The 72,089-nt window shown below is 37.4% G+C and overlaps 4 protein-coding genes across 4 annotated transcripts; all 4 read right to left on the bottom strand.

Moving 5' to 3' along the window:
* Positions 1–34,479: 34,479 nt before the first annotated feature.
* On the bottom strand, positions 34,480–42,798 carry fbxl22 (F-box and leucine-rich repeat protein 22). Its single transcript, XM_084396744.1, has 2 exons — positions 42,372–42,798; positions 34,480–35,063 (listed from the first exon to the last, which is right to left on the bottom strand). The coding sequence occupies exons 1-2, from the start codon at positions 42,704–42,706 to the stop codon at positions 34,715–34,717; spliced, it is 684 nt and encodes a 227-aa protein (XP_084252870.1). The 5' UTR covers positions 42,707–42,798; the 3' UTR covers positions 34,480–34,714.
* Positions 42,799–47,702: 4,904 nt separating this feature from the next.
* On the bottom strand, positions 47,703–62,346 carry usp3 (ubiquitin specific peptidase 3). The gene is made up of 15 exons (XM_084397154.1): positions 61,992–62,346; positions 57,881–57,941; positions 57,474–57,617; positions 57,271–57,354; positions 56,550–56,631; positions 55,678–55,760; positions 54,872–54,985; positions 54,164–54,277; positions 53,141–53,287; positions 49,967–50,073; positions 49,811–49,891; positions 49,601–49,719; positions 49,396–49,509; positions 48,763–48,830; positions 47,703–48,575 (listed from the first exon to the last, which is right to left on the bottom strand). The coding sequence occupies exons 1-15, from the start codon at positions 62,080–62,082 to the stop codon at positions 48,410–48,412; spliced, it is 1,575 nt and encodes a 524-aa protein (XP_084253280.1). The 5' UTR covers positions 62,083–62,346; the 3' UTR covers positions 47,703–48,409.
* Positions 62,347–63,929: 1,583 nt separating this feature from the next.
* On the bottom strand, positions 63,930–66,943 carry LOC311282572 (boophilin-H2). The gene is made up of 6 exons (XM_084396393.1): positions 66,831–66,943; positions 65,032–65,226; positions 64,659–64,835; positions 64,532–64,576; positions 64,376–64,451; positions 63,930–64,268 (listed from the first exon to the last, which is right to left on the bottom strand). Exons 1-6 carry the CDS (start codon positions 66,901–66,903, stop codon positions 64,139–64,141), a joined length of 696 nt encoding a protein of 231 aa, XP_084252519.1. The 5' UTR covers positions 66,904–66,943; the 3' UTR covers positions 63,930–64,138.
* A 494-nt stretch (positions 66,944–67,437) lies between these two features.
* On the bottom strand, positions 67,438–71,718 carry LOC311283302 (boophilin-H2-like; the record flags this gene model as incomplete). Its single annotated transcript, XM_084397654.1, has 4 exons — positions 71,634–71,718; positions 67,912–68,106; positions 67,591–67,767; positions 67,438–67,487 (listed from the first exon to the last, which is right to left on the bottom strand). The coding sequence occupies exons 1-4, from the start codon at positions 71,704–71,706 to the stop codon at positions 67,438–67,440; spliced, it is 495 nt and encodes a 164-aa protein (XP_084253780.1). The 5' UTR covers positions 71,707–71,718.
* Between the last annotated feature and the right edge of the window lie 371 nt (positions 71,719–72,089).

The following is a 72,089-nucleotide window of genomic DNA, read 5'->3' as shown; positions in this document are numbered from 1 at the left end:
TTTTATATAGAGATGTTATTGTACCCATGTCCTAGACCGAGACAATCTTTACATAATAAACAAACTATTTCATTATTTATTAAAATATTTACAATTATTTCAACATTATGACTATCGTAGTACATCAATATTTTACACAAATATCATTATCATACGTCTGGCACGTTATAGTTGTGGTGTGGATTTTGTTATTATTTTACATATAGAATGATTTTTAATGTGTGCTGTGGAATTAACTTTAGCAAAACAAAAGCCTTTCCACCACAGAATGCTATTAAACGCATTACATTGCGGATATGATCGTGACTTTAAAAACTAAGAGACAGTTTTGCATTCACCAGCTCCTTTCACACAGCAATCGCGGTAAATTACCGTAAAATTACCAGAACTACTTTTCCGGTAAATACACAAATGCGCTCTTCTCACAAGCAGCGTTCCGTCTTTTTTACCGGTAAGATCCCATTCACATATCAATACCAAAATACCGGTAAATCATTGGAAATGACCTTTAAACAATGAGCCGGTTTCTTCATCCAACTGGATGAGAAGTGCTTTAGTTTTAGTTTAGTTTAAAAAATATATATTCTGAGTGACAGGGGTAAGGAGATTTTGCTCTTAATAACACAAGACACATAATAGTTCATATACTAGCCTACTGCAGTTCCTATAGAAATCATTAGTACATACAGAGCCGCAGTGCTGATAAATAATAAAGAAGGCAAGGGTCTCGAGCAAGGATCCACCGCACCCATAAACAACCCTTATTTATTCAACAGTTATTAATATTAAAGGCACTTGCATAACTAATAGATGTGACCATAGAATGACCAGGTGGTATAACGCTGGTGAACTGGTGATCAGGCTCATGTTTGTGTGCCACCCCAGATGGTGAGACTGCGTGTTTTCAGACAGGGCTGGCCAGATGTACCCGGGTGATTATGTGGTTTTTCACGTCAGCTCAGCTCCTTAAAGAGATCAGTCATGGTCGTCTCTGTTGAAGTCATGTCGAAATTGTGCATGACGTGCCTGTCACCCATTAGCCAAACGGACACTGGAGGCCCGCACTGTGACTTTAAAGGGCTGGACGTCCTGTTTTTTTTTGTCTTTACGCATGTGTGTGGGTGTGTGTGTGTGTGGGGGGGTGTGTGTGTGTGTGTGTGTGTGTGTGTGTGTATGTGTGTGTGTGTGTGTGAGTGTTTTCTCGTAAGGCTCCACACAGTCACATGTGCTCGGAGAGAGAGCTCTTGGCTCGATTTTCCACAGACAGTTCACATGCAGGCAGGGCACTGAAACTCTGGCAACGAATTACAGTTGAATCTTTAATGGCTTTGTGCGTGTGTGTGTGTGTGTGTGTGTGAATGTCTGAACAGCTGCCAGCACAGCCCTAGCGGCAGTAGGTTCTCTCTCTCTCTCTCTCTCTCTCTCTCTCTCTCTCTCTCTCTCTCTCTCTCTCTCTCTCTCTCTCTCTCTCTCTCTCTCTCTCTCTCTCTCTCTCTCTCTCTCTCTCTCTCTCTCCCCACAGGGCTGAATGCTACATGTGACTGGGGGTGTATTTTAACTGGATTATGTAAGCGCTCTGGCCGAGTCTATGCACAGTGCACGGATAAAGATGGCTGTACATGATTCAGAGGCGTGCTTGCTCTCTTACCGGTGTTCATTTCCAAACAGATTAAGTGAATCTCGCAAAGAGCTGTCCATTACGACAGACTTGGGCCCTTGTGTTTGTACACCTGTGCATGTGCAACGGTATATTTTTGGCACTGTATTTTGACACTTTTTCAGGTAATCAACCTAGATTATAAGTAAATTAATTACTTAGTTATTAAGTTGACTTACTTATGGTAAGATATTAAACAGGAATAGAGGGAAAAAATAATATAAAAAATGTCAGGTTTTTGTTATTTCTATACTGATAGATTTAAAATTTGTAAATGTAAATGTTTGGGTTAATATTTGATCAGGGGTCTAGAATAATGAAATCCTTCAGCTAAATAAATTGATAAAGCTGAGGCCTTACCCGATTGATAATATGGTAGATTGACCTCAAAGACAAAAAAAAAAAACATTTCATACATAAACATTCATTTCAATTTTTTTATGTATAATGTTCTACTAATAATTGCAATCTAAAAATGCTTACATATTAAACATGTATATGCATAATTATTTAAAGAGTATAAACAAGAGGGAAAATATATATTTTGTATTAATTCATATTTTAAATTTTGTATATTTTTAAATTTTATATTCACATTTTTACATTTTAATTTTAGTTTTGTTATGTACTGTTGTCCTTTAGAATGATTTGTGTGTGTGTGTTTTATTACTATTGAGCTTTAATTTATTATTATTTCAGGTTTAGTTTTAGTGATTTTATTTTTCCTTTAAACTTATTGGTTTCAGTTAGATGCCAAGACAACATTTCTTATATAAAATATTAATCACGCGTCAAATTTAGCTGACAAATTACCCCCAAATGATCATTTAAAGTCATTGTTGTTTTAAATGAGAAAAGCATCAAATAGACATTAGAAAAAGTAGCTTTAGAAAAAAAAAAAAATCTGATTTTTTTACACATAAACTTTTAGGCTTCAACGGCCATGAGAGTGAGTAAATGATGACAGAATTATTGTTTTTTATTATTACTATGGAAACATGAATTAAAAAAAATAATGAACTGACACTCAAGAATCTTAAACTGCCGGTAGTTGACGATAAATGTCTAAATGAGTAAGTCACTGAGTCATTCATTCATTCGATTCATTCAAATGGCTGATTCATTCAGGAATGAAGTAAATGGTTCTCTTTATGAATAACTTGTTTGCAGTCACGTGATTCTGATGATGTTAAAAATGTTAAATCAACAGCCCATGCAGGAAAAAATCAATATTACAAAAATATAACAACACAAACATTGTTTAAATTGTTACTGCCTTTAGTTATTATTTTGGAATAAATGTAAAAATGCTTCATTACATTTATACTTTGTATTTAGTATGTATTTTTTTATTTAATGTGTGTATGTAATTTAACCAGGAACAGTAAGTGTAACAGGGACATAAATTTACATTTGATATATATATATATAAATCTAAGAGAACTTTGCCTCATTTTAAAACACCACCGCACACCACTTATATATATGTCAGGTATTACAAAAATGATATATATATATAGTTATACAATTAATATATATAAATGTAAAATTTCATATATTAATGAAAATGTAGTTTCATTAATAGGTATTACAATTATCTTTTGATTTTTAAACATTTTACCCACATGATTAATGCAATGCAGGGCCAGTCCTGTGGTGAAATGGTGGTGAACTCTTGTGTGAAAACTGCAGACTCAAGTGAAATGAGCCCAGATCAATTAGACCTGTTTATGGTCGACTGAACCCTGATTCGCTCTCTCTCACCATGCAGAATGGATGACTTAATGCTATCAGTGCACAGCACCGAGCTGATCACCCACAATCCTTCTGCACCCTGTAATTCAATCACAATGACACCAGCCTGGACTGAAAGCTTCGTTCAAAGGTCTGGTTTACTGATATTAGGGGCTGTTCTAGAGACCAACATGAGGGACCAGTCAAGCATTAAGAACTGTAATGATACCAGCATAATTTACTCCACAAAAAGGACAGAATCTTTTTATTCCAGTTAATTTTTGACCTTTAATGACAGATTATGATTGGCAGGTGGAAATTATTCATTATGGTTTATAGAATGGAATATGTCAATGTCAAACATCCAGTGGTTCTGTATAACTCATATTGACAACAAGTCTCCTGGTTCCATCTAAGGATGAAAAAACGAATGTTTGTGTTCAGAATGGGATACTAAATAATAAACAGTTTACACTACTAGAAATACTACATTACATTACATTATTGCCACACCACATGTTGCATGACAATTCAGCCTCAAGTTAAAATGGCTTTCAGGTAAAAACATTATTTTGTATTTTATTTGCATAATGTCTTGGCAGTCAAAGAAGTATGTTCAAAATTGTGACTGAAATCTCACTGAATATATATATATATATATATACTGTATATCAGCAGAAATACAGTAAATTGTATGCTATTCTGAACATTATCTTCATTGTCAACACAGACTGCCAGTGCTGTATCAATATGCTCACACGATATCCATTCATGAAAACATGTTTCATATTATATAACAGTTACATTCCATCCATATCTTTCTCAGTTCCCATAGTTATTCTGTTCTCAAGCAGGTCATCTGATCTGAACACCACAGACCTGTTTATAATGCCATTATGAAACTAGATCTGCAAGCAGCAGATGAGGAAGTACACAGATCGACAATATCGCACTGGTTCTTCCTCTACTCAGATCAGAGCCAAGCTGCATGGGTTCATCTGACATGACCAGCAGGCAGACGTGACCGCGTATGGGTTGGCATAAGGTGGCACCCTGCGTTCCCACAACCCTGAGCTTCCAGACTCCACAGGACACAGAGTAATCATTAAAGGCTCATGCTCTTGATGCTTACTTGGGTTTACAGGCGGGCGGAGAGAAAGAGAGAGCGCCTGCAGACTTTGCAAAACTTTCCATATTGCTCGTTAAAAGCATGTTCTGAAAAGAAATATGGCTTCAGCTATAATTTGCCATCCTGTTTTAACTTGAGAGGGTCATTGTGCATAAGAAAGTAATCTGTAGCTCCCTTTTCCATTTTTGAAAGATCATTTTTAAAGAAAGTTTCTGTAAGAATTTAATCATTCTATAGAAATTCATTTAATATCAAGCAATTTCAACATTTCAAGTCAAGATGGCTCTTATGAAGCTTATGGCCTTCGATCATTACCAATAGCATACCAAATGCTTAAGAGTCTATGGATCATTATTGCAGTGATTATTATGTTTCTAGCATGTTATATTGGCAACAGTTCTTCTAACCCTAATTGATGGAGTGTGTAACTTTTTATTTCCAACTGTGTGTTCACACCGCCGCCGACTTGAGCTTCAAAAGTTACCGGAAGTCATTCATTTTCAATGGAAGCTGGCTTCTCTCAGCTGCAAGGAGCGTCAAATCCATCGGCGTCGCGTTTTGGGCGTTTTGAGCGTCAATCTGAAAGTTGAGAGAAGCTCAACTTTATGGTAATGAGCTATGACGCGGTTCAGCGGCAAGCAGCGGCAAAACGCCAGCAACCAATCAGAATATAGACGTCCTTCGCGCTGGCTGATTCCGGAGAAACATACGATGTAAACTTTCGTTCCTACCAAAACATTAGTTCCGAGAAAATGGAGGAGAAACTGATAATCGCTGTTGCTGGGTTTCCTATCATTTATGACGAAATTTATGACGTTATTATATAAAATTTATGACGTTATTTTCATATAGGGACCAGTTACAAAAGAGAGAGAGCCCCGGCCGCGCACGCGCACTCACTCACCTTCACCGTCTTCAAACAACACGTCTTGCTCGCTCTCCCTCGCGCATATTAATCAAAATAATTTTTTCCCGACCAAATGTGACCAAAACGGTTATAAAAATGCTGTCATTATAAAATGTTTCTGGTGTCAATGTATTGCTTGTTTTTTTTTCCTGTTTACATTTCATGGTGTGACACAGACTTCAGAGCGGCCAAAGCGTCAACAAGCGTCAACAAGCTTCTCCGTACTTTTTGACAAGCGTCCTTGACAGGGCGGCCAGAGCTTCTTTGCAGCTCAAGTCGGCGGCGGTGTGAACGTACAGTTAAACAACCATTTAAGAAGACACATCATGGCCATATTCCAGGATCACAATGCCATCCTTTACAGAGTGCTTGACTCTCGCATTGTCAATACAAGATCTTGACCAAAAATTGATGCACCTCTTGATGGAAATAACATCACAACATTTATGTCCATCAAGAGGTGCATACATTTTTGGTCAAGATCTTGGACTGACAATGCAAGAGTCCAGCACTCTGTAAAGTCTCCTCCAGCACATCCCAAATACTTTCAAGGAATTTAAGGTTTGGACTCAGAGGTGCCAATTCATGTGTGAAAATTATTCTTCATGCTCCCTCCCAACCATTCTTTCACAATTTGAGCCTGATGAATCTTGACATTTTCATCCTGGAATATGGCCATGATGGTTGTTTAAGAAATGAAAAGCTAGCTACACACTCCATCAAGGGTTAGAAGAACTGTTGCCAAACACATAACACATAACATTCTGGAAACATAATAATCACTGCAATAATGATCCAATCATAGACTCTTCAGCATTTGCCTATTTAAATCCAAACAGTGATTTATTTATTTTATTTATTTTTTTGTCTGGGCAGTATATTTAACAATACAGAAGATCAGTCACTTCTATCTTCACTTCATTGTGACTTTAATCTGGCAAAATACGTTCATATTTTTGTGTTTTGTGCCTTGCATTAAACGTTGTGGACACAAATGGCACTCATTTCATGGAATGACTCACAACCCTATAGTTGAAGAGCTCCACATCCCCTCCTCACGGGGCACGGCCACAGTAATGAGAGCTTTACATAAGTTTCTTCTGTTTTTTTTTTTATTGGACTGTTACTCTCATAGACTTGCATAACTTTAAGAGGCCTATACCAGGGCTGTAGTTCTTTTGTTTGGATTACATCCCAAATTTCAAACAATAAAAAATCGCCTGGCTCATTTCCAGTCCTGAGTTCTGTGGGTGAGCCAGCCTTGAGACTTGGTGGCGGAGATACCAAACCGGAGTTTTCTTTCAAACATACGTCCTGCTGAGTGAGAAAAAAACGCGTTTCTTCAAGGGATGAGAATCGGCTTTGTTTACAAAACCCTCAAGACTGTCTCAACCTTTGCTTCACACAAAGTGCTTTAGATCTTCAGATCCTGTTTTACACGTTTATTAATAGCTAGTTGTATTAAAATAGTTGTGAAGTTTCCTGCAGGAAAAAGGAGATCTCTTTGATTTCACATAGACAGCAATGAGAACACATGGAGAGCGAATGCAGAATCAAGCTTACTGTAAGTCTCCTGCTTCTGAGATGTTTCACACCCCAGCAGTCTTTTCATCCCTATCCCTACACCTCGTAACTCCACTGAATCCTCAAACTGTCGGTCAAACCTTGTAACTCCACCCGCCTCTATTGTAAGTAAAGTGCCACAAACGCAGTTTTGACCATCTTTGCACTGTAAAGGTAAATAAAGAACTGGTTATTTGAATAAATACGGCATTTTTCTTGTATAAATACAATGTTTTATGTATTTGAAGAGCGTAGAAGAGTATGGTCATTTGTCGTTGAGTCATAGCCAGTACTGTCTTAAATAGCTTGTGCGAAGCATTTCATTTTTAATAATATGAGCCAAATGACAGAAAAAACTGAGCACCCACAACTACAGTAAACTTAATAACCTGTATGTTGATAAAAACGTTACATGATGCACTTACTGCCTCAGAAGCAGCCTTTCTAATGAAGGACAAAACACGTATGTACGCTGGTCAAAAACCTCGTAACTCCAGCTTGATTTTGGTAAAATGTTAATACTCTAATGACAGGCAATTGTCTGACTATATATAAAGCTATAATATCAACTATGTAACAATGTAACGTTTGAGGTTTCCGCCCGACAGCGACAATATGCTTGGGTATGCGTACAATATACATGATGTAAATTTAGCCATTAGGAAAGTATGCACATATTTTTCTATCTACATGCTGATTGCACATGTGCATCGACTTTATTTCAATAATTAGTTTGTCCACAACACTGTAAACAAAAGTTTGTTGGTTTAACTTAAAAAAGTAAGTTACCCGGTTGCCTTAAAATGTTGAGTTCATTGAAATAAACATTTGAGTTAATACAATGAAGGAGATTGGTTTAATCAACAGAAACTCAAACCATTATGTCATCTTCACCACATTAATTATCTAAGTTGATTTGACAAAAGAAAAAGTTGTGAAAACAAATCATGAAAATAATTTTTTACAGTGAAGATGGCAACATTGTCCCAGGCCAAAGAAATGACGGAATAACAACAAACTTCTTGAGACGCAACAACAATAGATGCCTGCATTGACAAGCGCTTGTGTGTTTAACCGATACACAACTAGTTTAAATATGTACAAAGACAGTTTTATCGGTCAAATCTGCTGGAGAGAAACAGATGAAATCTGGACATGGATGAAACTTTCTAGCGCCCATGTGTCAAGCGCCTGTGTGAAAACTTTGAAAAGCTGCGTTTTCGACTACGCTAACATAAGTGAAAAAAACAGAGTATACTTTAGGCTTTATGTATTTGAATATACGCAAATGTGAATGAGTAAAGTCAGAGGAGATGTTTATTAGTGAATAATGATGAAAATTTTGGTCTGTTCCTCAATTTAACCTGTTGTACAGCTTTAGCAGACTTGAGATCATGCGCAAGTCATTAACTACCTTTATGGAGCTTTTTGTCCTTTCTGGAGCTCCAGGTCACCATTCACTTTCACATGGAAAAGAGAATAATTTTAGGAGAAACATTTGAGACAAAGTCTGATCCCACGGTGATTTGCTTCAAGGAAGTGAGCTGAATAAGACAAAACGAGACAGAGGGAGGTGTTAGGGCAGCATGAGACTGAAACGCACGCAGAGAGACGTGACAGACGTGTCTGAGAGGTTCTGGCTCCGCTCATGCGATTGCTGTGTCTAGGGACTGGCCTGTGAGGGGTTATGTGCTTTCTCCAGCATACACGTGACATGTTGTCCCTGTCTCAGTCATTCCTCCTCTATTCCTCCCCTTGCTCTCTCCTTCTTCTTACCCAGGCTATATCTCACAGTTTCTTATGCACACATACGAACAGATATATACTACGCTAGCACCAACATACTAGCGTCACTGGTGTAACTACATGAATACCTTGAGTTAACCCAGGGAATGTTAAACTTTTACAGCTTGGAAGAAATTAGTTCACTTAATGTATACCACATGTGCTTTACCTACCTGAGACGCTAGGCTTTATTTTGCCAGTCTAATACATAGTGTAGATTTTATATATATATATATATATATATATATATGGCGCAGGGTGATGTTGAGTCCTTAACGCTTAATGTTTTCAACATTGATTAATAATAATGAATGTTTTTGAGCATCAAATCAGCATATTAGAATGATTTCTGAAAGATCATGTGACTATGTAGACTGGAGTAATGATGCTGAAAATTCAGCTTTGCATCACAGAAATAAATTATATTTCAGAATATATTCAAATAGAAAACAGTTATAGTTATTAACAATAATACTGTTTTTCTGTTGTATTTTTAATCAAATAAATGCAGCCTTGGAGAGCATTAGAGACTTTTATGAAAACATCTTCATAAGATTAAGAAATCTCATCGATCCCAAACTTTTGAATATTCGCAACTGAATTTTTTTCTTTAGTAAACCTTTTGATTTGAATCACTCACATCAGTAAAAGTGCCATTTTTACCATTCTTACACTACCATTCTTACAATTGAGGTAAAGCGGTTTCCTTATACAGTTTCTTTGTTAACTGGAGTGTTTATTTTGAACCCAGCTCTTCCCAAAACCCTACCCAACTAGGTCAAGCTGAGCTGACCTAGGAATTGCAGACAGAGCATAAAAGGAAACTGAAGGTCATGGGGGAAGGGATGCCTCTGCTGCTGGGGTCCGGTTTTACTTCCCAGGATGAGGACAAACTCCCTTTGCATCCCTAATTTTATCCCCATGCACCCTCCATACATTAACCCTTCCATTAAGTCAGCATTCTTTAGCTGTCTGACGAAACTCGCCATGCAAGTGGTTTTACGCCACCAATTAGGCATCCGCAAACCAAGCAGGAATGCTTGAGCCCACAGTTAATCATAGAGGACTTGAGCCGTTAACGAAGCTTTGGTTTCCCATCCTTATAAAGTTCAAGATCTGCTTAAGTTTGTTGCACATGAGTTTGTGTATCCTATTGAGGTTTGGTGTAGGGAGGATGATGGTTGGTTTTTGATGGACTGTGGTTCAGTTTGGCCCTAGTCATTTTTGCAGAAGCCTCATTTCTGGAGAAGTGTTGCATAAGGAGAATTCACGAATCAGTCATTTGGGATTAGGAGGCTAGGATCTGTCTTCAGAGTGAGAAAGACGGATTCAAGAAAGTTTTGAAACTTAAGGGAAAAAAAATCTATACTCTTGCATAATGGTTATGCATAATGGAAACAGGCATCCAAATGTATATTTATATATTGCAATTACAATAATTTTTCTCATAATTGTGTTGTGGCTGTCTTTAAATCACTTAATATAACAAAATGTAACTGTTGTTCTGTTTTCATGGAATTGTGACTATATCTCACAATGTGACTTTTTAAATCGTGCAAATTTTGAGTTGTTTCTCATAAATTGCAACTTAATATCTTGCTTTGTGTCTTTTTTGTCTTATAATGGCAACTTTTTTTCTAATAAATTGCAACTATTTATTTGTGTCTTTATATCTCATGACAACTTTATTCTCGTAATTGCGACTATGTCTCACAAAGTGACTTCAAATCTCACAATTGCGACTTTGTTTCTCGTAAATTGCTACTGTATATCTTACAATGAATCTTTATATCTCATTCTGGCAACTTTCTCTCATAAATTGTGACTATTTATTGTTGTGCCATTATACCTATAGCAACTTTTTTCTTGTAATTGTGACTTTATACATCACAATGTGACGTATCAGTGCAAATTTATTTCTTATTTTAAACAATATCTTACATTGACCTTTTTATTCGGAAAAGGAAATACACTTCTATAGAATCATTTATATTTACAAAGGGAACTGATATGATTGCATTTTTTTAAATGTGCAGTGGGTAATTTCCGCATCACCAAAACAAATAATAAATCAAAAAAATTCAAGGAAGAAAGAGAATCATACGGGTTTGGAAAGACAAGGGGTGAGTAAACGATGTGAGATTATTAGTTCAGCCACTTTTATGATTGAAAGAAGTTATGATGAATTATGGCTGAGTACTTTGTATCTTCTCTCTTCCACTTATCTTGAGGTGGCAGAGGGCTGAGCAGAAATCATAAATCACGTGCGGTGGAAATTCCACACTTCAGTTCACTAAATATAAGAAATGGAGTATGAGAGAGAGGCTGAACTTTGACTTTGTAATCTGATTCTTTTAGCCTAATTATAGGGGGCAGTTCAGATGGGTCAGGGTCACTATTCAAACCAGCACCTAAAGCTGCAGATGACCCAAATAGCCAGCATTGCTTTGTAAAGAATGGCAAATACTGGAGGAGTGATGGGGGATGGGGTTTCTTGACGTCAATGAGCCTGTGCCAGAAATGTGCTTGTGCATGTGTGTGTACGTGGGTGTGTGTGGGCATAAAAGGTGAGTGTGTGTGCTGTTTCCATGTGAGTGTCTGGGAGAGATAACACACAAATGAACCATTCTCTCTCTCTCTCTCTGTGTGTGTGTGTGTGTGTGTGTGTGTGTGTGTGTGTGTGTGTGTGTGTGTGTGTGTGTGTGTGTGTTTGCTCTAGAAGCTGCAGTCTCAGCAGGGAACATGGTCAAATTTTAAGTACACCCTACTGGAATTTGAGCAGACAAAGCCCATTTTTCCTGTTCTAAACAAAACCTGTGTGACACAGGATTTCATGAGACACCGTTGGAAAATGTAATTGTTTTGAAGGATTGTTCACTTTATCATAATCTTTACAGTAACTGTAGGCTACACCACTTTTACCTGTTATCACTGCATGATACAATCCATCTGATAAAAAAAAAAAATCTTCTTTTGTAAACATCCCCTCAAAAATAAAACATTTAAAAACTTTTTTTTCCATTTGTATAAAATTTAAATATTATATTTCAAATATACTGTATGTAGGGTAATATTATATTTAAATATAAATGTATATATAAATGTCCATGTTTATTTAAAACATATATATTTGTATATAAAATAAAATGTAAATAAAACATTACTACAAGTAAAAATATTATATATATATATATATATATACACACACACACAATTAAAAACAAATCTTTAAATATATTTGACAAAAGAATCTTTAAAAAATGTATATAAAATATAAATAAAAACTATGAATGTTTAATATACTGTATATATATATATATATATATATACATACATATACATACACTTGTTTTCAATTGTATATTGTAATTTAAACATTATATTTAAAATATATGTGATATGGTATTATAAATATTCATGTTTATTTATGTAATATTTTAATTACATAAATAATTTAAATACATAATTGCTTAGATGCTAAACGTAATAATGTAAATGATAAGTGGCAAAATATTTGTTGTTATTTACAGAACCACAGATTAGTGTGGGAAAAAGCACAGGAAGCGAGGACGGCTAATTACACGGAGATAAGGAGTATCTAATTTCCAGAGGAAATGTGTGGAGGTTGTTTGTGAAAGGATCTGTGCATTCACACAAAGAACAAAGAACAAAAGAATTTAAACCGATCTGACTGCAATGTCTTTCATGCATTGTAACCTTGCTTTTGTGTTTGTTAATTCTTCCAAATACATAAATGTACAAAAGCATAGTCAACTATGCACAAAGTCTCTACTAAAACCCTTAAATAGTTAATGATGAGAAAGATGACTATATGCCCTCTTAAATGGTAGTTAATGTGAGATATAATCTTGAGATCAGAGGTTGAGGACCTGCAAATCTGGACACAATCAAGACAAATGATGCCTTCATTCAGCCGTCCAACTACATGAAAGGGGCACTTGTATGACAGGAAAGCACTTGTGGATCATGACCTACAGCATCTGTGTCATAATACTCGGAATACAGGATTGTTTAATCACAATAGAAGGAAAATCAATCAACATTTATTTCTATAGCACAATGAAAAACAACACAAGTTGACTAAATTGCTTTACACTCCCAAAATGACAAAACACCTATACATACAGGGCTTAATCCGCTAACCCGCCAAATGCGTGTGGATTTCAGCAGTGGCTTGTAACGCACTCACTCCTGCTAGCCACCTTGGCGGGTTGAATTACATTATGTAGCTTAAATAAACATTTTTCAGTTGTAGTCTCTTAAAAATGCATCTGAATTAATAAACTATAAGCAACGTTGTCAAAAATATTGATTTTTCAATACCTATCGATACTGAAAGATCTGAAACTCTTCCAATACTCATTTTCCACAGAATAGATAGACTACACGATACCAGCTTTCTCACTCTCTCATCTCTCTCCGACAGCGAGTTGACACAAAGTTTCATTTGCTCTGTCTGGATGAATATTGTTGGCGTTACGTTGCCTATATCTTTCCTGGACAAGGTAATCCCAGAATGCATAATAAATATTCCAAATATTTCGTACTGAAAAATAACAATAAAAATAGTTCAGTCACTGTCGTGCTCAATATTTGTGTTTTCTGTGTATTTTGATGCTAATTAGAGTATTGTGTTGTTACATACTAATGTCATACTCTATTGAAATAAATACTAAGTCGAGTCTCCTGTGCGAGATGCTCCCTATAAAGTGTTACTAACAGGGTTCAATGATGATTAGGATGCTGTCTAAAGGCACGTTCACTCTGAGAACGATATAATGCTAACTATATGCGATACTAACTAACGCATGATAAGCGTTTATTATAAGCGCACTGCAGTTTTGTCGTCCGCCGCTTTAAATGCTCGAGCTCTTTAAAATTGTATGGATTTTGATTGACTGTAAATGTTTTTATCGTTCATCAGCTGGAAAAAAATTATAATTCTGAAAGTGATTCCACTATCGTTATGGTGTGAAACGATTCTGAATTCTGAAACGATTCAATGATCGTTATGGTGTGGACTTCCCTTTTCTCATAGAATCAGAATGATTATTAAAACCTGATGTGAATGTTCCTTAATAAGTGTACTCACTATGTAGACAGTAACATTTTAGAGCAAAGTTAACAACTGGACAGCTTTTATAGAAAGATACACTTTGAACAGTAGGAACTTCTTAATGTCATTAGCTTAGCAGCACACTAACATCAAACTCTATTGTAATATATAGAAAGTAAGATCTGTGCCTGACATATGAAGGGTGCTATATGTATGGTGCATGTTTTTTTTTTTTTTGCCTATAGAGTCACTAGTGAGTAGCAATAGGGCGTCTTTTAAGACTGATGAACTTTAAACAACACCAGACCTAACAGTTTGCATGTTCAAGCAATACCTATTTTAGCGTCTCCTGATCTTTGACACAATCTCTTAAGTGTTAGACATGAACTAGATACAGTTTGAACTCTGAGCTGTTCTGAACAACTAACTGGACCAGGGGGTCTATTTCCCGTAAAACGACTGGCTAACCCCATGCTTTACCCCAGAACGGTTCCAATGGATTGCACCAGTTCAGTTTGCATGGTCTCGCTAAAATGACATTGACTTAGCTGGTGCCCCACTTCCTCTGCCACTTCCTTTCCTGTCAGCCACGAGCTTACGGGAACAGTGTGACGCAAGAACCAAACAGAGCAGTGCTAAATGTTTTAGCAACTCATCGCTTGAATATCAGTCAGTCGGCTGTATATCACACACAGATTCCTAACCTTGCTCTCTCACTCCTAACAGAAACAATCATTCATCATGTTCAGCCTCAGGCTGCTCAGAGACATGCAGAATCCACCCCTGCAAACCACATCAGCACAAAGCAGCTTTACATTGGAATATTTTCACGATTGTGTCACTTGATTTTAGCAATTGGAGATTGATTGGGTCATGGGTTATTTGGATAGATTTAAGAGGTTGGTGAAATCAAAGGAAAGTCATTTAAGAGGCAGAATAAGTTATTAGATTATGATGACAGGTTATGAAGACTTGACCATTTATTGTAGAAGAGTGCAATTATGAGTGGTACACAATAAGGCCGGGGACATGTTTTTATTTTGGTAACACTTTAGGGTCCAATTCCCACAATTAACGTTTATTAGCATGCATATTACTAGGATATTGGCTGTTTATTAATACTTATAAAGCACATATTAAAGCCTTATTATGCATGACCATATTCTGCATCCCTTAATCCTATACCTAAACTTAACACCTACCTTACTAACTATTAATAAGCAGTAATTAGGAGTTTACTGAGGCAAAAGTAGTACTTAATAGTTAGTTAATAGTGAGAATTGAACCCTAATCTAAAGTGTGACAAAACTTTTTGCTACACCGGTATTCTAAGAGATGTACCATGTACTCACCCTCACGTCATTCCAATCCTGTATGACTTTCTTTCTTCTGCATAATACAAAGAAGACAAAATGTTTTTTGTCCACACAGTGAAAGTCAATGGGGTCCAAAACAAAACTTTGGTGTAAAACACCAAGTTTGGAAAAACAAAACTTTCACTCTATGAAAAAAAAAAAAAAAAACATGTGCTGCGTCCCAAATCAAATACTTCTCAACTATATAGTATGCCAAAACCAGTATGCCAACAGAGTAGTATGTCCGAATACATAGTATTCGAAAAACAGTAGACGTTAAAATCCCTGGATGACTACTTCCGGTGAGATTCTGAAGGGCACATTCGCTGGACACTTCACGCCACGGGCCATGAGGCCACGGAAGCGGACATTCATACTATATAAAACATACTTTTTTAACAGTCACAAAGTTCAAATTCAAATGTAGAATTGACAGACATTTTTCCACACAAGTTTGCGATGCTGTTTACGTATGGTTATTGGAATTATGGTTTTGGGAAACACAGAATCGGTGAACTATGTTGGTAACAACGAAACTTGTTGCAGTCATAGTTTCTGCAAGACATTTTCCAAAATATCTTCTGTCTTCAGGTATATGACAACATTTTCTTTTCTTTTTTTATTCAATGTGTGATTAATATATTTTATTTAAGAACATTTTTTAAAGAAAATAATTTTGCGTAATGGGTTAAACGGATAGTTCTCACCAAAAAATTTTAATTCTGTGATTTACTCGGTTTCATTTTGAAATTTCTTTCTTCTGTGGAACATAAAAGAAGATATTTCAAAGAATTTTGGTAACAAACATTCCTGGCACTTACAATTTACAAGGTGAGTAAATAATGACTGAATTTTCATTTTGGATGACTATTTTTCAAGCATGAAATTGTGCAATAATATACTCAGTAAACCTTTTTTAATGAAAACATTATAATTTCCTGTAAAGGGTTAAGTCCGTAGAATAATTGTGTTCAATCTCAGCAAGGTTGCCTTGACCTCCTTCACTCGCCCCATGTCCCTCACTAACGCAGTGTTTGTTGACGAGGCCCTTATCATTGCTTCTCATTACGTTCAGGATCCCATGTGCTTGTGGCGTCTTGGCCATGTGCACTTTGTACTTATCCTCCCACTCTCTTTTTCACATGGCATCTGCTCTGTCCTCCTCCTGCACCGATCGCGTCAGCAGCGCTCAGTCATCCGACCGGCATGAAGCACTGGAGGCGGTCACAGAGTACACCAAAACCCCCTTTCACCCTCCTCTTTCCTCCAAATCACCCGTTCCTGTGCAAATCGGCTCTCGGCACCTGTTTGAAATCCTATTATGAATTATGTTATTGATTTTCTTATCCTTTTATTACACTATTCTTGCCTTAGTTTTATAAAATCACTGTAACGCATGGCCTTGAGTGGGTTATTTTTTACTTCAAATCCCTCTTGTACTGTATATGTTTGAACTGCATCTGGGCAGAAATGATGGTAGATGCAATGACAGACGCTTTGAGAAACAGGTCCACAAATAGACCCGTTTTCTGGATCCACAGGAGAATTCGAGCCCCACTTTACCACAAGCGCCTCTCATTTTGCTTGTGCCCCAAGCCAAAAGAACCACTGGGAAATTAAAACAGGAATTATTAGATCACCTACTAACACACACACTGTAGAAATGAAAAAGACACATGAATAAATACATATTGTTTAAAAAAAAGTTACAAAAATAGGTTAATTTTTTAGGAAAGATGTCTGGGGATTTTGTCCATAAACTTAAATAGAAAAAGAGAGACAAGAAAAGTTGTATGACTTTCTTTTTTCCGTGAAACACAAAAGAAGATGTTTAACAGATTGCTCTTTTCCATTCAGTGAAAGTGAATGGGACAGATGTTTTTGAGCTCGAAAAATGCCCAAATACTTATAATTATTTAAGTATCGTACTCCATACGACTTCTGCACTATGCATCTTTAAGCCATACGATAGTTATTACCTGAAAATCTTCTCCTCTGTGTATAAAACATAGCGTAAAATATAGCGTACAAGTTGTATGGAATAGTTTTTTGGTCAATTTTGGAGCTCAATAACTTTTGCCCATTTCCTTTTGTTGAAAAGAGCAACAAGGACACTCAAAATTTCTTTGAATTTCTTCCGAAACAGAACAAATCAAATGGGTTCTGATGACATAAGAGTGAGTCAATTTTATTTTAAATCATTTACATTTCAACCAGTTTTTATTTTATAGGTGCACTATCCCTTTAAATTTTTTCTTTGTATAGCAAAAACGCTACAGGTGAAAACATCCAATTTAATAATCCGTCTTTCGCTCTGGAATCAAAATGAATGTTCTTTCTCTGATTTTAGTTTGGTGGGTGCACAGTACAATATAAGTGCACCTTATAGCAAGAACAAAGTCGTCATGTGTCTCAAAAGAGCAGAGGTTCAGCTACAAAGAAAGATGTGGCCCTTCACTCCTTCAGGCTTCAGATAACAGACAGTGCTGAGATTACATTACCACCCTCAGTTTCTCACAGGGAGCATCATGCGTCACACTGATCTAGGCTAAACTTTTCCCAACCGACTGTATATCTGCAATCTCACGCAAACGCGGCTCAGATCACCACACAAGTATAGGGATTAGTGCAGGTATATAGTTTCCCAGTTCTTCTAAGTATCTTATCAACTGAAGCTTTCTTCATATGGATGTAGAAGCAGCTCAGACTGGTTGTGAATGATATATCAAAAGAGATTGGATTTCAGTGTTGTGTACTACTATGAGTTTGCTGCTTTGTACAAGAAGATAAAAACTGAAATACCTTCGCTTCCCCAGGGATAATAGTTGCTGTGGGTCGACTTTTTTCTTATAGCACAGGTATAAGCATTATTTATTGTAATAGTGCACCTAAAAATTTAATTATGTCATCATTTGCTTGCCTTTAGAGCTTGACACCCTAGATGCATTCACTTTAATTATTTGTAAAAGAGCACCTGATCTCATGAGAAAATGTAAAGTGCCCCTATTATGCAAATTTAAAGGTTTCTAACTTTCTAATTTTGTTTCAGGTTTACATGCATTCACAATCAAAAAACACTTTAATTCTCTCACAGTGTCTGAAAAGGTTCAATGAAGGATCATGTATCTCTAAACCCCTCCTTTCTGAGAATCTACTCTGCTCTGATTGGTCAGATGGTCCAGTCTGTTGTGATTGGTTTACTCTGCTCTGATTGGTCAGGTGGCCCGGTCTGTTGTGATTGGTCTACTCTGCTCTGATTGGTCAGATGGTCCAGTCTGTTGTGATTGGTTTACTCTGCTCTGATTGGTCAGATGACCCGGTCTGTTGTGATTGGTCTACTCTGCTCTGATTGGTCAGATGGTCCAGTCTGTTGTGATTGGTTTACTCTGCTCTGATTGGTCAGATGGTCCAGTCTGTTGTGATTGGTTTACTCTGCTCTGTTTGGTCAGGTGGCCCGGTCTGTTGTGATTGGTCTACTCTGCTCTGATTGGTCAGGTGGCCCGGTCTGTTGTGATTGGTCTAATCTGCTCTGATTGGTCAGGTGGCCTGGTCTGTTGTGGTTGGTCTACTCTGCTCTGATTGGTCAGATGGCCCAGTCTGTTATGATTGGTCTACTCTGCTCTGATTGGTCAGATGACCCAGTTTGTTGTGATTGGTCTACTCTGCTCTGATTGGTCAGATGGCCCAGTCTGTAGCGATTGGTCTACTCTGCTCTGATTGGTCAGAGGGCCCAGTCTGTTGTGATTGGTCTACTCTGCTCTGATTGGTCAGAGGGCCCAGTCTGTTGTGATTGGTCTTCTCTGCTCTGATTGGTCAGATGGCCCAATGTGTTGTGACTGGTTTACTCTGCATCCTAAATACTACATTTGATACTAATCATACACAGAACATAGACACAATATTACAACTGAATCTGCACAAAATTATGCAAATCAATGGTGAACTTAAAGAACAATTAATAACCTAAGCACAAATAATTCACAATATTGTATTACAAGTGTACTCATAATTTAATTTCTGGAGCTCATGTTTTCACAACAAGGACAAATTTCATGTGCATTTTAAGTGATGATACATGTTTCAATTCATATATAAAATGCTTCAATATTTAGTAAAATTTTTTACTAAAATGTAAAAAGTAATATCTAAATGTTATTTTTGTAAACTAAAATTTTATTCCATTTAAGTATGAGTAAAATGAAATGAATGACAATATCAAAATATTGAGTTAATTTTTGCAAAAATAAATGAATTGGTAAATGAGGACAGAATTGTTAAATGCTCTGTTTGTGAGTTTTATGGCAAATTACGTTTGATCTTGAAATATAATGCTAGATTTCAGAAAAATAAAAGGTGTGTGCGTTGTCTGTTGCTGTTATATGCATATGTGGGTGTTTGTGAGTGTGAATCACCGGGCCGTCTGTGTGTTTCTCCACTTGTTTTGTTTGTCAGGCGGATCACGTTGTGTGGCAGACGGGCTTTTCTGCCTAGACGACACAGCTGGCCTGTCCTTGAAACGACCTTGTGCTCACACACATACCTGTGTGCACTCTTTGTCCACTCCTCGTCCACCGTGTGACTGCGCTTGCTCAAGTGAGCAGGCTTTGTGTGAATGCGGCAGTTAGTGTCTGACTTCCATAAAGCGGCATCTGTTGTACAGGGGAGGATAAAGCTCGTTGAGGGTCGCGGTTCAGATTACCACGAGCAGATTAAAAAATAAACACTGCATGAATTTGAGCCAGCCTCTCTTTGAGGGGATACACACTTTGGCAAAGCTAACAATGCATCCTTAAGAAACTCTGCAATGATACTATGGAACTGGCTGACTTAATCTAGCACTGATACCTTTAGACATTATTACTATTTCAGCTCTATGACTCTGCCTAGTTTTTTTAATGCACAATGGTTAGGTATCTTACAGGGTTTTTTTTTTTTATGGTTTACAATTTCTGAAACTATGGCTGAAAATTTTGGCCCATACCGATAACCGATAATTCTTTATATTTGAAAGCTGATAACCGATATATTGGCCGATAAATCTAAATCAAACTTTTTATATAATTTGAGAGCCTCATTACAAAAACAAAAGTCTCCTCATTAAAATCCATGTCCCAAGCACACAATTATAATGTTATGTAGCCTATATGACAGACTTGCACTGCACACGTTGCACTTAACTGAATCTTAACTGCATCAACCAATCATATTTCAAGCAATTCAAAAGCATCACGTCTCAGCTGTAGGAAATATCGGCTATAAAATATTGGCTTTAATTTGATCAAATCGGCTTGAATATATCGGCCAATTTTTCTTATTGGCCTGATAACGATAACATTAAAAATGAACATATTGGCAGATACCGATATCGTGGCCGATATATCGTGCATCCATATATATATATATATATGTATATGTCAGTCAAATGGTTCTTCAAGATGTCAAATATTCCCAAATAGAACTGATAAATAGACAGACTACACTGTTTTCTTTATCATTTAAAAGGTTTTTTCATTTAGTGCATTTTTAAGTGGCACCAATAGTTCGGAAGAACACAAGGGTGAACTACCGATTAGCATAAAAAAAAGTTATGTTGCATAATGTCTATTGCAAATAAAGTTTTATGTTGCAAATCTCATGGCCGTGCAGGTAATGTGCAGCTATAGGTCCACTGAATGCCCTGCTGCTTAATTGACTCCCTTCTGTGTGTGAGCATTGCTTCATCAGGAGAGTGATTGACAGGAGAGCTGATGGCTGAGGCAACACGGCCCCGGGCAGAGAAACTGACAGGGAGATCCATGGGGAGCCAAGGAATATTGTGCACAGGAGCAGTCGGCTTCAAAGCAGGCTTACTGTGCATTATTAAAAGCCTCCTCGATACCTGCACAGTCGGCAGGAGACACAACAGACGAGGGCAGGAACACGCTCTGGGGGCGAATGCATGAATGTATACGTCCGAGCGCACACACTGTGCGGGTGTGAAATAAAGATCAAGCCAGGATAGAGGTGCAGATGGAGCCGCAGGTACACAGAGATAGTCAGACACCACCTATGACACTGGCCAGTTTACTGTATAATGACTATATCGTATAATTACTATATTTCTCAAGAGTCTTCTAATGGAAGTACATGTTTATACTCCTAAGAATTATGGGGAATTATGTTACGCTAGGATTTTGTAGTCTAGACATGAAGGTTTCTTCATGTCTCAGCATGATGTCGTCTACTGAGAATAAAGAACAGGGCGAATTTAAGTTCACTCTTGTGTTTAGTATCCAACTACAATTTTTTGTACGTTTGTACATGAAAAAACTTGTGTTTTATGGTTGCTAGGGTGTTCTGGTTGGTTTCCAGAGTGTTGCTATGTGGTTGCTAGGGTGCTCTGGTTGGTTGACAGACTGTTGCTATTGGTTGCTTGGGTGTTTGTTTGGTTGGTTGCCAGAATAATGCTTTGTGGTTGCTAGGGTGTTCTGGTTGGTTGTCAGAGTGATGCAGTGTGGATGCTAGGGTGTTATGGTTGGTTGCCAGACTGTTGCTATGTGGTTGCTAGGGTGTTATGATGGGTTGCCAGACTGATACTGTGTAGTTGCTAAGGTGTTCTGGTTGGTTGCCAGACTGATGCTGTGTGGTTGCTAGGGTGTTCTGGTTGGTTGCCAGACTGATGCTGTGTGTTCTGGTTGGTTGTCAGACTGATGCAATGTGGTTGCTAGGGTGTTCTGGTTGGTTGCCAGACTGTTGCTATGTGGTTGCTAGGGTGTTATGGTTGGTTGCAAGACTGATGCTGTGTGGTTGCTAGGGTGTTCTGGTTGGTTGTCAGATTGATGCAATGTGGTTGCTAAGGTGTTATGATTGGTTGCCAGACTGTTGCTATGGGGTTGCTAGGGTGTTATGGTTGGTTGCCAGACTGATGCTGTGTGGTTTCTAGGGTGTTCTGGTTGGTTGCAAGACTGATGCTGTGTGGTTGCTAGGGTGTCCTGGTTGGTTGGTTGCCAGACTGATGCAGTGTGGTTGCTAGGGTGTTCTGGTTGGTTGGTTGCCAGACTGATGCTGTGTGGTTGCTAGGGTGTTCTGGTTGGTTGCCAGACTGATGCTGTGTGTTCTGGTTGGTTGTCAGACTGATGCAATGTGGTTGCTAGGGTGTTCTGGTTGGTTGCCAGACTGTTGCTAATGTGGTTGCTAGGGTGTTATGGTTGGTTGCAAGACTGATGCTGTGTGGTTGCTAGGGTGTTCTGGTTGGTTGTCAGATTGATGCAATGTGGTTGCTAAGGTGTTATGATTGGTTGCCAGACTGTTGCTATGGGGTTGCTAGGGTGTTATGGTTGGTTGCCAGACTGATGCTGTGTGGTTGCTAGGGTGTTCTGGTTGGTTGCAAGACTGATGCTGTGTGGTTGCTAGGGTGTCCTGGTTGGTTGGTTGCCAGACTGATGCAGTGTGGTTGCTAGGGTGTTCTGGTTGGTTGGTTGCCAGACTGATGCTGTGTGGTTGCTAGGGTGTTCTGGTTGGTAGCCAAACACATTTTTTTGCATTATTGTGAAATTCAGATTCTGTATTCACTATTCAGCATCTGTTACCTTCAGCTAAATAAGTAATAATAATACAAAAATATATATCCATTGTAATTATTGAACTCCCAGATCTGGCCATTGAGAAAAGACAGAGGGCTTGAGGTCTAAACAACATTAACTAGACAACTCTCAGATGAAATGTGGACCATATTCAGACACAGATTGGTTTTTTTTTTTTATAAAACAGGCCTGGTATTGATGTTCCCTCTCTGTGGACATATGAGATTACAGAAAGGATCAGATAACGCACCCTCGCTCCATCCTCGATTCTGGGTCGAGGAATATAAAAAGACTGTCCGACCTCCACCCATCTCCATCCACTCACTCTGTATTTTTCTCATATTGCTACACAATGAAACCCAGCACTGCAGCAACTGAAGCAGAGCAAAAAGGGTAGCTCACATTTGAACCCACTCCCCCATTAAGAAAATCTATAGCGGATGCTTATACTTTGACAATGAGACCTCATAAATAAAGCAGGATGGGCTCGTCTTAATGGCTTACTTTCTCAGACACTGTCACACAAACACACAATCTCTCCATTACCATCTACTTCCCGTTCTTAATCATTATCCACTAAAGGAAAGAAGCTGTTATCGCACATAATAAAAACACATATTCACTACTTTAGGCTTATTATTGACTGGTCGTAATAGATGGAAATCCATTTAAACCTGCACAGTGCTATCAGACAGGTATATTGAAGCTATATAAAAGACATCAAACCCTTTAAAGCAAAAGAAAAAAAACTCTCATATTGTGTCAGGCAAGTGAGATAATTGGAAACCAGACCTTTGTAAGACTGGCAGCTCTTTGTGTTGTGAATGTATAGAATTAACCGCTAGAGAGGAAAGCACAACTGCAGACATAGATACCCGAACCAGCTCATTGTCTAATTGAATTTGTGATTTTAACTGAATTAATCACATTATATGCAGATTCATTAATCAAATGAATCACAATTAATAGCATATATCAATATTTGCCAAGAAAAAAAATAAGATAATTAATTTCAAAACAGTTTTGGTCCATAAGTTGCATGAACAGTCATTAGATAACTGACATTTAGCAAACTACAGTTGTGCCAAATTTGTATTGCACAATACAAACCTTAACAATTTTTTCTGTTTGGTTTTAATTTAAGAGACATTACAATTTTACATTTTTAATTCTTTTTTTTTTATAGTCACGAAATCAATACATTAAATTAACAGCCCTATTAATAACTTCCTGCTATGCACCTCATTGGTTATTTCACGAAAACTAGCGCTGTCAAGTCAATTAATCCTGATTAATCACATCTAACATAAAAGATTGTAAATATTGTTGCGTATAATATAGATGCGATTAATCGATTTGACAATGTATGTGTGTGTGTGTGTATATATATATATATATATATATATATATATATAATAGCAACAGACCAATGTTTTTAGACCAACTTACTTGCTTTGAAGCCAAAGCCTCGACCAACGTTTAAACTCAAATGTACCAGAGTCATAATCATTATGCAGTCTTCTTTGCATACTGTATAACAACTGATTTAGAGTGATTAGCCTGTTCATAATTTCCTAGCGCCTGGAGGCTTGTTCCCGCTGAATTTGATTTTCAAATGAAGAGCCAGTTGCTGGAAATAAGTTCTGTAAAATGAGCAACCATGAACACGGCCAGGAAGCTTCAGCTGCCATTTCGCACAGAGGAGATCCAAGGGGGAAATGTTCCTCCTGAAAAATGTGGCTGCCGTGGTAAAATGACCTCCGTGAAAATCAGAGTAAATTGGATAACGACTGGCTGTTGTCAAAACTTGTTTGCTTCAATTCATTTGCGAATAACAAGCCGTCTGTGGAAGTGCATTCGTTTTGTTTGACTTCTTACAGCTCACTGCCCTTTTAACTGACAAGTTGATGTACATATAAACTCCAATAAGGTAAAAATCATTTACCTCATTTTACAATGCTGTGGATGACTACTGCTCCTTTATTGAGTTTTACTGATCTGTGCTTGATCTTAAAGTCAACATGACATTGACTCTCTTTGATTTATATTCTTAAAACACATTCCTGGTCTTATTGTGAACGGTTCATCATTGAATGCAATTCGAAAGAAAAGTATGATTGTCTTCATACCTTTCATCAAAATGTATTAACTTGCTTTGTCTCTGAAACGACTTCAGTCGACATCTCCATATTTTCAACCCACTCCTCTCTAACCACCTGGCTCCATGCTCGACAAAGAGTCTGCGTTTAGCATTAGCATAGCACCATTAGCAACGTATAAATCATTATATTACGCACATATGTCATTATATTCTCATGCCGCTGAACTGCCTTTGAGATGAATGGGAATTAGAGATGCGTGGATCAGCTCTAACGTCACCCGAATCCGCTGTTAAAAAGCAAAGCAAAGGCTGGATATAGGATTTATTAGCTTTAGTTTCCTTCCTTTTGTTTTGTTTTTAATTTTCCTTTTTGAAATTTCTCTCAGATCTGTTTTGCCTCCATTGCTGCTTAAACAAGTGGCCCCTGCAACTGCATAGCTAAATTAGAGTCTGCAAATTAGTGCCTGACGGAAAATTAAGCTTTAAACACATTAATATTTCCATCATTAATGATTTATCTCATCCACCCGCGACCCATCCGTAATTAACCAAAATGTTCTTTTTTATTACTTGGCCCGGTCTGTGGATTATCCGCAGTGTCCACGGATATTACTGCGATCCATGCGTTACTATGGGAATGCTAACAGATAGCTAATGTATGTAATGGTGCATTCAAGTCATGTCGGAAAGATCATGTTTATGAGTTGAATGAACAAGAATGCCACCACAAAGTTGTAATTACAAGTGAGAAACTCTGGACTTTCTTTAAGCCCAGAGTTTCTGAGTTGGGGGCGTGTCAGAGAGAAAACATGGCGGACACAATAAATACAGTGTCTGCTTTGAAATGACTGAAATTATTATTTTTTCATTTACATTAAAACTAGCTAAGTCTCATGTACAAATACGATAGTACTGTACAATTACGATGTACCCAAACAGCAACATAGTGTTGGCCCAGATGCGGGCCACATCTGGTACATGTGGATTCCACGCATACCAGATGTGGGCCGGATCTGGGCCGACACTATGTTGCTGTCTGGGTTTAAATAATGATTCAATTTTCATTATTGTTTCATCTGAAACGTATGAATGAGGTCGTACGAATTCATACCATTTCAATTTGCCAAAATGTTATGAATTGTCATTAGATTGTGAGGACTTACGCACAATAACACCCACTATGCAATCAACACTCGGTGTATAAAATTAAGTCCTGTCCTGCTTTTTTTCTCCCCACAAATGTATATGTTTCACATGGAAATGCATCATTCGTTTGCACAATTTACACTGGGGAAACTGCATTGAAATGCCTGTGACGAGGCTCAGACTTACAGTAACATTAACAGGACCTAGGGCTGGGCGATATGGCTGAAAACTGTATCACGATATAAGTGTTTCATATCGGTCGATATCGATAATTATTGATATTTTTTATGACATATTTAAAATAAGGACCAGTCCAGGAGACAAATACATTACATTTAAAGATTTTTTATTTTAAACTTTCTGATTATAATCCCATCAGTTATAAAGGCAGAAATGCCAACACGACCATGGAAAACACTCACTCAAATAATTAGTCTAAAATCTGAATGAACACTTAACAATTATCTCTTAACATTAAGGTGCAAAATTAAAGAATACGTAAGAAATGTTTTATAAAGGGGTGGGCGATATGGCAAACATATAATATTAAGATTTTTTTTTCAGGAAAATCACGATTAATGATTTTATCACGATTCTTTTTTATGTTGGTTTTACTATTTTGTGGCTGTTTTTAAAATATGGACATTAGTTTGGCTGTAATGCTCAAAGCCTTAGGTAACAAAATGTAAAATAAAAAAGAATGGCAGACAGGGGCGAAGATAAAAAAGTTCTCATTATGTTCTTTGTTATTAAATATTAAGATCAAAGATGCACATTACACGTACACACAACCTAATATACAGATTAAATAAACAGTGCTTTATGTTTTCAGCTACAGTAGGTGTATTTAACAGTAGCATTGAAGAAAGTAATTAAATGAACAAATATGAAAATAAAACAAAACAGACTTCACTGTATAAATTATACATTGATACTTATTAAAGCTACTATTAAAGTTATCAGTCAAGAGCAGTGAATGATTTTCTCTTTGTATTTTGTTGTTTTATTAACATTAAAGGGAGAGCTATGTTTACTGTTTGATAGCCACATTCTTCAAAATATTAATATTTGAAAATATAAGAAGGAAATTAATACAGGTTTGGAACAACATTAGAGTGCGTAAATAATGAAAGAATTTTTATTTTTGGGTGAACTATCCCTTTAAGGACAAGCGGCAGCGTGTTTACTATTACTATACTGTCTCTTTAAGAGCTGCGCGCGACGCGTCTAATATACACGCATTTGACAAGCAGATTTTCTCTCAATTTTCTCAAGTTTGCTTTCACTTTAGACATATCCGACTAGTTTATGTAAACCTTGTGTGTATATAACAGTATTAGCACAATAAGACTCGAAATATAGTCCAGTATCCAGGCGCTGGTAGACCGAGTGCATGTGAGCTTCACATGTACGCGCTGAGAAACGCACACGTTAAAACAGCTCATAAGCACGCGAATAACAGAGAAACTGACGATGGTCTTGCATAATTTGCAGACGACATGGTCTGACTACGGTCAGACTTGAAGTCAGGCGAGCTGACTTTTCCTGTTTTATCAACAATCGCTGTATCACTACACGCCGGTTCTGTTACTGAAGAATCCAACACGAGACAACAATATTGCGCAACCATACTGACTGGCTGTTGCGTGTCACCCCCTACGTTGCAAGGTTACCAGAGAGTTGAGTGCCTTGTTCATGCAACCAAATTTGCTTTCGCAACCTCTGGTTTCATCCGACGAAGAAAAAAAAAAATTATCGAACGTTTTATCGAACGCATTTTTTATTGATATTGATTACGTGTCTATCGCGATACATATCGTTATCGTTTTATCGCCCAGCCCTAACAGGACCATACACAAATTTAGTAAACATGACCATAAACACAAAGTTGAGAGCACTGGGATGTTAAACTGACGTGCTATATCGTAGTCAAAACAATAAAACGTAGGCAGAATAATAAATACAAATAAGTAGCAGTAACAAATAGTAAAAAAGTTGTAAGAGTAGTAAGTAGTCCTGGTAGAAGTGGCAGTAAAAAGTGTTTATGGAAGTAAATTAGGTTGCACATGCTGTTTCATGTGGACTTTAATAGTAAGAACTTTCATTGGTTTCTTCTCATGACTCTTTACCAGGTGATTTATGTGCACAGAGAGATAAAAGAAATATCTAAGTAAATATCTTAATCCATATAGATTACTCTGTAGCCAATAAATTTCCTCAGAAGTTCCACCGGACAAAGGAGAAGTGTCTGTGAAACTCTTGTTATGTTTTTATTGGCCAACGAAAAAACCTGCATAGAGCTAACGTGGAATGCATCTTTAAGGACAGAGAGACGCCTGTTTGATTTACATCGGTTTTCCTCGACTAAAATGGAAAAGAAGGCAGATCAGGCAAAAGTGTGTGTGTGTGTGTGTGTGTGTGTGTGTGTGGGGGGGGGGGGGTGGGGGGGCATTCGGGGGGAACAGCTGGCACTGTGATTCTCTTTGATGTTTTCAAATAAATGAGAATCCTTGAAACCTGAATGTTGCACATTAAACACCTTTTTCAACTCTGTAGCTTTCAGAGAAGGTCATCTCAGTTCATGTGGTACTAAAACGCTCAACACCAACCCACGGCCTCCAGACTCCAGACATAACGCATGAAATAAGTCATAGTCTGCCACTTAACTGTCACACTTTTACCAACAAAAAAAGCCATAACTAAACAAGTAAAAGACATTTGGAGGCTAACACTACAAATAGCAAAGCTGCTGAGTGCTGTGTTGGGCAGTGTATAATATTGTGGAGTAAACTTAAGCAAGCGTTTGCTCCATTATGTGAAATTATAAAGCTCTGTTTGTTATACGCGTCTCTCCGCACACATTTCACAAGCATCCTTATGTAATGTCCTCACAAGGTCTACTGCCCGATCTCAACCTATCACAAAGACAAACCACGTTGCAAACATATGCACTAAATGAAGAAACAAATGGATAAAGTACATTTTTAAGAAAGTCTGCAATTTTGTAATGTTTTTTATCACAATCTAATGTAGGCTTTGCAAAGGGACAGATAACAACTATATATGACCCTACGCTAATGTGGCTTTTCATTTCACATGCCGATTAAGCATCCTGTTTAATGACAGTTTAATTCTTAATATTTTATTGTTTTTGAAAAAAAGATATGACTAAATGTGTGGGGAAGTTTTTGCAAAAATGTCCATATTGTCAATTGTGTATGTATGAAGCACAGCTCACACAGAAGTCACTTTCAAACCAAGCAGCTTTCTGTCAACTTGATGCAAAATCTGTGTGGAAAATCTTTAGCACTTTAGTAAAGTGCAATAGATTCCTATTGAAACGACTTAAACGAGATTCACTGGTATAAAAAAATATATAAAATAAAATAAAATAAAAAATAAATAAATAGAATAAAATAAAATGTACAATATGACAATTTGAATGTAGATCCTTCAGGCACAGCAGCTAAAAATACATCTCACATTTTATGAATCCCTACAGACCTGCTAAATCCCTGGTAATGTGCATTGCAGGACATGAGAGATGCAGTAGGAGTGGCTATGGATGTGCGCTGGGGTCTAAAAGAGAAGCCAGCGCACCAGCAACCATTCCTGGATGACATAAATCAACTCCCCCTCCCCTTCTTTTCCGCTCAGCCTGTGAATTTCACTACAACGTGACTTCCCTCCCACAGTTTTTACGAAACAGCTCGTGGCCTGAGCTGCCTTTGCATTCCTCCACCCAGAGGGAGAGAAAGAGAAGGAAAGAGACTGCATGTTGTACATGTATGTGCAGATCTTATGTCACAACTTGCCCATGTGCTTCAGTCAAACCAATAAACATCCAGTAGAATTTATTACCCTCTGCAGCTTGTTTTATCACTTTCCTCATAACCTTACGTTCGGTTTATATGGCATATGAGGACTAGCAAGCGAGGACAGGCATATGTACAACATGTGATGTTCTTTCAGAAATGAGGAGATGTCTGGGTGGTGCTTTGGGTCTATACGCAAACATACATCACAGGCCAAAAACGTGAGGGAATGGAATTCACCCGAGACATTGCATAAATGTCACTTCTTACAGTGACCAGTCTTTCTGGTTTCCCATCAAATGCATACTTTTCTGGCTTACATATACACAGCTGTTGGTCAAGAACTGTTTAGAACTGACACGTGGAGACTCTTAGGTTGATGCAGACTAATAATTAATTTCTATATGCAGCCTGAAGGAAACTGGCTCTTATAGGGTCTTAAGGATCTGGCTCAACCTCATAATCCCACATGAACGATTGCATCTGGAAAAAACGGCTGTGGTGCATTTTAAGCAATTTGCTTTGAAGTTTATCTAAATTGCTGTAAGGTATTGAAGTTCTTGATCTGAGAACAAACTGTGGTTTGGACTTTTGTTTGATAAAAATCCTTTGTATTTTGACAAGAAATAGGTGCGTCCATATAACTATTTAAAGTAACTTTTTAAACGTATAACTGTACAAAGAAACAAGAAAAAGTCTTGCATAGTGCTGTATCGTGCAAAATGAGAATTATTCGGATTTATTGAGCATTTCCTATGAATTCATTAGAGATTCCAGCGTATTGAGATTTGGGACATTTCGGGCTTACGTTCGAAAGAAGGTTGTATGGATTGAGACAACCTTCGGACTGAAACGTTAGTGTCTCAATACCTTATTTTCTCTAACAACCTTTATACAAATGCCTGATGTCCTTAAGAGAAAATGTACGGTCTTTTGAACTTCATCACACATTATTAAACACATTAAAGATGGCATTCAAACAAAGTTGTGGGAGTTGGAAGCATACTGTGATATTTTTGTCAGCTATTTTCTTGAAGGTCGTAAAAAAGGCACTGTATAAAGACAGCAATGTTACAAACATACGAACTACGGGTATTTGTAAGGATGTTGTCAAAGATGGCAGCGTAGTAAGACAAACCTTTTGGTCTTATACAAACTTGATCAGGCAACGTATTTAGGAAACAAGATTTCAGTTTTTTTAACTTCAGGCATTCATACAGAAAGCATGGTGTAATAAACAACAACATATTGATACAGCAACCTTCAGGCTCACAATCTTCATCAGGCATTCATAAGAATGTTGCATAAGACAGCAACATATTGAGACAGCTACATTTTGAAGGTCCTTGTTGTCTCAATAAATATACGTATGAATATATAAACTTTATGTCTGCCATTACCAATGTCTAACTCACCTGCCATTACAGTAAGCTTTCTCATACTGAAAAAAAAAATTAAACAGAACAAATAGTTCTTGTGATGTGAAGCATGTTTTATGACCTCCTCAGAGATTGTGTTTGCCCATAGTAGACTTCACAGATGAGATGCTTTACAACTGTAACCTCAGCAACACAAACCCGTGTAGCTTCAGGCAAATCACACACATTATAGGCCCATTGCTGTCTACAGCCAATCAACCTTAAAGTTGCCCATGGGTGTTAACTAGTTCTCAGTTTTGAGAAAAAGAAGGTCTGCACTCTGGCAATAACAACTTTTTACAGTTTCTTGGCTTCACTTGCTAATTGCTTAAATGTGATCGTGCATATAAATAGTGGCTAATGTTTTCAGCCTTTCTAAATCTGTTGGCTGGATCCTTGATGTTATCAAACGCTAACTGGATTGCATAACCACTTGGAGTGGATTGACATCCACAACAAAGAAATACCTGATTTAGGCAATCACAGCATGTTGACCATGTTTTGCGGCTCATTTAACCTCTCAAAGTCTTACGAAATATCACAGTGCTTGATTTCATGAGGCCCGGGACAATAGTTTTATGGGTGAACCGTAAGTCACAGGCCCTCGTCGTCATCCTCCACCGATGATTATGGTCATGGGAATTATTGTAAAGTATTGATTGATTACAACGATAACTGATTTTTTTTCCATCTTCAGACATTTACTTATGTAACTTGACAAGTACAAAACATAGAGCGAGAGTTGGAAAGATATACTGATAACAAGAATGAGAGAGAAAGAAAAAATGATCCCAATATTATGTCACCCTCCAGCCTTCAATCCATTGCAGAGAACATCCTGTGGAGAAGGTTGGCTGTAAAACAAGGGACTTTCTGTTAAGACTCATTAAAAATGATTTTATCTCCAATAATATCACAGGCTAAGGACAGAATGTGTGATTGTTCTTCATACAGTCTTGATGAATGCCCTGAGGGTTTGAGGAAACTGTACTTGTGTTTGCTGGATTGCATGCACTTGAAAAAGGTCAAACAGGCACAAGATAGGAAGACCAAATTCTGTAACTCCAAGCGGCAAGAACAACTATTTTTGCCGCAATTACGATGCAAAATAGTGTGGTCACGTGGACAACACAGACACTGGCCAACCTACTTCCACACTCCACAGCTCTTACATAATGGCTTTCTAATCACAACGTTGGAAGACTTCCAACATGGCCTCAAATAACTCTGTGCAGGCATTAGGTCATAAATCTTTTCATCAACGGTTCATCAAGTTCTTACATCGAAGTGCATAGTCTTAATGTACAGGAATTAATAAGCAGTACAAAATAAAAAAAGTTTTTAAAAAAAGATACGAATAAAACAACGTTTTAGATCATTCTGCTAGAAAATACAGTAGTTGATATACACTCACCTAAAGGATTATTAGGAACACCATACTAATACTGTGTTTGACCCTCTTTCGCCTTCAGAACTGCCTTAATTCTACGTGGCATTGATTCATCAAGGTGCTGAAAGCATTCTTTAGAAATGTTGGCCCATATTGATAGGATAGCATCTTGCAGTTGATGGAGATTTGTGGGATGCACATCCAGGGCACGAAGCTCCCGTTCCACCACATCCCAAAGATGCTCTATTGGGTTGAGATCTGGTGACTGTGGGGGCCATTTTAGTACAGTGAACTCATTGTCATGTTCAAGAAACCAATTTGAAATGATTCGAGCTTTGTGACATGGTGCATTATCCTGCTGGAAGTAGCCATCAGAGGATGGGTACATGGTGGTCATAAAGGGATGGACATGGTCAGAAACAATGCTCAGGTAGGCCGTGGCATTTAAACGATGCCCAATTGGCACTAAGGGGCCTAAAGTGTGCCAAGAAAACATCCCCCACACCATTACACCACCACCACCAGCCTGCACAGTGGTAACAAGGCATGATGGATCCATGTTCTCATTCTGTTTACGCCAAATTCTGACTCTACCATCTGAATGTCTCAACAGAAATTGAGACTCATCAGACCAGGCAACATTTTTCCAGTCTTCAACTGTCCAATTTTGGTGAGCTCGTGCAAATTGTAGCCTCTTTTTCCTATTTGTAGTGGAGATGAGTGGTACCCGGTGGGGTCTTCTGCTGTTGTAGCCCATCCGCCTCAAGGTTGTGCGTGTTGTGGCTTCACAAATGCTTTGCTGCATACCTCGGTTGTAACGAGTGGTTATTTCAGTCAAAGTTGCTCTTCTATCAGCTTGAATCAGTCGGCCCATTCTCCTCTGACCTCTAGCATCAACAAGGCATTTTCGCCCACAGGACTGCCGCATACTGGATGTTTTTCCCTTTTCACACCATTCTTTGTAAACCCTAGAAATGGTTGTGCGTGAAAATCCCAGTAACTGAGCAGATTGTGAAATACTCAGACCGGCCCGTCTGGCACCAACAACCATGCCACGCTCAAAATTGCTTAAATCACCTTTCTTTCCCATTCTGACATTCAGTTTGGAGTTCAGGAGATTGTCTTGACCAGGACCACACCCCTAAATGCATTGAAGCAACTGCCATGTGATTGGTTGATTAGATAATTGCATTAATGAGAAATTGAACAGGTGTTCCTAATAATCCTTTAGGTGAGTGTATGTAAACTGAAGTTTGGTCTCTATGGGCAGCCATATATACCGCGTGTTTTGGTATGGCTGAAATGCTGTGTTGATCAATCAGCAACCAGGACTGGAACGGTTTTCTAATATAAGATAAATTAATTTGCATAATGAAAGTTTTATAGGAGCAATATGGCATTCAAGGCCATGGTGTATTGTGAAAATAGCCCTAGTTCCTAACATGATATGATTCACAATATGACTATATTCACAATATAATACAGCCTCACACACCTTATTGCTTAATAAAAAGTCATGAAGCAAGGCTGTAAACCTGTGCTCGGTCAAATATTGTTCTTGCATAACTAGGAGGAAGTCCAAAACCCACAATGAGAATAACCAACTATGACTTGTTCCAGAACAAACCTTGATTATGCAAGCAAAAACAAGCTGTGCTTTTAAGAAATGCTGCAAATGTTTTATAATCAAAACCTAAGATTTGGTTGAAATGTGTGGATTGGGCCACTGCCTTGCATATTGAATATTTAGTCTTTGTACTGTGTACTTGACCGGGGAGTCATTTCATGGAGCCAAATGGACAAACAAACAAATGAAAAACAACCCATGACAGCAAAGGTAAAAAAAAAAAAAATTAGTTTGAAATGAGAATGCTGATCAAATAAACACAGAAAATTCAAATGAAACAAAACCTGTGTCACAGAAACTTTTGAAATGGCAAAATAAGGAATTACAAGAGAAACCCCAAGTGTAAATTCAATATCACTAGTGAGATAAAAAATAAAACATTTGTAATAGTACTGGGCAATGTTGTGAACCTCAATTTGACATGAAGTCTCTAGGTAGCTTCTAGCTGTCAGGAGAAGATCAAGAACTTCTGCAGAGCTCTCCTGATCTGTGTTTTCTCCTCAGGCTTGCTGTCTGGAATCATATCTGCACTGTGTAATGCGCTCAGGTGCACTTCTGGTCTCTTGTCTCTGACGACCTGCAGCCCTGCCTGGGTCACGTTCCGGCAGAAGTCCACCCTCACCTCTGTGAGACTTTTACCGTGGTCCACCACAGCCTGGAGGACGGAGTCAGTCATCCGAGCGCAGTTTTCTAGACTAAGGCTATCTAGCCTCCTGCAGCTTTGTAGCACGTCGATGACATTGTGATCCGTAATGTGTCCGCATCCAGACAGAGTCAGCGAGACTAGATTCGGACACCTAAAGAAACAAGAAGCAGAATTTCTCATGCTATATGACAGAAATAACAAGTAATATTTATGATTTGATAATAATACAAAAGAGCGATATGCGGCGCATACATGTGTGCTTGCTATTTGTCTGGAAAAATTGATTTGAATAGTGAATTATCGAGTAACGAACAAGTGTCCGTTAAAGTTTGTAATTTCTGTGCTGCTATTTTTCAAACAGGGCTGCGTTCAGCCCCGACAAAACGTTGCACAACGTTTTTTAAACAGAAACGGTGATGCGTTTAACACACTGTTCTGATGACGCAAGAGTTGCAACTATGGCAGCTGAGAAGGCCATTCTTTGTGTTCTTTGTGAAGAATTTTCGGAGCCTGATGAAGTCGGTATAAATATGTGTTTAATACTACAAAATATGCCCGATGTTACAGTTACTGCACTTGCCACCCAGAACAAAAGAGAACATCCCAATCGAGTGAAGGGATTGCTGAAACTGAAATGGAAGCACACATCTTACCTAATTCAGACTAAAACATCTATTTAGCCTCACATACTGACTTTATTTGTAGTTCATACTGTTTTAATACCCTGTATTTTCTTTCTCATTTTTAGGAAAAGCACTTAATTACCATTGTTTATTTCTATACCTGTCATACACTTGCAATGAAGCTAAAAATATAAACAACTACATCATTGTTGATATCCTATATTTTTACAATAAAACTTACGACAAACATGTCTTCTAATATCCTCAGTTGTTGCGCATACCGAGCTGCATCGAACACATTTGTAAATTACTTTCCTTGAACCCATTGTGCGAGTTCACTTTAATACCGCATGCTTTATATACATGTTGCTGCTGATTGGACTGCAGTTCTGACACACCCACCAAACAAGAGAAAACGTATCTCAGACCTCGTTGCACACCGGTGCACGCCGTTTCCAGGAAACATGACATTCAACCCGGAAACCGTAGCAAAACGTTGCACACCATTTTGAACTTGAACGTGCACCAGGTTTCCCTAAACACTCCCCTTGTATGTGACTGGTCAATTAAACTGATAGCCCCCCTCCCAAACTCATGCTATTGGTTGATCCCGTGTTGCTATGCCGGCTGGTCGGGATTTTCAAACAAATAGCAACGTTTTGAAAGCACCACAAAGACTGTGGGATTCAACATACAAATGAATATTCCAGTGGTCTCTGCATATTATACTAGGATAGAAGAAAGTAATTAAAGAAAACATTGTGTGTCATAGAACTTAAGTAAATTAATAATTTGCTACGCTCATATTAGAAGCGCCAAAACCATTCAAACGTTTTCTGAACGATCCCCTGTCATGCCATTGGTAAAACAAAAACTTAGCTCCGCCCTCAAATCACCCCATTGGTTGAGTCAGTGTTGCCATGTCATGCTCAAAAGAAATGCTGTAAAAACGCCAGAGGATTCAACAATGATTAACTTACACTGGTACACTGCACATTACAGTTGGATAGAAAAAAGTAATTTAACAAAAAACTTGGATAGAAGAAAGTCATTTAACGAAAAAAGCTGCATTGTGTGGTACAGAACTTAAGAAAATGATTGATCTACTTCAGTGTTCTTCAACCCTGCTCCTGAAGGACCCCCAGCACTGCACGTTTTCTTTGTCTCCCTAATCAAACACACCTGATTCAATTCATCAGCTCATTATCACATGGGTTAATGAGCTGATGAGTTGAATCAGGTGTGTTTGATTAGGGAGACAAAGAAAACGTGCAGTGTTGGGGGTCCTTCAGGAGCAGGGTTGAAGAAAACTGATCTAATTGGTTAAGATCTTATTAATTGCAAAGCATTATAAATAAAATCAACAGCATTCAAACAGGTTTCCTGAATGCTCCCCCATCTGCCATTGGTCAAACAAACAGATAGCTCCGCCCCAAAACTCACCCCATTAGTTGAGCCAGTGTTGCCGTGTCAGGCTGGTCGGAATTCTCTGTTACTGTTTTGAAAACAGAGACAGAATACTTTTTTGGGGGGGGGTGGGGGATTAGTTAAACATCTTAGTTAGTATTGCCATATTAATCATCTCAGCATGTCTTGACGTATTAATCTGGAATCAAAGAAAGTATTTTCTTTCTTTTTTTTAAAGACAGCTTTAAGTGACTAGACAGTGAGAAATATGATATGAATTTCACAAATGTAAACAGCCGCCAAAGATTAACTGGCTGGAAAACGCACTAGTTTACTGCATTGTGAATGCTTTTTATTCCTCGGGGGACACATGAAGTAGTAGACTGTATAATAAACATGCCATGCTGTCAAAAACTGTAACTCAAAACTGTTTAGGCAGTCATTTATGTGGCCCCACCAGGCATTTGCATGGTATTATACCAAGCATACCTGTAGCATAACAAAAACCATTCCCCAAGTCAGTGTTTGCGGCATCAGCTGTTTTTGCCACATAAACACAGCTGGTGCTCTTGTAAAATCGCACCAGCTGAAAGCAGAGCCATTTCCCATGCCCACACCAGTGAGCTCGGGCAACAGGAACCTTCTGTACTGGCTTCTGGAGAGTGGCCCTTCTGTGTGTCCGTGTTTCTCCTCTGCTGCAGCCTGCTGGTGGACTCACACTGGGTCAACACTCACACACGCTCACATGGAGCGAGTTAATGGCTGTAGCTTTGAGATGTCATTCACGTTTACTGATGCAGATTATATAAACTCTTACATAATCTTACCATTTAACCACATGTGAGACCGGCACATTCCAGCCGCCTGTAAGTGTAATGCCCCAATAACCCTGGCCATGGGGCAGATCTCACGCTACACGTGCCATTGCTTTCATCATCACAGACGGCCATCTGTGACACAGACGGTCTGATAAAGGGATCAACGGGAGAGGAAGGATGAGACAGGCTCACAAGAATTCGAAGCCTCAGGGATCGGTTGGTTTGACAGTTTCTGCTGGAGCAGCTTTCAGCCATTGTGTTTGAGCGGGAGGAGTTTTCAGAGCTGGCCAGATGAAGTAAACACACTAGATAAATGCGTCGCATCATCTCCGGTTACATAAGCACGTCTTCCTCTCGTGGCTCCGCCCCTTCTCTTGTGCAGATGTTTAGTTTGTTTTGTTTTTTTTAAGCACAGATTTCCATCAAACACGCTGTTGTTGTTTTGTAATGAAAAATTAACAAAGACTCAACTAAGTCTTATTTTACTTTGCTTCTGAGAATGAGGCTGGGTGTGAAGGTTTCTCCATGAGGATGTGGCCTCTATATACATCCCACACGTGGCAGGACGTACGCGTATGATGATTTACCAGGAATTCAATCTAATGCTTTTTCTTTGAACTCAAAGAGTCATCACAGTGACAGTGGTCTTCCTATAGGCTAATGTCTCCCTCGGGACACTCTGGAGGGTGTGTCTAGGGCCAAAGGACTGAGTCTAGAGACTTATTTTCCCTGAAGCGGCAATAATGATCGGTCTGCGCCAAGAACATCAACAGAAAAAGTCTCACACAGCACGTGGATGTGGTCAGATGTAGTTACGTTCTTTGTTTTCTTTCATTTTTCATTTCTATTAGCCTGTTTGGATAAATGGTGTTATTCATCATGTGCAATATCCATAACAAATTATTTGTTGTGGAGCCAAAGGTCTAAGCCATCAAATCGTTGAATCGATTTTTTTTTAGTGCCATTTAATTTAATTTTTGGCCATGAAAATTTCTGAATTCGGTTCTGAATTTTAGTGGAGAGCAACAGTAAGTTGCACTAGGTGTTCAAGAAAGAGAAAGAAAGCAATGTTTTATTTGAAGAATAAAACTAGATCCCTACTTGAACTTAATGACACCAAGACTTCCTATTCCCTAGGCACTGTTTTATAAAAATATCCTGCAGCTGAAATATATTGCCACAATGGCGTCAGTCAGTCAGTGTGTGTGTGTGTGTGTGTGTGTGTGTCTTTGAGGAAAGTGAGCGAGACACACACACGTGCACACACAGTGCACAGTGACGCACATGTGCATTCCACCCTCATCAACAAAGAACTGATTGTAGGCTCCACCTGCCAATGCAAATCATGAGAGGAGAGCGCACAAGGGAGGGACTTCTTTCTGCTTCTCTCCAATTTCATCATGTGTTGCTCTTTCTCTGGTCAAGGGACAACCATCATTATGCTGATGAACCCCTAATGTAAAATCTTTTTCTTTTCTTTTTTTTTAACCCCTAAAGAATCCTCTCAAGAACCCTCAACAACCATCTTGAGTTGCATTGGATCTTTGGAGAATTGTGTTCCCTGATGTCATAAGAGAACCTTAGAATGATCTGGTTCTTGTGTTCTAATTATTTAGACAGACCAAAAAGTAACATGCTGATCTGAAGAACCTATAATGAACATCAAGAACTTAATCATCAAAAAGTAACCGTATAGCCAACTCAAGAACCCTACTGATTTCACCATGTGTCATTCCATAAATCTCTGGTCAATATACATCCATATTCACACTTGTCTTACATTCTTAAAAATAAAGGAAGAACTAAATAACCTAGAAACCTGAGACTGACCTGAGGAACCTATAATGTAACATAAAATAATAATTAAAGTCGGTTTAACATGGCTACACCGTGTTATCCTCGTTTTAAAATTTGCACCCTGTTGACTTCAATGGGGCAAGTTTTAAACCTGCTTTTAGCCTTTTAACATCCTTGATGTGTCATTACAAGTGCACAGGTCATGTGAGTGATTCCTTCGGAGTGAACGCGGGTGAATCTGTCGAGGTTTAGTACCTATGATCACGCGCGTGAACTCGACAATCGACTACTGTGGACTTCGACCGAAAACAGGATGTAAATACAGGTATGTGCGCTGGCTGAATAAACATCATTTTTTATATATTTCTTTCACATCTACTGCAGTCAGATTCACTCGTGTTCACTCCGAAGGAATCACTCACATGACCTGTGCACTTGTAATGACACATCAAGGATGTTAAGAGGCTAAAAGCAGGTTTAAAACTTGCCCCATTGAAGTCAACAGGGTGCAAATTTTAAAAAGAGGATAACTCGGTGTAGGCAACACCGATTTTTATCGTTGTTCTCTGTACTGACAGCACTCCAAATGTACAAAAAAATTAGCTCAATGTTAAAATTGACCGGAGTTCTCCTTTAACAGAAAGAAAGAAAATCTTTAATCAAATCTGGAATGGCGTTTCTTGTTTGATGGCATTTTCTCATGTTTCTTGTTAAAAACTCCCCTCCAACCATCAGTCTGCCATGAGCAAGGGATGGAGAGGAGGAGCACTAAAATAATACCCCACCCAACACTGAAGTAAAGTCAGTTGCAACTTCCAGTTCACACTGACTTTGACCTCCAAAAAAACTTTAACAACCACCTTGAGTTGACTAAATGGTTCTTCAGAAATTAAAGAGTTATTGATGTTTCATAACACATTCTTCAGATCAGTAAAGGCAAAGTTTGGCTCTTTTTCTGAGGGCAATGCAGAGAATTACTGAAGAACCTTTTTTTAAGAGCTCTGCCAAATCACAGTTTCTTTTTCTTTTTTTCTCGTAAGTGAGTTTACAGTGCAAAACAGCAGCGGGAGAAACCGCAGAGCTCCATCATGTCTCCCGTTATTATTGGCTGCCTGGAAGAGGCTGTACAGATCTGCCCTTAAAACTCCAGAGGGTAATTCAGCTGTGCACTGCATGCTACACCGCAGACCTCGTGTCATTCAAAACTTGAGGCAAACTACATTCCCAGCCTCAGCACGCTTCGAACGCAAGCCGCATCTATCGGTGGAAGACTGTGATGACGTGCATGCTTGAGGCTAAAATGTGTTTATGATGAACTTTTAAGGAATGAAGGTTTGAGTAGATCCCCATTAGTCAGACACTGGTGGAGTTAAATAGCTACGGGAGGAACATTCATGCTGAAGTAATTTCAAGCTTTCCTCCATTGATGTCTGTTCCTTGAAAAATATCACGCTACGTCCTAATGTATCTGCGATCCTCAAAAACAAGTTTCTGAACGTTCTGTACTCATGTAAATCTTTTCAACCCATAACAGAGCCTGGTGAATAAGTAATTTGCTGCAACACACAAGAAAGTGGGCCAGTGTTGTGTTCTATTCTTCCATACATTGAGTGACAGTCCCACAGCTCCCTGTTGACTGAGGGCCTGCGGTGTGCCTGTAGCTGTGGAGTGATGGGCCAGTTGTTGCAGGCAATGCGTGAAATTTTCCAGTTGGTGTCTTTGTTTCCATTTAGAATCTTTTATGTAGAGATTTTATTTATTTATTTAAGCCAGCACCTTTATTTAAGCCAAATTTATTAAGCACCTTCGTAAACCAGATTAATTCATAAACATTGAGTTGTGATTTGTTTTAAAATAGTTTCAAGATTTTGCGACTTGACAGATTTTGCGAGAACTAACTCTTCATCATTTACTCCCTCATGCTTTAAGCCTGTATGACTCACTTTCATCTGTGGAACAGAAGTTGATATTTTAAAGAATGTTCATTCTGCTCTTTTCCTATACACCAAAAGTAGTATGAAGTCTGAAGGAACAGAACAAAATCAGCATGACAGCGTTTGTCTTTTCTTTTCTATTGTGAGCAAAGCGGCTTCTTGAATGAGAAAGAAAATGTAGGGCATGACTTGATTTTGTCCATCTGGAATTGATTGGATCGTAATTTTGCTAATTTCTGCAATCTCATGTAAAGTGATAGAAGTGATGATGTTGTGAGAGTGAGGGGATGATTTTGATTAAAAATATGCGCACAGATAAATCATTCATAATAAACACTGCAACATTCCGTTAAAAAAAGAAAGAATTGTAGGCTTCGATTTTATGCTGACTTTACTGACAATTTTCCCTCCACCACAGCTTTCAAATCTCATTTGCGCTTGTGCATATCAAACTTGACAAGTCATGATAGGGTATGAAACAAAAATCAGATGTGATTTGGTGTCACTGATGTAAAACTTGTCTTTATGCACTAAGTTTGAATATATGCAAGTGCAAATGAGATTTAAGCGAAAACGACTAAAATGTTGGTCTGTTCGACACACAAATCTATCATATTGCTTTTGTATGGACAACATTTACATTAATAATAGTGTATTGTGTTTTTTGCACGATTTGGAGCTTGACAGAGCTCTGCATATTCTTCTTCAAATGTTTGGAATAACATGAGGATGAGTAAACGATCACGGTAACTTCATTTTGGAGTCCTTACTTTTAAGGTTACTTCATCTGTCTAAATATATCACGGCAGAACATCTGCCTGTCCGAGATCAAGCCAACGACAAAATGAATGTTGATGCCAAGACAAACAGAAACACTCACATGTGGCAAACACGCTCCAGGAAGTCACTGACAAGGCTCTCGTGCTTTCTGCAGAGGTCTCTCTGGAACGTGGTCTTCATCCAGTCCTCGATGTTGCACACTTTGACCCTGCTCGAGTGCCAGCATACAGCCAGGTACCTTAGCGAAGAGCTCAGAACAAAGTTGTCCCTCCTTAACTCGCATGGAGACCTGAAGTGAAGTAGCGTCCACAGTTGCGGGTCCAGGAAGACCTGTCTTAGTCGTACGCAAGTCAGGGACAGGCTGCGGCGACTGTCCTTGTCTAGGTACGAAAAAAGGTGTAGCAAACACTCCTGATCTAGTTCTGTGAGATGCATAGCAAGACTGAAGACAATAACAGGCCTGCTAACAACCACAAAGCAACGAGACAACGACGAGTCTTGTGTGGCCTGGATTTGTGATTCTCCCCCAGACTGTAATCTAACTGAGGTCTTGCACATATAAGGTCGTAAGGAATGGGGGTTATTTTGGGAAGACCGCTACAGGCACGGTCAAAAATGGAAATGTGTGAGGCACATGGACCCTCCCGGTCCATCTGTCTCTGACGCCTGGACAGGAGGCAGTGTCAGGGACGTTAAGAGTGTGGCTGCTTCTGTTTATCACTTGCAAGAGTCTTCATTCAGCGCCTTGCATCTTTGGGGATGGGGGATGGCGAGACACTCTTCTACACCGAGACCCTGTTTACTCATGGTTTTGCTTGCATTTTGGTTGATAAAAGACGACACACTAGGGCATATTTACATGACAAAGATGTACTAAAAACAGAAAAGTTATTCCTTCGCGTTTTTCATATACAGGCGACAATGTTGTCAAATCGATCCCCGTTCGCACGGATCCGCGAAAATGACTAAAATCGCTGTATTATTCATGCCAGGCCAGTAGTTGGCGATATCACTTTTGTAAAGAAACACTACACGCCTATAGACTTAATACGTAATACGCATGTGCATAACCGTTTTCACAAAATCACGTTTTTATAGTTTACACAGAGACGTTTTCAGGCCCCCAAAACGCCGTAGTGTAAATGAACAGCCAAAATGCAAAAAAAGTTTTCCGGTTTTAGTAGAAAACGGTTTCGTGTAAACGGCCCCTTAAGGTGGTCAAAGAAAACATTTGCCTATTTATCCTGTTACTCACTTGTGCTCGGGTCGACCAAAAACCAGGTATAAATGGGCCAGCGATTCTGAAAAGGTTTTTCCAGCAACTGGGATTTTGTAGACAAAAATGCCAAAAAAATAAGATGATAATGGAAAATAACAATGACTGGACTGGTATCAAGACCAAGGCGCTACTGGCTATCCATGCAGACACCGAAATTATCTGTCAGGTTAGCGGTATCATATGAAAATGTTTTTAAAACTAAAGAAGCAGGGTTTCTCGAGAGGAACTTATTTTGCTACGACATGCTTTTGATAGTTATGGAGAGACAGGATGTGATCGGAGAGAAGCAAGGGGAAAAGGATCGGGACATATTTTGACTTGAACTCAAATGTCCCTGAAGCAATGTGTCAGAGCGCAACCCACAAGACTAAAGGTACATTTACACAACAACGAAATGCTTAAAACTGAAAACTTTTTCCTTTGAGTTTTCCGCATACAGACGACACCATTGTCAAAACGAACCCCATTCACACTGATCCACGAAAACGATGAACGGCCAAAACGCATAAAGTTTTGTAAACCAACCCATAGACTCCAGAATTGCATTCCGTTTCCATCTTGCATTTACACAAAATCTCCAGAATTTGAATGAATTACGTTTGTAAGTCGCCTTGTTTTCAATTTTTTCAGTCAGAAGTTCTAACATACCTGAATGAATGTGAATATATTTCTAACAATACTGCAGATAAAGTAATTTTGCGGCACCAAATGAAATGACAAAGATTACGATGCGCCTTGTCATCTGCCATTGGTCAGCCAAACAGATACCCACACCTATCTTACACCATTGGTTGAGACAAGATTGATGTGTCAGACTGGTCAGAAGCCTCAAATAAACAATGTTTAGGGGGGGGGGGGAGGAAGGCATTAGTTTTTGGCAACATGTCAAAAAGAAAGTACAGAGTGAGCTGCAGTCATGCACGTTTTGCGCGCACTGAACAAAGTGTACTTCTAAATTAGCAAGGCTAGCATTCCTGCCCCTTACTGGAATTATCTAGACGATATCTACTACACTTGATATGTCATTTGCCAATACCACCTGCCATCATTAGGTGAATCACAGAGGACCTGGCAAATCTTTTTCTAAGTAAAGTGCGATTTCAGTCTGTAACATTTGAGTCACTTTCAATGAGTCATCATGACATGCCACGAATGACGCAGTGGCACTTGATAACACAAGCAACGTGATCTTATTGGCAGCTGTGACCTAACGAGAGAGAGAGAGAGAGAGAGAGAGAGAGAGAGAGAGAGAGAGAGAGAGAGATGTTGTCCTTTCTAAAGTGTGACAGCTTCAGACACCTGTGAGCAGCTGTTCCTCACCTGTTCTTCGCTTGCACGTGGCGTGTGGGGAAGTCCCAGTGTGCGTGTGTCCCCGGGAGTGTGCGTGTGGGTGGCAACAATTGATAGAAGGAGTGAGGAGGAAGGAAAAGAAATACTCACAATGGGAACAATGCACACCCTCATACACTGTTGTTTTGGAGCGCTTTACGTCATTAAAAACCATCCAGCATTTACATTTCACAGTGGGTGACACTGTAAGTGGTCATTTGAAAAAAAGATTATTATAGAGCACTAGTGTACTTTCAACTATATTTCAAGCGAGGATATGGTGAAAGCTACTCCACCTGGAGCAATTACATGGGCAGAACAGGAAAGAAAAGCAATCCTGCACATTGTGAGAATCTGACTGAACACACACCCGTATGAAAGAACAGTGTGTACCAGAATCATTCAACCCAATGCGAGCAAATTCAAACCGAGTAACAGCATGTCCTTTTGTATACAAATTATGTAAGTTAACTAAACTTGAAAAGTTTCAAATGTTCTTCATTCCTGGTCACATACGCCCAGGTTAACATTGAGATCAATGGGTAGTTTATAATATATAAAAAATATATGTATTTTTAACCTAATATTTTATTATCAAATATATATTATTTTTATCATACATTTAAATATTAATATTATTTTACACACGCATGTCGTAGAATTGATTACACTGGAAAGGGATTGGCAATGCAAGACTTTGTATTTACGACATATATTTAAATATGGCGCATTTTTAGATTTACTTCCTCTAGAATTTTTATTTTTATTTTCATTATTAACAGATTATGATCTATTAATTTGTACCCTATTTGCCATGACTGATATGGAAGTGGGGCATAGCTAGTCCCAGCATAAGCCGACACACCCACGGACCATCTGACGCGTATTAGCACACAAAAAATGCCAAGCACTTCCTCTATTTGGCAAGCTATTCTGATTGGCTCGGTTCGCACAACTTCTGGAAACAAAATCATGTTAACAGAAGAATGAATCACTGGATTTCATCTTCACCCAGTCCTAAATAGTACCAAAATGAATGGTTGGTCCTTTTATATGTCAGTCAGAACCAGGGTTATAATATTTAAAGGGATAGTTCACTCAAATATGAAAATTCTGATGAATTACTCACCCTCATGTCGTCCAAACCCGTAAGACTTCCGTTTATCGTCAGAACACAAAGGAAAATCTTTTTGATGAAATCTGAGAGCTTTCTGTGCTCTCCAGACAGCTACGCAACGGACACTTTGACGCTTCAAAAAAGTTCATAGAGATCGTAAAATTGATCCATATAAGTTGAGCGGTTAAGTCCAAATTTTCCGACTTGATCGCTATATTTGATGAACTTATGTGCTTTTATTCACATATAAACATTCATTAACTAAAACGGAAAACAGAAGTTCAAGCATGTTCGCTTGAACCAATGAGGATCATTCTCGTGTTACGCAGCACGTTTGAGCTTCAACAAGAACCAATGATGTTCATTCTCGTGTTACGCAGCACGTTTGAGCTTCAACAAGAACCAATGATGTTCATTCTCGTGTTACGCAGCACGTTTGAGCTTCAGCAAGAACCAGTGAGGTTCATTCTGGTGTTACGCAGCACGTTTGAGCTTCAGCAAGAACCAGTGAGGTTCATTCTGGTGTTACGCAGCACGTTTGAGCTTCAGCAAGAACCAGTGAGGTTCATTCTGGTGTTACACAGCACGTTTGAGCTTCAGCAAGAACCAGTGAGGTTCATTCTGGTGTTACGCAGCACGTTTGAGCTTCAGCAAGAACCAATGAGGTTCATTCTCGTGTTACGCAGCACGTTTGAGCTTCAGCAAGAACCAATGAGGTTAATTCTGGTGTTACGCAGCACGTTTGAGCTTCAGCAAGAACCAATGAGGTTAATTCTGGTGTTACGCAGCACGTTTGAGCTTCAGCAAGAACCAATGAGGTTAATTCTGGTGTTACGCAGCACGTTTGAGCTTCAGCAAGAACCAGTGAGGTTCATTCTGGTGTTACACAGCACGTTTGAGCTTCAGCAAGAACCAGTGAGGTTCATTCTGGTGTTACGCAGCACGTTTGAGCTTCAGCAAGAACCAATGAGGTTCATTCTCATGTTACGCAGCACGTTTGAGCTTCAGCAAGAACCAATGAGGTTAATTCTGGTGTTACGCAGCACGTTTGAGCTTCAGCAAGAACCAATGAGGTTCATTCTCGTGTTACGCAGCACGTTTGAGCTTCAGCAAGAACCAATGAGGTTAATTCTGGTGTTACGCAGCACGTTTGAGCTTCAGCAAGAACCAATGAGGTTCATTCTGGTGTTACGCAGCACGTTTGAGCTTCAGCAAGAACCAATGAGGATCATTCTGGTGTTACGCAGCACGTTTGAGCTTCAGCAAGAACCAATGAGGTTCATTCTCATGTTACGCAGCACGTTTGAGCTTCAGCAAGAACCAATGAGGATCATTCTGGTGTTACGCAGCACGTTTGAGCTTCAGCAAGAACCAGTGAGGTTCATTCTGGTGTTACGCAGCACGTTTGAGCTTCAGCAAGAACCAATGAGGATCATTCTGGTGTTACGCAGCACGTTTGAGCTTCAGCAAGAACCAATGAGGTTCATTCTCATGTTACGCAGCACGTTTGAGCTTCAGCAAGAACCAGTGAGGTTCATTCTGGTGTTACGCAGCACGTTTGAGCTTCAGCAAGAACCAATGAGGTTCATTCTCATGTTTCGCAGCACGTTTGAGCTTAAAAAAATAAGCTTCAAAATGGACCAGTAAATGCAATAATTCATTGTATGCGTTTAAATTATGAGAATATAATAAAAACACGAATCAACTTTTGCACAATATGCATCCCTTTAATTCTAAAAGGACAGAAACTTTACATCAGGTCAGACATTTCCAAGCGTAAAGGAAACGAAACGAAACGAAACGAAACATGTGAACTACTGGACCCTTCTCTTCAAAATTCATTTTCACATTAGTGAGGTGATAGCTGTGTTTGAGTCAACTACTGCTTTGTGATAAAAAAATGACATTTTGTTACGTAAAATCATACATTTCAAGTTTTGGTTCGGAAATACCTCCAACGCCAACCTAGATCAAATGAACAGCAGGCTCAGAGGACAAGAATGAATTTCCAAGCTGAACAGAGAAAAAAAAAAACTTCCTGGAGCAGCGAGCAGAACGTTGGCGTGAGTAGGAAACGTCAAGTGTCTGACACAAAAACGAGACAGCTGTCATCATTTCAGCAGACGGAAAAACACTCGATTAAGAAAAAAAAATCAATTGTAAAGCATTTTGTTTCTACAGTCAATTTTTTCAGCCCCCTGAAGAATTGCCTTTGGAATCTCATTTCACACTGGTGGCATATGAAAAAAAAAAAAAAAAAAACTGGGACAGTCTATTAAACGCAAGTCATCAAGTCAAAATGTAAGCAGCAATTCGGTTTATACTGAGGTTCTGTGACGGAGAAAACATAACTGGATAGCATAGGACATGAGACGGATGACGGCACACGTATGAAGGTCCAATAACTGAAGTCTTAAAGCTTGGGTTGACTCTCTTGATCGCTGTGCTCTGTGTAGAACAGAATGTAGGCCTTGGCTTTCAGCACAGCCTCCTCATTGACCAGAGTGACCGTGCTGTCGTTGAAGTGGTACCATCGGCCCTCGTGACGCCCGTATGCCGTGTAATGTCCTGAGCCGATGCTGCGGGAGAGGATGGAGATGGAGTACCGTATATATATCTGTGATCTGATTATCTGTACAGAGTGTGAATTGACATAACAGGAAATAATAGGAAACCGCTACTGATATAACATCCCCCCCTAGTGGATGACAAAGAAACAGATGTTCAGGCTGGTAAATGAGTTGTATGCTACAAGCTTTTACTTACCCAGACCCATGATGCACCACCACTGCAGCAAGATCATACAGGCCTCTCTCAGGCAAGCTGTTTTCAGGCTGAATATAATTACAAAATTGTTATATTTTATATAACAACAATCATATAATAAGAAGAATATTTATTATATAATATTATTGTAATCATTTTAATCACATCGATTGAAGGTATAATTACTTTTTTTAATGTAAATACGAATTATTATTCAATTATCTTAAATTAATCAATTTATTTATAGTATAGTAATATGAATATTACTACTTTATATATGAATAAATAACAATAGTAATTGTATCTATCATTATCTACTTATGTTTATTTAAATATGAAATAACAAAAAGTATTATAATTAATATTTAATAGTAATATATTTGATGTAAATAATTGTAATGTTTTGTATTTATTTTATATAAATGCTTATTAAATGAAATGGTAATATATTTTAAGGGTACTATGACTAATATGTGTATATACATTACACTTTATACTATTATAATTATAAATAATCTTTAATTTAATTAAATATAATGACATTTATATATTAAATAAGTGCATAAATTGCCCCCAAAAAACATTCTTCGGTTATAAGTAACGTTATTACAGAATTAAATGGTTTGCGCTCACCTCTAACAAGTAGCTTTTCATGTCAAGGCCACGCATGGGAAACTCTACATAGGTGTCAATCTTATTCCTCAGAAACGCAGTCCAGTGGAACCTCTTCAGATGCAAACAAAGCACCTGCACAGGCACAAGACATCATATGACCGTTACAAACTACATGAAACATGAGAATTCAAAATTAGATTTTTCCATAGGCTACTTCCATCACCTTGGGCAGTTTCTGGATCCAGAATTTCTTGGTAGACTTTTGTCGCTTTTTGCACTTGTGACACATGTAGAGCTCAGTTTCATCAAGTTCCTCAAGGTCTGTGAAACTATAAAGGCAGTCTGTAGCCGGCAGAGAGACGGCACACAACCTATTAGTGTTGCTGGAGAACAAAATTAACTGAATTTAATAGTTACTAATAACATCTCTTACCTTTCAAAGTGCACGTTGGTCCCGGCTCTTGGTCTTTTGTGGTCTTGATTCTGAATTGGCTGGGAATGTCCAATGAGAGATCTGGAGGAGAGCAAGATTTGGCATAACCATGGCAACAAAAGCTTTTAGAGCTGATGAACCAGATTGACGACTCACCTAGGAATGGATCAAATTTCCGAGACTCCGTGCCACATATCAAGCAGTACACCTCATTCTGTAGGACGCCACCAAACACAGATGTAACGATAGTGGAGGTCCCGTTTCTAGCAGAAAAGCAAAACCGCTTTGCATTATTAAAGGGGTCCTATTATCACTCCAATGGGAGTTTTGCACACAGCACAGTTTCTGAACTCCCTGAAATGCCTTGATTGTAATCTTGAGTTTTCGTCCGGAACAATATTCCTCATTTAAATTATTACCGCCCAAGTCATATGCAAAAAAAAAAAAAAGGGGCGCGGCCTGATTGAGTTGCGCTAGTAGTGTGTTGAAACTCGCAGTTATTGGTCAGGGCTGTGACATTTCCCAAACACGCTCAAAGCGGTTGACCAATCACAACACACTGATCCAGTCAACCAATCAGAGCACATTGTGCTTTTTGGAAGGAGGGGCTTCAAAGAGACCGGAACTAAACAGGGCTGGGTTTCCCGATAACGTTGTCTCTTAGCGCGCTACGAAGACTCATAATGTATAACTTAACTGAAGGTATACCATTTCTAGGCGTGTTCCCCGAACCATACCTTAGGAAGCTGCTTAAGATATACCTTCTTACGTGCGACGTTACCCGGTGCTGTCCGTGGCGATGGTGCCGAATTGGTTGATATCGATGGCTCGAGAATCAATTATTCTCTCGTGCAGGGGCTGTTTATGTGAGAAAGCGGTGTTCTTTATAAAAGAAGCACTTCAGAAATAGTTGAAATTGCATTTATTAGGACTAATGGGATATTATAAAAAATTATCCAAATTATAATAGCCTGTAATAGCCTAGCCTACACATTTTTAAATTGTATCATATATTGCTGCCATAATAACCATTTCAAATTTTTACGTGCTTTCTTCTCTTTTCCATTTTTGTTCGCTGAGGTGGAGCTGCGATGAAATATTGTTCTTGTAAATATTTTCCAGCATTTCAGTAATAAAAGTGTACATCTAACGTACGGTGCTCGGCAGTGATCAAAAAAGATTTAAACAGTTGATTTTGAATCTCTTCTTGTAAACTCAGAGATGTGGATTCAGACGGCAATTAAATTACCACACGACCTGTTTGTCAAAAAACAGTAGGCCCTAGGTACTAATTTGGCCAGGGGGTCACTAATTTTTACGCGGGTTGGGTGAGAAAAAACGCTGATATTATGGATTCGGACGGCACTAAAATCACAGACTCACCCCTATAAATGTTTAAAATACCGGACGAGCCCATGAGAAACAATATTAGCATCCGAATAGGACTTCTGACAGTAGCCTATGCTTTCACTGGCCTTTAAAAGCGCTCTTTAATTAAATTAATAATATTGTATAATAATATAATAAAAAATCTAACAATCAGTGTAATGACAATTTTATTCTTTGCATGAAAACACTTGAATTAGCCTAATTGAACACTGTCTGGGTGTATTAAAACTTCAGAATTATATTCATATAGACCTGCAACAGTGATAAGGTAAAGCTAAGAGTGGTCCAGACCAGCCTTCCGAACGTATGACTTACAGAAGGTATACTTAACTAAGAACGTTTCGGGAAACACGTATTAACGATAAGGTACAGCTTAAGGTGTAACTTAAGAACGACGTAGCGTTAAGGAGGTTTTGGGAAACCCAGCACTGAGCGTTACAGACAGACTGGGAAGAGAGGTGCTGCGACAATGTCAAACTTGTGAAAAATAATGTTTTCAAGCATGAAAACCTATTCCAGTAGACCCCAAAAACAACATGAAGACTTTGAACAGGGAATAATAGGTCCTGTTTAAATAAATCAGTACCGTTTCCCAAGTGTGTTCAACAGAATCAGGCCCTTGTGAAAGCACATTTAGTCCATCTATTCGCAGCAGGATTAACCTGCCATTTTGTTCCGCACAATCCAGTGAGCACGACACAACACTGCACTTCCTTTTCAATAACCCTGCAAATCCACTCAGGTCACCCTCACAGCCCAGGCTGGGGGCTTCCTCACTTGTCTGCTGCTATTAATACAAACACAACAGGGTGGCTCTGCCTCTAGCAGCAGGCAAGTGTGGGAACAGCAGTCTCTGTATACGAGAGAGACTTTCCTCTGCGTGCCGTAAAGAGTTATCTTTATCACTGCTGCCCACGTACTCGCTAAACTAGCAGGGGAGATATGGAACGAGGGGCGGCCTGCTGAGATAGACCTACCTCGAATTAGAAATTTGCCCCGAACCATCTGTGTACCGCTCTGACTAGGAAAAAAAGTAGTTCACTGAAGACAAGTTGTGCATATATATATATATATATATTTATTTATTAAAAGACTTTCCGCTACTGTGGCACTTGCAAAAAACTCTGCGTTTGTTTGAGTGGTCCAAAATCAGTGGCGTAAAGCTGCCTTTCCAGAATTTCCGAACAAGCGACAGACCGGAAGTTGTTCATTTTTGATGTCGAGTGCGGGAGCTTTGAGGAGTTCCAAACATATGCATATGCAGAAATTTCAGATCTGTAATGTAATCAACACTATGAGCGCGAGGGGAGAATGAACAGTATTTTTCCACTAAAACATCGTTCTTTAAACACCATTTCATGAATAATTCGGAAATTAATAATGATTTAATAATTTTTCACATTGTTTCGCCCAAGAAAACCTACTTTTTCTTTCAGACATGTTGGGTGTCATTTGTTTTGTGTGGATACATGATTCGCACCTTCATTCACATCATTTTTAGGGGTCGACTGATGGTGGATTTTCCCGATAACAAAAACTAGGTTGGACCGCACTGTTTCACCTCTAGAGGCCGCTCTCGTACTGTATAATGACAGTGGACCCTTCTCAGCCACTCAAGCAACAGATGCAACCCGGAAAAACTATCAATATGGATTTTTGACGATCATTCCAGCAATCGGATATTGGTGCCGATTAATCAACAAAACCAATCGGTCGACTTCTATTCATTTTAACATAGTGAATAAGCAGCGGGTAACAGTTACTTTATGACCAATTTGAAAGTTACGTGCAACTGCCACTAGGGGAATAAATGTGACAATCGTATGCGAATGTCAGAGATAGTGGAAAGGCGGCTTAAGTTTTGGGCAGGACTATCTGTCCAAACAAAGGCAGACATGGGAGTAGAGATTACAAATATATGTGTTCAGAGGGGTATCATACATGCAGCATTTGCTCTCGGAGGCATGTTTGGGTCGGTCCGGGGTCAGGGCGGGACTGGGCGACCCGTTCTTGCTCCCCTGCATCTCTCTGTGAAGATGATCCAGCAGGTAGCGCAGGAACTCGTGAGCGTCCTGTTGCTGGTAACCCCTGCAAAAACATCAGATAAAAGTCAAAATTGATCCCAATTACTTTCTGTAAGATGTTCTTGGCATTTTTTGAAGATTCATTGGCGCGTTACTTCAAAGAATTTTTTTTTTTGAAAATTAACCAAGAAAACATTTTGCTTTTCCGGTGACATCACTGAGGCCATGCAGGCTATTGGTTAAGGTTAACCAATAATCAAACAGCGATTTAGGCATTGGTTTAGAAAAAACTGTATTTGGACTGGCAGCATATTTCACAATCAAGGACACATTTTTTCTCATTTAATATTTCAGGTCACTAATATTACTCATTGTTATTACAATTAGTTTATATAATTACGGAAGTCAAATGTAAACATTTTACATTTAAAATGTAATATTTAATACATGTCATCACACAGAAAGTAAAAATATTTGGCATTTTCTTAATTATTGGCATTCTTTTTTGGCAGTAATGGAAAACCTGGTGTTTATTTGCGAAATTAATTTGTTTATTTACTACTATATTTGTAAAAATGACTATAATAAGATTACAAAATCAAGAAGATCCTATCTAAAGAATAGATCTGTTTACGTTACAGATTTTTTAATTTTTTTATCAAGTTCATTATTTATGTCTAATTGTATAACTTTACATTAGTAAATAATATTGTAACTGAAATCACATATATCGGCTTTGTATCAGCCATTGGCCATCCAGCTCTCTGAGAAGCCGTCAAACAAAATCCATAACGGTCGACCACTATCAAGAATGGATGAAACAGAAATTATTTTTCTGGGTGCTTGAATAATGAAACATTTAATTGCATTTTAGTGTGACTTGTAGTATGTCTTAGAAATTGTGCAATAAATTGTAATACATGGTGTGATTTTATGATACCTGAAACTTGGCATTATTTTCCAAATGACATAAAAGAGGGCGTCTGGGCTGAAGGCGGTCTGACTCCCCTGCCAAAGTGAACAGAGTGTTTTCCTGAACTCCTCAACCAGAGATCTGCACAACAGAGCAGAAAAACACTGGCATTTTAGCGGACATTACAGGGACTGATACGTCAGGCCTGTTCTGGGGTGGCAGAGAGCAGAGAAAAAACTTGAATTAATGCAATGGATTAAATACATATAATTGTGTGATTAGGATAACAAAATATATGACCTGCTCTCTTCCACGAAAACCATAAACAAACTACACAAAGTAAAATAAAATAAAAGACCCAAACTATTAAATACAGGTTGTATTAAGGATAACCATAGATTGCATGAACCACATTGTGTTTTGGCCACCGAGAACAAGACATCAAAATTTAACATAAAAAAACAAAAAAAACATGCATATTCTTGGGCAAAACCAGTTGATAAACACTGTATTTGTACTTATTTTACATATAACAAATGAAAGATTAAAATATGTAAGTTGAATAAAAAAAAGTTTTTAAATAATAAAAAAGTGATACATAAAATGTTTTATATTTTATTTATATTTTTTATATAATGTGATATATTATTAATTTAAAATAAAGGACACCATTCGACCCCCCCCCCCCCCCCCCCCCCTCCCTCCCTCTTTGCCATTCAGTGGAGAGGACCTTACACACTGCTGTCCCCCTGACTCCTGGTGTGGTACATTCTCCTTCCTGCCGTTTTCCCGCTTCGTAAGGCCACCGAGGGCAGCTCCTTGAAATAACAGCTGAACACCTGGATGTTACTGGAGACAGGAAACAAAAAAAAACAGCGTTTAACTAAACAGATCTGTCTCTAACATGACTCAAAATCCTTACGCCCTTTTAGTATATCTTCCAAAATGCAAACTAAACACTGACAATATGCCAGAATCCTCGGAAACCTTGCCAAAGCTTCCTTTTCCGTGGATTATGACCAGCAAAAGTCTGCAAATGGAAAGGTTTCTTTTAGGTAGACTTAAACCTTATCCAGGCCTTCAAACCAATGCAGCACATCAATAAAAAGACCCATGACAGGTTAAAATTAATTATGACACTATAATAATTAAATAATGATAATTAAAATATAATTTGCTCTAAGAAAAATAGCTTTTCCGAGAACCTTTTATCATTCTGTAACTTGACTAAATCCATGGGAACAATAAGAAAGCGAATAAATGACGACAATGTTCAATGCTTCCCCTCACTAGTTCATAGGCATAGCGGTTTATGATATTTGGCATGAGCTAGTCGCTGCGGTTTAGCCAGTGTAAGGTTGGCTGTGGTGAGCGGGCAGACGGCCTAATCCTTCACCTGGCTTCCCATCAAGCTCTACTCCAGCCAACTCACTGGCCACAGAGAGCAGAGAGCCACTCGAGCTCCTCCAGCCGGGCCACACACACACACACACACACACCGCCGGCTGCCCTTGGCTCGGGGTCGTGGGGGTTGCTCTTACCTCAGGGACTGGAGAATGGCGTTCATGAAGCAGGTGTTGCCCAGATTGCGGAGGCCTGTGGCACAGTGTGCTAGAGTGCCGTCCTGTGTGGGGACATTTCAGAAAAATGATGGAACCAGCACACATTTGAAAAAAGTATGCATACATAATTTAAACTAAAAGTGAATGTATACACACCACTAGTTACATTTACAAAGTAAAAATCCAAGTACTTCTGAACAGTGACATGACCAGAGATTTCTATGAACTGTACGTTATGTATTTTTATTTATATATTTACAATTTTTAAGTTATATTTAATGTGCGTCAATGTATATATAGTTGTTTTTACTATTTGTTGTATTTTATTAAAATATTACATTCACTACACAGTAATACATTTATATATATAATAAAAAATTAATATTTGTCCTCCAAACCATTTTTAACATTCTAAAGCTCTATGCTAGACCTGCACATGTAAAATGGTTGGCTTCTTTTGGGCTAAGAATGTTTATAATAATAATTAGTTATTTTAATATATAGAAAATAACATAAAAATTATTATTAAAAATTATGTTCAAAATGTTTCCAACATTGATAATAACTGAGTATCAAATCATCATATTTGAATGATTTCTGAAGAATCAAGTGACACTGAAATCAGCAAAATTCAGCTTTGCATACCAGAAATACATTTTATTTTAAAGTATATTCAAATAGAAAACCATTATTTTAAACTGCAATAATATTTCACTAATATATATATATATATATATATATATACACATAGATATATGTATATATGTAGATGGTCGCATCGTGTTTTTCTGAACCATTTCTCAGCACACTGGGCCCTTTTGCACACATATCTAGAATCAAATTCAACTTACGCTGTCTTTCTTCAGCTTGCTGTCATGAGAAGAACTGTCCGACAGCTTTCTCTTCCTCTGTCTGTCGGTATTAGACACAGAGCTGAACAAAGAGAATAAATCGTTTCAAAAACAATAATTCGTTACATTTATATAGCGCTTTTTCTGAGACCTCAAAGCGCTTTACATATGGAAGGGGGGAATCTCCTCAACCACCACCAATGTGCAGCATCCACTTGGATGATGCGACGGCAGCCATATTGCGCCAGAACGCCCACCACACACCAGCTTACTGGTGGAGAGGAGACAGTGATGAAGCCAATCAGTATATGGGGATGATTAGGAGGCCAAGATGGACAGAGGCCAAGGGGCAAATTACACCCCTACTCTTTTTCGAAGGACATCCTGGGATTTTTAATGACCACAGAGAGTCAGGACCTCGGTTTAACGTCTCATCTGAAGGACGGTGCTCTTTTGGCAGTATAGTGTCCCCGTCACTATACTGGGGCATTAGGACCCACACAGACCACAGGGTGAGCACCCCCTGCTGGCCTCGCTAACACCTCTTCCAGCAGCAACCTGGTTTTCCCAGGAGGTCTCCCATCCAGGTACTAACCAGGCTCAGCCCTGCTTAGCTTCACTGGGCAACCAGTCTTGGGCTACAGGGTGATATGGCTGCTGGCAATGTATTCATGTGATGATGATTGTTGAATGGATGCACTTCGACAAACATCAATCTTACTTTTCCAAACTCTGAAGATGTTCTCTGACCCTCTGCACATTTCCTAGTTTTGTGTCGTTCACCACAAATTCGTCACATCTGTAACTACAGAAGAAGAAGAAAAACAAGGGGAAAGATTAACACTGCTCACTGAATAATATTATATGTACTGTCCCTTTAAGAACACTCTTATCTTATTCATGCGTTTGTGTAAAGAAACTAACCAGTATGTGCTAAAACTGTTGCAGTCCATACACACAGAGTGCTGCTGACTCTTCTCGCTCAGCTTCTCTCGCTCTGGCTTCCTTTGACCGCCACCTGGAGCTTGAACGTCCTCAAAATGCTTTTTGGCATGGCCGTTAACATACCTGTCACAGCAAACAGATGCAAAGGAATATTAATATGTGTGAAATTTAATATATTATTAATCATTCAAATTTGATTGATTCTAATTCAATTTACTTACTAAAATAATTTGACTATGTTTTAATACAGCTTAAATATAATTCTTCATAATAGTAAATCAAAGAACTCTGGATTTACACTTGAATGTAATATTTACTGTAAATCATAAAGATAACCGCACACACCGAAACCACACAGACTAAAAAACATCAATTTAAGCACTCACCTTCCGCAATGCACGTTCAAGCACGTCAGGCAAACCCACGGGCTTTTGTTTGACCGGCAAACTACAACAAAAAATGAAATCAAATAAAAAATCTAGATCAATATATATATATTGATACATGGCATTTTACAAATGTATAAAACTAGACAATCTTTTCTCATTTTTAATACCTTTAAAAAATATATAAAATAAATTACATTTTCAGCTTCTCTTGGGGTTATGTATATATATATATATATTCTCTCTTTATTTGTAGAATATTAATAATGTTATTTGTATAATGTATTATTTTTCTTTTTAATATTTATAACTTCTTTATTTCTTATTAATTAAATTTCTCCTGAAATAAATAGAAAGTTCAAAAGAACAGCATTTATCTGAAATAAAGCTTTTGTAACATTAAACACTACCGTTCAAAAGTTTGGGGTCAGTAAGAAATTTTTTTTATTTTGGGGGGAAAGAATTAAAATAAATCAATACTTTTATTCATCAAGGATGAGTTAAACTGATCAAAAGTTACAGTAAAGACATTTATAATTTTAGAAAATGTTATATTTTAAATAAATGCTGTTCTTTTGAACTTTCTCTTCATCAAAGAATTTTGAAAAAAAAAATGTGTACACAACTGTTTAACATTGATAATAATAATGAATGTTTCTTGAGCATCAAATCATCATATTAGAATGATTTCTGAAGGATCATGTGACACTGAAGACTGGATGCTGAAAATTCAGCTTTGATCACAGGAATAAATTACAATTTAAAATATATTAAAATAGAAAACAGTCATTTTAAATTGTCATAATATTTCACAATATTACAGCTTTTTTTAAATTCTTTTTCATCAAATAAATGCAGCCTGGGTGAGCAGAAGATACTTATTTTAAAAACATTAAAAAATCTTACTGACCCCAAACTTTTGAACGGTAGTGTGTGTGTATATATATATATATACACACACACATTATAATATTTTCTATTTTTTCCCCAAAATTCTTCTGTATTTGTATATTATTATTTTACTATTTGTATCATTTTTTTCATATTTTTGATCATGTTTCCATAATTATTTTTTTCCCTTCAAAACATAATTTGACAAATATAACTAGGCATTAATTAAGTATAAATCCAGACCCACATAGCAAAAACATGAATCCTAGTGTATAATAATAAGCAGTTTTGCGCTGAGCTGAGGTGGTATGTTATGTTAACCTCATGTGAAAGTAATCTCTAGCTGTGTCCTGCTGGGAGAGAGAGCTTTGTTCTAATTGCCTTGATCACCTTCCCTTCTGAGTGCACAACAAGCATCTGAATTAGCCGTTGCTAAGGAACGGTCGATTCTGGTGAATGCTGGTCTGTGCACGACCCAACAAATGTGGAAAAAGTCAATAGACCCCGTGCGTCTCCTCGAACCTGCTGTGCGCTGATTAAGAAAGCAGCAATGCTGTGCTGTTGTAACATGCTTTATATAATGTGCTTAATACAAAAGAATCATTCTAACAAAGTCAGTTTTATTAGGTAAGCAGGTACAATTTGCATGATTTTTTCAATGATAATTGAAGCTATTTTGAATTATATGGTATTCACTGTAGGTCATAGCTCTGCTTTACTCATTTGATTATTTTAAGTGAATATTAAAGTATTTTTAGTAACTAGAGAGGGTCACTGAAAAGACATGTTTCATAAGTGTGAAATGTGTTAAACATGAGATATGGGGCATTTCTCATGTCCCGTGGGTGTGCTGAAGGGCCACTGGCGTCACGCCCTAAATGTTCATGTGTTTTCAGCGTAATCTAACATGACAATTCATCTCGACCAAAAATAAACATTATCATGCACTGCAAAAATAAAGAATTTTTAAAGATATTAAGAAAACACTAGGCTATTTCAGTTTCTACTTTGAAATTCCATGTTCGATTTAATTAGGGATGCATGATGTATTGGTTAACTTATATTTCCTTCATTCAAATTATGTCAATTAGTGTGAATGGCGTTCAAAAACAGGCACTGTTTACAGGAACAATAAATATTTATAAAAAGTCACATGATATGTTTTTAAATTTTTTTTATTGTTTAGGCCGACATCTACAGAGGAAGATGGCTAGTGTAGATGTATATTTTGGCCATCTTCCTCTGTAGATGTCAGCCTAAACAATAGGCTAATGTATAGACCTTATGCGCCAGAGAAACAAGGGCGCCGCCATCTTTGGAAAATTGTCTTTTAACTTCCGTTTTGCGGTCGCTCTGTATATTTATATGGCATTTCTGTCCAGGAGTAATTAGCTTTTTAAGTGGATTTACTTAATGTTAACGAAAGTTATCAAGAGGACTGTAATGTTTAAAGCAGATGACTTAACAAATGTAAATCGACCGGGAAGATTTTAAAACGAGCCGTTCATTAATAAACACGCAAAACGCTGTGAAAATACAGACCGGAAGTCAAAAGACAATGAGCGCAGCGCTGAAAAGGGGCGGAGCTACATAAGGTCTATAGTGGCCTAATGTATTAGCCTATATATATATATAGGCTAATACATTAGTCAACATTTGAAGTGGATCAAAAAAGTTAATCAAAGTTGTCCTAAGGCAAGAACGGGTATTGTTCAAAATTCATGTATTACTTTGATGAAAGGGTTTGATCCACTTCAAATGTTGACTACTGTGTGTGTGTGTGTGTGTGTGTGTGTGTGTGTGTGTGTGTGTGTGTGTGTATATATATATATATATATATAGACTACACATGGATGTATATAAATATTAAAGTATATTATGTGCATGATGTACACAGCATTTACTAGTTGTTTATATTTACTACAATACATCTTAAACAAGGAAGTGTTTCTGCATTGATATGTATTAGATATATCCATGTCAAAAATATCAAAATAGTCCAAATATATATATATATATATATATATATATATATATATATAAAAATAAAGGTAATATTTTACTATATTTTTGATCAAATAAATGCAGAAGCAGAAGAGACTTCTTTCAAAAATATTTATATTGTCCATGATATAAAAAACAATTATCGGCCAACATTTTATGTATGCATCCCCAGAAATAAACCCTCTAATACACCTATTTTTACATTTTGTTTTTATTTGGTCTATTTAAAATCTATATGATTCTGGTGAAAATCATTGGACACTAGATTCACACTTATTTTCTTTACACAAGTTCGTTGCCATACGACTTAATGGATTACTGTAAAGGTCTCTCCAACCTTTAATGGCTTCCTCTAATGTCCTCGGGAACATTTTCCAGCAAACTGGCCCTTACTGGCCCAAATGCCACTTTTAATACTTTCCTACAAACAGCAACTGACCAAACCCAAAACGAAGGTGAGAAGATAAAAAAAATTGTAAAAAATTTGGATCCTCTTAGATTTCATTGTTTTGATCCTTTTACACATTTAAGCACTCATTTAAGGCCATGAATGCATTAGCATTACACTAATGTTGTAAAAACGTTTGCAGATGTTATTTCCGGTTTATTTTGATACCAAGGTCTGCATCTAGACTGCTCAATTTTTCTTCACAATAATACATAAAGACCAATATTAATCATTTACTGTGCATCAGCAGGTCTGTAACTTATATTAAACAAACAGCTCGACATAAAGCAAATGACAAATTGAAATCCAATCGAAGATTAAAAAGCCAAAGCTGTCTCACTCAACTTTCTGAAGCAAAGGACAACACAACATTTCTGTACAAAAAGGAGAGAAATGTGACAGCCGTTTAATATTATTTAAAAACAAAACACTGACCCTAAAATGTGTTCATAGAACAATAAGCTTTGCGCTTAGCAAGTTTTAGCGAGTTTGTGTGCTGTGTGAAGCTAAACTACTTAATTTGGGGTTTAAAATGAGTAAAATTACGAAATATGAAAATTTCACATCATATTATTATAGTGTATGATTATGGTTTTCTTCGAATTTCAGTTATATTTGTTTTTAAAAACACACAAAAGTCTCCTAGCGCGAGCTGCTGTGAGCAATAAAGCACTAGCCGGCTCGGCTAGCTCGAGCTATTTCACAGGAAACGGACTGAATTGTTAGTGATTATTGGTGAATATTCATTTTTATTCGCATTTAACTCACCAGAACAGCACCATGAGGAAGGGGAACCGTTGGGGAAGCGGCTCGGGTCCACCGTCATACAGACACTGGAGTTGAGGTGAGGGCACTCCATGAGCCTGTGTGTGCTAGCTAAAGCACTAGCTAACACAGTCTGTCCTCTGCTGCACGATTTCTGTGTTTAAACCTTTTTACAGTCTATGGTTTAAACTCTAAACGTGTATGTTTAAAAGCCACAAAATGTGTTTCCGAAAAGTAGTATGTAAATTCCTAAACGTATAGATGTGTTAGCAGTGATGTTGCTCTGCTAAGTGAAGACAGTGTTGTTATGGTTAAAAAGGGCAGACATGCATGCATAGACTCGGGCTGTCTCAATACCCCGCTGAGCTCCCTACCTAGACAGCAGAAATACAGTCTAAATAGGGAGCGTACTTGACAATCTTCAAACTTTACTTTTACTTTGATGGGATGTATACACAAGCGTGTGTTAATCGAGAAAAGGCATGATTTAATTCAGATCCAGGGTCATAGGGAGAGCAGTGATGATGAGAGAGAATTAAGAGATTTGTCATAGTGGATGATAAGTGAGAAAGTGTAACTAATTTACAAATCAATATTTTACTGCAGGTGTTTTCAAACTTTCTGATACCATGTGCGCGATATATCATTATCCCGGTTTAGTCCCCTCCTTAAAATAAAAGGGTAAGCTTTAATGTATAAAAACCTGTGTATAGGCTACAGTGAATTATAGGCCTTAGTGTAAAATAGTATCTGACAAATATTTCAAATATAAGTCTATAAGGTATGGCTTTTCTACCCACCATGAGAATAATATATATATATATATATATGTATGTATGTATGTATGTATGTATGTATGTATATATATATATATATATATATATATATATATATATATATATAGTCATTATAATTATATATAATCCTGAAGAAAAAAATAAAACTAAATAAAAAATATTTATTTATTTTAATCTTTTGAATCTGTAATGTGTAATAAAATAAAGTATGTAAATGTTAACTTATTTATTTTATTTTATCTTTTTTATTTTATTTTATGAAAGTATTTAAGTAGCCTATATACAGTACAGTATAATAAAATAAATTCTGTAAATATTAACTATTCATTTTTTATTATTACATTTATTCATTTAATTTTTATTTAATTTATTAAATTAATTTATTTCATTCATTAAATTAATTTATTTCATTTAATAAATTAACATTATTTCTGTAGAGAAATGTAAAAATATGGCTAACAATATAACATCATTTCTATGAATGTATTTATTTATTTATTTTCATTTTACATTCATTTTTATAATATTTATTTTATTGTTATAGGTTTTTTATTTTACTTCTGACGAGAAACATTGAACCGTGGCTAACAATAGAATTAATTCTGTAAATGTTGTTTATTTTTATTTTTTCCATATTTATTATCGCAATGTAATGTATTTCATCTGTAAAAAAAATTTTTTAAGAGAAACACAAAACTGTGACTAACAGTTGTAAATGTAAAATGTAAATGTTAACATTTATTTATTATTGTATCGCAATTTATTTTATTTATTTTTCTAAATAAATGTAATTTATTATATTAAGAGAAACATACAACTATGACTATACTAAAATAAATTCTGTTAATGTTAACTTTTTATTTATTTTTTTAATTTTATTTTTTTAATTTTATTTATTTCATATTTCATTTTATTTTATTTCTGAAGAGAAACATAAAACTATGGCTAACATAATACAATTATTTCCATAAATGGTCTTTATTTTCACATTTTTACACTATCTTTCTCTGAACTTTTTCGTTCACCCCTTTACAGCCCCATGGGGTTCCTGTACCCTATGAGAGCCTCCAGCCGCTGCTTTATCACCATACACTGATGTTCTCGTTTTACATTTTAAACCATTTAAGACCATATAGCCATTTCTACTTAAAAATTTTATTGTGATATGACCAGTTTGACGGACATATAAAACATTGTAAATTAGAAGCTTCCAAACATAAAGACACAAGTATAAAGTACAAGTAAATAAGCAACAGAAATGTTAGTCAAGCCTTTGCTTCTTAAAAAAAAAAAAAAAAAATTGGACAAAAGTTTCAATGTACATTTGTGGTTTAAAATGTAAGTTTGGAGATTTCAAGTTTGGATTGTAGAGATTTCAGGAGTGGCTGGCTGTGCTTCCCCCCCTCCCATCTCAATGGCCTGCTCTTTCAGCGGCTGCTCTGCTGACTTCCCATCTTTCTTCTGACGTTTCTTCGAGCTAGGCCTAGAAAAAAAAAAAATAATGATAGAAATTCCAGCGTAAATACAGAAAAAGTGAAGTAACAAATAATATGGCCTAACACAAACAAAAAATGTACTGTAATGACATACTTCTTGAAAGCAAAGACGATCACCACAATGAGAATAATGGCACCAATAAGACCAAACACAACGCCCAGGATAATTCCTGATGGGATGATAAGAAATTAATATCAGTGGATAAATTATTCGAATGAGTTGAAAACATCATATTCGAGTTTAACTTACCAACTGGTACATCTGATTCACCTGAATGGTCCTCGTGGCCTACATCTATTCAAACAAATGTACAATTTTTGCATATAGATCTTTGGGTAAAATCACTATTATAAGTTTAAATTCATACCACACGTACCTGCTGCATTGAAACACGTGGCATTGCACCAGTCAGCAGAGAGGAATCGGTTTCCGTTTCCCACACATCCGGTCCAGTAGAAAGTCGTGCATGTGTGATGTTCAGGACTGTAGTAATACCGCAGATAGTGACCAAAACATTCCCCTACTGCTTTTGGAAGCTTGCAAGCTTTGCGTTCTGCAAAAAATAAAAAAAAATTAAAATCTGTTTTTGCCACAGGGTGGCAGTATTTCCTTCAGCAAAAAATGTTACGCATTAAGTATAGTTGTAGTTGGTACACAAATGACAACAAATGAATCAGTCAATCACAATGCATTTCACACAAATCAATTTATGTTGCATTATTGCAGACGAATGTGAGTAGAAAGATTACCGTCTCTAGGGTACAGCTCTTCAGCTCTGCGAGAACAGTTTCTCATGCACTGATGCTCCATAATGAAACGGTTTGCATTTCCACCCTCCCCTTTGTACCGGAATGGAAAACAACTGTCTTTTTCTTTATCATAGTACATATAAACCACAGGATCAGATGTACCCGTTCCTTCATCTTTTGTCAGACTGCAGGCATCTAGATTTTTGAAAAAATAAAGAAAGGAAGAGTAGGTTCTTGTCCAAGATCTAGTAAAGCACTATTTAACCCCCACTGTGTGAACACATAAGAAGATATTTTGAAGAATGACAGTAAACAGCGAGGCAGTTGACGGCACCCATTGACTTTCATATAGAAAAAAAATACTATCGTCAACTGTCTGGTGACTAACATTCTTCAAAATATATTCTTTTGTGTTCAGCAATACAAAGAAACTCATACAGGTTTGGAACAACATGAGGTTGTGTAAATGACAAAATTGTAATTTTTAGGTGAACTATCTCTTTAAAGCAGGATGCGTTCTGATTGACTATCACAATATCGTAGTCTGTGCCATTATTGTTATAGTTGTGTTGTGCCATTCTTTTTTAGCGTTATCGTTCTTAGTTTGAACGGGCCTTTATACAAATGAGATGCTACGAATCATACGATTTAGCTACCAATTCCTAAAATAGTTATGAATAGTGAATGAATTGCCATGATATCTTGTTTGTACATTCTGCTAACTTGGTCGGAACAACCATGGAAATGGGAGTGATCTTTGTATCTTGAATGAGTAATGTGTAACTAGTCTGGATACAGTCCACACCTAGTTTTTATGACGGTTGTAAATGTTGTCATATTTTTTTTTTTTTTAAGATAGACACTTTCGTGTTAACGATTACTCACATTTTAAACCTTGACTGTGGCCTACAAAAATCGGGCACAATGGTTTTATTTGTGCCTGTTGGTACAGTTATAAATATTGTATCAGATGTGTAGTTGTAAGTCCACGTAAATTTGCAATAGTAAACAAAACACAAACATACTTTTTCTTGTTCTCATTAATATAATCAATTGCAATGCCCAGTGTTGTAAGTTTACACACGTCTTATGAGTGAAGTCTGTTAAAACTGGTCCGTTCTAATCTGTTTGTATGTATTCTTGGTTATGTTATGTGTACCGAGTGGTCTGTACAGCTTTAGATGACTTATGTTTTTGTAATTCCATTAAACTTTCATTTTTATTCCCAATTTTTTATGCGACTGATTCTTTTTGTAAATATTATGCAAATTCCCCCCCAAAAAAACCCAATTCACTGCAATACTTTTCCATTGTTCCATTGAGTGTGGATTTGAATTGAATTGGCCACGCCCCACAGGAAGTTGCATAGAAATTACAGGAAGTGGAATTTGCTGATTTACAATTCAAACGAATTTAAACGAAGTGTTCGGCCATATAATAAAAGTTAATTTGTTAAATATAAAGATGTTTTTAAAAAATTAAGTAGATGTTTATAGGTAAAACATTTTTTTAGTGCTTTTTAAGCAATAATCCAAGGTTTGTCTCAACAAACCTTCGGTTTCTAGGTGTGACGGAGCTCCATTGACGGAACCTTTGCTCATGCTTATATATCTTCACTTTACTTTCATTACATTTCATCACGCAGAATACACGATACAACCTTGAGAACTGTATTTTCAACATTCGTTTTTTTAAGTAATGAGTTAAAAGCAAAGACCAAACCCATAAACCTTATTATAACTCACAACACAAATTAATATCTTTACCTTTCTGTGTTTAAAAAAAAAAAAAACTCTTACCTGGTTGCGGAGTTTGGGCCTGAATGTTGTGGTTCAGAGCAAAAATGAACAAAATAATGCCAAGTTCCCTCATAGTGCACCACAGTGTTGTGTGAAGACTGGTGTAGATGAGCGTTTGCAAATAATAATCAGTGAGGGGAGGATGCTTTGCACTTTGTACTTCCTTGAGATAAGAGCAATAAATGTTGAGGAGGGGACAACGCTAATGTTACTGTAGATTCACAGTATGATTTCTTTCAAATAACTTTCAAATAACTTAATAACAGAGACTTATAGCTTATAGCATCAAATGAAACTTTATTGTTTTGCAGAATTTGAAATAAGTTCACTTACAGATATAGCAGAAGACATAATTGATTGGACATTATTAGGTGTATATTGACAAGTTTATGTAAAATGGTTGACTTGTTTTGCACTGCTCATATGACACCTGGTTGTGGGAAGACTTCTTCTTGACAGCAAAGACAATCACCACAGTGAAAATAATGACACCAATAAGACCAAGTGCAACACCACAGATAATTCCTGATGGGATAATTAATTAATTAATTGAATTAATATCGGTGGATAAATTAGTTGAATGAGTTGAAAACATCATATTCAAGTTTCACTTACCAACTGCTACACCTGATTCACCTGAGTCCTCGTGGCCTTGATCTAATCAAACAAATGTACATTAATTATGTTGGGGGTTTTTTTGCATATAGATCTCTGGGTAAAATCACTATTAGCTATAAGTTTAATTTCATACCACACGTACCTGCTGCATTGAAACACGTGGCATTGCACCAGTCAGCAGAGAGGAATCGGTTTCCGTTTCCCACACATCCGGTCCAGTAGAACATCCTGCATGTGTGATGTTCAGGACTGTAGTAATACCGCAGATAGTGACCAAAACATTGCCCTGCTTCTTTTGGAAGCTGGCAAGCTTTGCGTTCTGCAAAAAATAAAAAAATAAATACCACAGGGTGGCAGTATTTTCTTAAGTCAAAGATGTTAAGAGTAGGTTAAATGAAAATCCGTTTCATGCAAAAACAATTTATGTTGCATTATTGCAGACGAATGTGAGTAGAAAGATTACCGTCTATAGGGTACAGCTCTTCAGCTCTGCGAGAACAGGTTCTCATGCACTGCTGCTCTATAATGAAACGGTTTGCATTTCCACCCTCCCCTTTGTACCGGAATGGAAAACAACTGTCTTTTTCTTTATCGTAGTACATATAAACCACAGGATCAGATGTACCCGTTCCTTCATCTTTTGTCAGACTGCAGGCATCTAGATTTGGAGAAAAATGAATAAGGAGAGTGATTTGTACTGTATTATTATCTCTGTCCGAGGTCCTCAATTAAAATGTTGTAAAATCTACACTATGCATCCTACATTATGCCAAAGTTCAAATCATCCATGGAAATGATGTCAAGAGAATGAGTTTTGTATCTTGAATGTTATTTTTAACTAGTCAGTCCACACAACTACAGAAATGACTCCACAATCATCTCTATAGATATGTTTTTGATTGGCCATGTTTTATTTTCAATTTGTCCATTTTTACTAAAATGTAATTTTTTTGTGTGTAATTTTTACTGTTTTTCAGGATAAAGTAGGGTAACATGATGCCCCCCTTAAGAACAATGTGCATTTACTTTTAAATTTGAACATATTTAGATTAAGCATGTTCAGGATGATGATGCATGATCCAATGTGTTATTATAGGTAATAAATAGGAACATTTGCTATATTGTTATACAAAATGTAAAATTATTCAAAGAGACCATCTTACATCTAATTTGGTCACCTGGGGTAAGAAGCCCCACTTTTATAATGTATAAATGACTTTTGATATGATTCTTATTATTAATCATATATTTTTTTAAATGGTCAGTTACTTCAAAATAAAAACTATAACTTTACTCCACAAATCTGAAAACATCAACGTGTCCACAAATCCCTTATTAACAAATAGACACAAAATATTTGATATTCAACTTAAACCAATGTCATAGATCACTATTTTACAGAGACTTTGCCCAATTCTGAAATTCACACTGTAGAAATTATTGCAATTTTAACAGTAAAAATGCTTCCTGTGTTAAACTTAACAGTTTGTTCTCTTATATGGTTAAAAACTATAATAGATCGTTCAGGGCATTTTTAAATGTGGCATTTTTATAAGTAAAATACAAACTATACTATAATGTACAGAGAAAAATGTAAATTGACATTCTCTGTGTGACACATTTAAAGTCCCCCTGTGGTGAAAATCAAGCTTTTAATGTTGTTTACATGTCTATGTGGTGTTTTTAATATGAGTTAAGACAAACCATGTGCAAATTCATAAGTCAACACCATTGCTGAGTATTTTCTCCCTAAAACTGCAGTGAACCAAAGACAGTCTCAAAATCGCCGTTTCTTACGTCACAAACTACCTTGTAACCAATCATGTCAATGTGTGATCGACAACTAGTGGATCTCTGAGCTGGTGTGAGTGAGTGGAGGCAGGGCTTATTTGCATATTCATAGAACCGCGTATACTAAATGAAGCAAGGGTAACGAGTTACATTCAAGCAATTTTTTTGAAGGAAAAAACTTTTAACTTTGTCATTTTGGTGATCAAAGATGAGTTTTAAGGGAAACAATTATTGACTTCTTATTAGTTTTGTAATAAGTTACATAAATTAGGGTTTTATGTTTCTACATGAACGTTTATTGCATTATTTTAGTGTTACCATGATGGTGTTTTGTATTTGTGTGTAAATGACACTGCTTGTACCTTCTATATATTAGTATTTACCTCATCTTGTGATGAACTTCGGTTCGTCGTGTGGCTTTCTCTTTACTACCTGTGTTATTATGGTGGTTGTCAGTATATGTTAAAGGATCAAAACAGATTTTAGTTGCAGTGTGGTTATGCTTATTTAGCAGAAAAGGACAGTTGGATTTAGTGCTGCACGATTAATCGTATCGCAATCGCAATCGCGATGTCAAGCCTACGCGATTATATGACGCAAAATGCTGCGATTTTATATTAAATAAACAAATTAGCGCTGTTAACACACTTATTAATGCAAATGCTTTTAAACCATTCATGCGCGATAAGACATAAAAGAACGAGCTGCCTGTGAATGTCCTCCTGACACACACACACAGATAGACGCGTGCCAGTATCAAGTTCTCTTTCGCTGTAGAACGAACAACACACATGTAGCACTATGACAAAATGAACGCGCTGCCTGTGACTGTGACAGACAGAAAGACTCGCGCTAATATCGTGCGTGCGCACAAAACAGCATGACAGAATACAGTTCTCTTTCGAGCTTGAACGAACAATAACACACACAATTATGCCAAAATGTCTTTTTGTCGAGTGTCTTCATAACATAAGAGTAGTATTATGATGAACGTGAAGAGTTGTGATGACTCGTGAAAGAATGAGGCGCGTGTGAGATCCGCGTCTCTGACAGCGGCTGGTCTTAAAGGGACAGTACACAGTAGCCACTAATTATATCTGTCGCTAAAGTTATTCTTTTTTCTTTTTCTATTTTTTTTATTATTATTATTTTTCTTTACCCCTGACATGTATGGTAATATGTACTCTTGTATGTAAATTATGTTTTGTTCTTGTTAAAATGCAATAATAAAAAAAATCTGTCGCTAAAGTTAATCAAAGAACAAAGGGAACAGAGAAAAACACTCACTGCTCTTGACTAAATAACTTTTTTCTTTAGGCAGATTGTCACTAATCTGTGTGTGCATTTATTTTCCTTGAGAACCAAGCAAGTTGACTCATGAAACTATTTGTTTATTATATCGCATATCGCAATATTGACCTCAATTATCGCAATTTGACATTTTCCCCAAATCGTGCAGCCCTAGTTGGATTTACTAGTTTATTTATTTATTGTTTGTAAATTACAACAGTTTTAAACTTTAAAATGTAAAAGTTGTTTACATTTCACTGTATTTTTACATAATTATTCTGGCAATCACAGTCAGTTGTTTTCCGGTAAAGTTTTTCTTACACAGTTGTGTGGTTTTCTTTTTACACTTCTTCTTAAATTTTTTTTTAATTCTTCATCTTATATCAAGTTTTGAACTTGGACTATTAAAGTGTTTTCATCAAGACTCTGGATCAACAAATATCCTGATGTTTCATAATTGCAAATTAGCCCCGCCTCCACTCACTCACACCAGCTCAGAAATTCACTCGTTGTCGATCACTCATTGACCTGATTGGTTACAAGGTAGTTTGTGACGTCAGAAACACCAGCGATTTCAAACCGCGATTTTGAGACTGTCTTTGGTTCACTGCAGTTTTAAGGAGAAAATACTCAGCAATGGTGTTGACTTATGAATTTGCAGATGGTTTGTCTTAAAGCATATTAAAAACACCATATAGACATATAAACATTAAAAACTTGATTTTTTAGCACAGGTGGACTTTTAAGGGTCACTAAATCTCTCAAATTTTGTGGGAATCTTCTCCATATGTTAACGATTACTAGCGTTTTACACTTGGGTAACAAGTGACTAATTGTAGCCTACAGAAATGGCTTCACTTTCTGTTTGTACTGTTTACTTATTTCCAATCATACCTAAACACAAACATTCAACTGCCTATTTCAATGAGTTTGCATGTGCCACTGCCAAGTGGTTTACAGGGTTATTACTATTCTACTGGTCTAAAACACAGTGACTAACAGAACAAGTTATTATAAGATCAAACCAGACATAAACCCTGTTAACAAATTCATTAATTAACCTTTGTGTTTTATTTATCTACATTTTACAATAACAACACTTACCTGGTTTCTGAGTTTGTGCCTGAATGTTGTGGTTCAGAGCAAAAAGGAATAAAATGATGCCAAGTTCCCTCATAGTGAACCACAGAGCTGTGTGAACGCTGGTGTACATGAATGTTTGATCAAGTTATGATCAGACAATAGATTATTTGATCTTTGTACTGTAAGAGCAATAAAACTTGGAAGTAAGAGGAGGAGGAAATAAGTATGATTTCCAATAACTCATTTAGACAGCGCTATGCCAAACTATTATGGCATTTTTAGTTAAAGGGATCGTATTATGGCCTTTAATGAAGTCTTGATTTTGTTTTTGGTGTGTACTGTAATATGTTTTGATGTTTTATTGTTCAAATAATTCATTATTTTTCACATATTTTACATTATTACAGCTCCTCTCTCCCCAGTCTGGTTGAACGCATAGACAGTAAAAGAAATGGACACAGCGACCCCATTGGATTC

Source organism: Rutilus rutilus (assembly GCF_951802725.1).
Source record: "Rutilus rutilus genome assembly, chromosome: 23".
Lineage (NCBI taxonomy): Eukaryota > Metazoa > Chordata > Actinopteri > Cypriniformes > Leuciscidae > Rutilus > Rutilus rutilus.
The sequence above is the reverse complement of the archived record's forward strand: the minus strand, read 5'-3'. Positions and strand labels throughout refer to the sequence as shown.

What these genes read in the sequence shown, in the direction of transcription:
- fbxl22 (XM_084396744.1), bottom strand. Translation starts at nt 42,706, where the DNA reads ATGCATCTCACAGAACTAGATCAGGAGTGTTTGCTACACCTTTTTTCG. An exon ending in CTGGAGCGTGTTTGCCACAT is followed by an intron (nt 35,064 to 42,371) that starts GTGAGTGTTTCT and finishes TTGTTTCTTTAG; the next exon opens with GTGTCCGAATCTAGTCTCGC.
- usp3 (XM_084397154.1), bottom strand. Translation starts at nt 62,082, where the DNA reads ATGGAGTGCCCTCACCTCAACTCCAGTGTCTGTATGACGGTGGACCCG. An exon ending in CATCTTCAGAGTTTGGAAAA is followed by an intron (nt 56,632 to 57,270) that starts GTAAGATTGATG and finishes CTCTTTGTTCAG; the next exon opens with CTCTGTGTCTAATACCGACA. An exon ending in TGAAAAGCTACTTGTTAGAG is followed by an intron (nt 48,831 to 49,395) that starts GTGAGCGCAAAC and finishes AATTATATTCAG; the next exon opens with CCTGAAAACAGCTTGCCTGA.
- LOC311282572 (XM_084396393.1), bottom strand. Translation starts at nt 66,903, where the DNA reads ATGAGGGAACTTGGCATTATTTTGTTCATTTTTGCTCTGAACCACAAC. An exon ending in TGAATCAGATGTACCAGTTG is followed by an intron (nt 64,452 to 64,531) that starts GTAAGTTAAACT and finishes TCATCCCATCAG; the next exon opens with GAATTATCCTGGGCGTTGTG. An exon ending in ATCGTCTTTGCTTTCAAGAA is followed by an intron (nt 64,269 to 64,375) that starts GTATGTCATTAC and finishes TTTTTTTTCTAG; the next exon opens with GCCTAGCTCGAAGAAACGTC.